This window comes from Herpailurus yagouaroundi, unplaced genomic scaffold, assembly GCF_014898765.1.
Source record: "Herpailurus yagouaroundi ecotype Mexico unplaced genomic scaffold, PumYag 199, whole genome shotgun sequence".
NCBI classification, from domain to species: domain Eukaryota; kingdom Metazoa; phylum Chordata; class Mammalia; order Carnivora; family Felidae; genus Herpailurus; species Herpailurus yagouaroundi.
Window position 1 is genome coordinate 22,962,422 of NW_024412430.1, and position 72,089 is coordinate 23,034,510.

The 72,089-nt window shown below is 39.1% G+C and overlaps 1 protein-coding gene and 1 long non-coding RNA gene across 2 annotated transcripts; both read left to right on the forward strand.

Annotated features, from left to right (window-relative positions):
• Window positions 1-11,084: 11,084 nt before the first annotated feature.
• Window positions 11,085-21,624, forward strand: LOC121013794 (uncharacterized). Its single transcript, XR_005782925.1, has 4 exons — window positions 11,085-11,621; window positions 17,089-17,216; window positions 17,491-17,589; window positions 21,568-21,624. It is a non-coding gene; the product is annotated as an uncharacterized LOC121013794 (long non-coding RNA).
• A 2,729-nt stretch (window positions 21,625-24,353) lies between these two features.
• Window positions 24,354-25,566, forward strand: LOC121013586 (zinc finger protein 420-like; the record flags this gene model as incomplete). Its single annotated transcript, XM_040449273.1, has 1 exon — window positions 24,354-25,566. A coding segment is annotated over one exon (861 nt), but the record flags the coding sequence as incomplete, so codon positions are not given.
• Window positions 25,567-72,089: the final 46,523 nt, after the last annotated feature.

The following is a 72,089-nucleotide window of genomic DNA, read 5'->3' on the forward strand; positions in this document are numbered from 1 at the left end:
TTTATTTTTTTTTAACGTTTATTTATTTTTGAGACAGAGAGAGACAGAGCATGAACGGGGGAGGGGCAGAGAGAGGAGACACAGAATCGGAAGCAGGCTCCAGGCTCTGAGCCATCAGCCTAGAGCCCGACGCGGGGCTTGAACTCATGGACCGCGAGATCGTGACCTGAGCTGAAGTCGGACGCTTAACCGACTGTGCCACCCAGGCGCCCCTCTAGTATTTTTTTTATCTCTTTTTCTCTGCTTCATCATTTTCCATAATTTTATCTTCTATTTCACTTAATCTCCCTTCTGCCTCTTCCATCATCACTGTCACCGCATCTAGTTTATTTTGCACCTCATTTACAACATTTCTTAATTCGTCATGACTATTTTTTTAGTTCCTTGATCTCTGTAGCAATAGATTCTCTGCTGTCTTCTATGCTTTTTTCAAGCCCAGTGATTAATCTCATGACTATTATTCTAAAATTTTGATCAGATATATTGTTTATATCTGTTTTGAACAATTCTTTACCTGTCATTTCTTCCTGGAATTTCTTTTGAGGAGAATTCTTCTGTTTCATCATTTTAGATAGTTTTCTGTCCCTTATGTGTTTTAAGACCTTGTTGTATGTCCTACACCTGCGAGCACTACTATATTAAAGAGGGGTCATCCACTGTCCAGGGCCTGGCCCTTCAGGAGGTGTTTTTCGAGTGTGTTAACTGGTCTCTGTTGTTGTGACTCTGGTTGCTTTATCTCCCTACTTGTAGTGGTGGTTTGGACCCTCCACCAGGTGTGTTTTGATTTGCTCATTGTAGTAACCCTGGGGGGGAAATTTCTTTTAAAGGGGGTGGTGGTGGTGGAAGTTTATTTTTACTTTTGTTCTCTGCGCCTCAGGAGACATTTCTAGAAACACACTGCTACTATCAATATCAAAGGGGATACTGCTTGTGTCTCTTCTAGGATTTTTATGGTTTCAGGTCTCACATTTAGGTCTTTCATCCATTTTGAATTTATTTTTGTAAATGGTGTAAGGAAGTGGTCCAGTTTCATTCTTCTGCCTGTTGCTGTCCAGTTTTCCCAGCATCATTCGTTGAAGAGATTTTTTTCTCATTGCATATTCTTTCCTCCATTGTCAAAGATGAATTGACCATATACTTGTGGGTTCATTTTTGAGTTTTCTATTCTGTTCCATTGATCTATGTGTCTATTTTTATTCCAGTTCCATACTGTTTTACTACAGACTTGTAATATATCTTGAGATCTGGGGTTGTGATACCTCCAGTTTTGTTCTTTTTCAAGATTGCTTTGGATATTTGGGGTCTTTTGTGGTTCCATACAAATGATAGGATTGTTTGCTCTAGCTCTGTGAAAAATGCTGTTGTATTTTGATAGGGATGGCATTAAACATGTAGATTGCTTTGGGTAGTATAGACATTTTAACAATATTTGTTTTTCTAGTCAATGAACATGCAATGTCTTTCCATTTCTTTGTGTCATCTTTCTTTCATAGTGTTTTGTAGTTTTCAGAGTATAGGTCTTTCACTTCTTTGGTTAAGTTTATTCCTAGATTATCTTACGGGTTTAGGTGCAGTTGTAAATGGGATTGATTCCTTGATTTCTCTTTCTGCTGCTTCATTATTGGTGTATTGATTTTGTATCCTGTAACTTAATTGAATTTGTTTATCAGTTCTAGAAGGTTTTTGTGGAGTCTTTTGGATTCTCTCTCTATAGTATTATGTCATTTTCAAATAGCGATGGTTTTACTTTTTCCTTGATAATTTATATCCCTTTTATCTCTTCTTGTTGTCTGATTGCTGTGGCTAGGACTTCCAGTTAATAAAAGTCATGAGAGTGGATGTCCTTGTTTTGTTACTGACCATAGAGGAAAAGCTCTGTTTTTCCCCATTTAGGATGATATTATCTGTGGGTTTTTCACATATGGGCTTTATTATGTTGAGGTATGTTTCCTCTAAACCTACTTTGTTGAGGGTTTTTATCATTAAAGGACATACTTTGTCAAATGCATCTATTGAAAGGATCATATGGTTCTTTTCCTTTCTTTCATTAATGTGGTGTATCATGTTGATTGATTTGTGCATATTGAATCACCCTTGCAACCCAGTAATAAATACCACTTGATTGTGGTGAATGATTTTTTTAACATAGTGTTGGATTTGGTTTCCTAGTATTTTATTGAACTTTTTTTGCATCAATGTTCATCAGACAGATTGACCTGTAGTTCTTTTTTTGTGATGTTTTTATTATCTGGTTTTGGTATCAGAGAAATACTGGCCTCATAGAATGAATCTGAAAGTTTTCCTTCCTTTTCTGTTTTGTGGAATAGTTTGAAAAGAATAGGGATTAACTATTAGTTAAATGTTTGGTAGAATGCCCTTGTGAAGCCATCTGGCCCTGAACGTTTGTTGTGAGGTTTTTTTGATTGCTGACTCAGTTTCTTTGGTGGCTATTGGTCTGGTCTATTTCTTCCTGTTTCAGTTTTGGTAGTTTATATGTTTCTAGGAATTTATCCAATTTTTTCTAGGTTGTCCAGATTGTTGACATGCAATTTTTTATAATATTCTCTGATAATAGTTTGTATTTCTGTGGTGTTGGTTGTTATTTCTCCTCTGTCACTTGTGGTTTTATTTAGGTTTCTATTTTCTTTTGGATAAATCTGGCTAGAGGTTTATTAATTTTATTAGTTTTTTTCAAAGAACTGGCATGTGATTTCATTAATCGGTTCTATTGTTTACTTATTTTGTTTTGTTTCTATATCCTGTATTTCTGCTCTAATCTTTATTATTGCCTTCCTTCTGCTGGCTTTAGGCTTCCCTTATTGTTCTTTTCCTAGATGCTTTAGGCATAAGGTTAGTTTGTTTACTTGATATTTTTCTTGCTTCTTGAGGTAGGCCTGTATTGCTATATAATTCTTTCAGAAAAAAAGCATCCCCAAAAGCATCCTGTTGTGTTTTTATTTTAATTTGCTTGCATTTTTTAATTTCTTCCTTGACTTCCTGGTTGACCCATTCATTTTTGGTAGTATGTTATTGAACCTCCATGTATTTGTGCTCTTTTCATGTTTTTCTTGTGGTTGATTTCTAGTTTCATAGTATTGTAGTCCAAAAAGATATATGGCATGACTTCAGTTTTTTTTAATTTGTTGAGACTTGTTTTGTGGCTTAATGTGTGATTTATTCTGGAGAATGTCCCATGTGTACTTGAAAGGAATGTATACTCTGCTGTTTTAGGATGGAATTTTCTCAATATACCTGTTGAGTCCATCTGGTCCAATGTGTCATTCAAAGCCATTGTTTCCTTGTTTATTTTCTGGTTTGATGTTTTGTCTATTGATGTATATGGGCTGTTATGGTTCTCTGCTATTATTGTATTATTATCAATTAGTTCCTTTATGTTTGTTATTGTTTTATGTTTTTGGATGTTCCCACTTACCATTGTTATACCTTTTTGTTAGAATGTCCCCTTTATTATTATATAGTGTTATTCTTTGTCTCTTGTTAGTCTTTGGCTTAAAATATAGTTTGTCTGATATAAGTATTGTTACTCTGGCTTTCTCTTGACAACCATTTGCATGGTAAATATTGCTCCATCCTCTCACTTTCAATTTGCAGGTGTCTTTAGGTCTAAAGTGAGTCTCTTGTAGGCAGCATATAGGTGGGTCTTTTTTTTTTTTTTAATCCATTCTGACATTCTTTGTCTTTTGATTGGAGCATTTAGTGCATTTACATTCAGAGTGATTATTGTTAGATATGGATTTAGTGCCATTGTATTACTTGTTGTTTATAGAGATTTTCTATGTTTCTTTCTAGTTTTTGTTTTATGTTTGGTGATTTTCTTTAGTGATATAATTGGATTTCTTTATTTATTGATTTGCATACACTGAACCACCCTTGCACCCCAGGATAAGTCCCATTTGATCATGGTATATAACCCTCTGAAGTGAGTCTCTTCTAGGCAACACATGCTTGCATCTTATTTTTTATCCATTCAGTCACCCTCTGCCTTTTGATTGGAGAATTTAATCCATTTACATTTAAAGTAATTATTAATAGGGAAGCACTTACTAATGCCATCTTATTGTTTCCAACTGTTTTTTAGTTTACTTATTCTTTTATTCTTTTCTTGTTTTCTTTATGGATTGGCGATTTTCCATACTGGTATATTTTGATTCCCTTCTCTTTACCTTTGGTGTATCTAGGTTTTTGTTTGGTAGTTATCATGAGGCTTACATAAAACATAGCTTAGATGTAACAGTCTATTTTATGCTGATAACAACTTCAATCACGTACAAAAGCTCTGAATTTTACTCCCCGTCACATTTTTTGTTTTGATGTTTTACAATTTACCTCTTTTATATTGTATATCCATTACCAAATTACTGTAGCTGTATGTTAGTTTTAATGCTTTGTGCCTTTAATCTTTATACTAAAGTGGTTTACACACCACCATATTAAAGTATTAGAATATTCTGATTTTGACTATATGCTTATCTTTGCTAGCGTGTGTTTTATTTTCATGTGGTTTCATTTTACTAACTAGAGTACTTTATTTCAGCTTGAAGAAATCTTTTCAGCATTTCTTATAAGGCAGGTCTAATGGTAATAAACTTTCTTAGGTTTTGCCTGTTTGATTAGATTTTTGTTTTATTTCTTAAGGGCAACTTTGTCAGGAAAAGTAGGATTGGTTGGTATATATATATATTTTTCAAATATTTTAATGTGTCATCCTACTCTCCTCTGGCCTGCAAGGTTTCTTCTAAGAAATCAATTGATAGCCTAATAAGAGTTTCATTTTATGTGAAGAGGGTTTTTTTCCCTCTTGCTACTTTTAAAATTCTTTCTTTGTCTTTGACTTTAGATAGTTTTATTATAATGTTTCTTGGAGAAGATCATCTTGGATTGAAAATTTGGTAAGATTTATGAATTTTATAAACTTGGATGTCTAAATCTCTCCCCAGATTTGAGTAGTTCTCAGCTATTATTTATTTAAATAAGTTTTCTGCCCCCTTCTCCCTCTCTCCTCTTTCTGGGACTCTGGGTGCATACACTGCTTCTCTTAATTGTATCTCATAGTTCACATAGGATTTGTTTGCTATTTTTCATTATTTTTTTCTTTGTTCTTCTCTGACTAGAAAAATTTGAATGGCCTGTCTTCCACTCTACAGATTCTTTCTTCTGGTTGATCTAATTTGCCATTTAAATTCTTATTGCATTTTTCATTTTATGCATTGTATTTTTCAGCTCCAGAAGTTCTTTTTGGTTCTTTATAATTTCCATTTCTCTTTTAAACTTGTCATTTTGTTCATACATTGTTTTCCTGATTTTGTTGAATTGTCTTTCTGTGTTTTGTTGTAGTTCATCAAGTTTTCTTATAACAACTATTTTGAATTCTTTGTCAAGAAAATTTCAGATTTCCATTTTTTTGTCTAGTTACTAGGAAATTATTGTGTTCCTTTGGTGGTCTCATGTTTCTTTCATTTTTCATGTTCTTTGAAATCTTTTCTTAAGTAAATTCTACTTGAACTCATGACACTGAGATCAGGGGTCACATGTTGTAGTGACTGAGCCATACAGGCACCCCTCATATTCCTTGAAATCTTGCATTGCTGTTTTCACGTTAAAGAAATACTCATATCTCAAGTATTTACTGGTTAGATTTACATAAGAAATACTTTCCTTTTGCCCTGTTAGGGACTCTGAGCTTTGCTCAGACCTTTTCTGTGGATATGTCTACTCCACACTTCTTGTTCCCTTTTGTGGAGGAAATCTTAAAATTATATGCCTTCTATTGATCCTGCACTGTCAGGTTTGGTACTGACAGACTCCCTTTTGCTGTCCCTGCGTTGGTGCTGAGTGCCTAAGTCTGTGGTTTCTCCTAATTCTGCAGAATCAAGCTGGTTTTCTTTTTTTTTTTTTAATTTTTTTTTCAACGTTTATTTATTTTTGGGACAGAGAGAGACAGAGCATGAACAGGGGAGGGGCAGAGAGAGAGGGAGACACAGAATCGGAAACAGGCTCCAGGCTCTGAGCCATCAGCCCAGAGCCCAACGCGGGGCTCGAACTCACGGACTGTGAGATCGTGACCTGGCTGAAGTCGGACGCTCAACCGACTGCGCCACCCAGGCGCCCCTCAAGCTGGTTTTCTACGCATGCTCAGTAGCACTCTTCAGAGTCTCACCACTTTTTGGGTCATGCTCAAGGAACGGACCACAATGTACTGGTGTGTGTAGGTGAGGCACTTGAATCACTGGAGGTGCCCATGAACCAGTTGAGATCCACAGGCGAGCATCTACCACAGTCACAGGTGGGATTCCTGATGGAGCCTGCAATGCAGTTAATAGGATCCACATCCCTTTGTGCCCCTGGTTGCTATTCTACCAGCCACTCCCTGTCTCCCAGCCACACTGCATACCTCAATATTCTGGATGGGATGAGAAAAAAATGTGGGTCTGATTTTCAGCATTCTACATAGGCGGTGAAACTGGGTACTCACATGCTAATGTTCCCTCATGGGAGAAATCAGGACAGAGAAAACCCATCTTGGCATTGAGCTGTGCTGCTTTGGTGGAAAGGTAATGCAGGTAAAGTGAAACTGTCCCTCTTATTCTCTTCTATGATTCCAGTCTTGGATTTTTTTGTTGTTGGTGTTCCAATGGTATGCTAGTTTTTCTGCTGGATTCCTGGACTTCCACAAATTGAATGCTGTCTTGTCCATTGGTAATTGGCTAAATTGCATTATTTGGGAGCAAGATAGAAAAGAAAACTCTTACCATGTTAATGACATCACTACCTCTCGATGACTTTCTTGATTTTTTAAATGTTTGTTTATTTATTTTGAGAGAGAGAGACAGAGAGAGGGAGAGAGAATATCCCAGTCAGACTGCATGCTGTCAGTGCAGAGCCTATTCAGAAGTTACTTGGGAACACAGCCAGGTGATCAAGGTTAACATCAACAGGGATAAGTCATGTTGATGGTATGTAAAGAGTGGCACTTTACCTTGCGGTCTTCCTCCCCAAAACATAGAACACCAGTATAGTCATAAGAAGAACATCAGAAAATCCTAGTTACAGGACATTCTACAAAATTCATCCCCAGTGTTCCTTCAAACTGTCACTGAGAACAAAGTCTAAGAAACTCATACCCAAGAGGAGACATAATAACTAAAAGTATTGTGGTATCCTGGAACACACAAAAAAAGAACGTTATATTAAAAAGTTAAAAAAAAGACTATATAAACTTCAGTTACTAATAACACATCAGTATTAATTCATCAGTTGTGACAAGCACACCATACTAATGTAGGATGTAAGTCATAGAGGAGACTAAGTGTGGTACACCTATAGAAAATGCCTCTACTATTTTTTTTAAAGTTTATTTATTTATTTTGAGAGAGAAAGAGAGAGAGCACTTGTGCGCAAGCAGGGGACCAGCAAAGAGAGGGAGAGAAAGAATCTCAAGCGGGCTCTGCACTGTCAGCAAGGAGCCTGATGTGTGGCTCAAACTCATGAACTGTGAGATTATGACCTGAGCTGATTCTGATGCTTAACTAACTGAGCCACCCAGGAACCCTTCTCTCCTATTTTAAAATAAACTTTTGCTAAATCTAAAACTATTCTAAAATAAAGTTTATTTTAAAAAATTTTCTGAGAAAATTAACTACAAGTCTGTGGAGGTCAAAATGGCTAGATTTCCAGGGCACAGAACCAGACAGGAGGGAGATGTGCATGTGTGCACCCCCCCCCACACACACACACACGCACTGCACGAGGCCATTAAGTAGTCCCTGTTCAGGCCAACCAGAGTGGAAAGCCTCATAATTTGTGGGGTATTGGGTAAAGTACTTAGGCAAGTTTTGCCTCACTAGAGAGGCAAATTTAGCTCTATACCAAATGATGTTTTGGCCCTAATAAACTTTATTAGAAATGTCATTTGAAAATATCCTCTTCCATTCAGTAGGTTGTCTTTTAGTTTTGTTGATTGTTTTCTTTGCTGTGCAGAAGCTCTTTATTAAAAAGATGTTTTAAAATATATTTTAGTTAGTTAACATGTAGTGCAATATTGGCTTCAGAAGTAGAATTCAGTGATTCATCACTCACATACAACACCCAGTGCTTTATGTTTTATTTTGTTTCTCTTGTCGGGAGAAGGTATGTATAAAGAAGTTGCAGTGGCTAATGTCAGAGAAGTTACTGCCAGTTCTTTCTTCTAGGGTTTTTACGGTTTCTGGCCTCACATTGTGGTCTTTAATCCATTTTGAGTTTATTTTTGTGTATGGTGTAAGAAAGTGGCCCAGTTTCATTGATTTGCATGTTGCTGTCCTGTTCTCCCAGCACCATTTGTTGAAGAGACTGTCTTTCCCATTGGAATATCTTTCCTGCTTTGTCGAAGATTAATTGACCATATAGCTGTGGCTTCATTTCTGGATTTTCTCTTCTTTTCTATTGATATATTTGTCTATTTTATACTGTTTTGATTACTAAAGCTTTGTCGTATAACTTGAAACCTGGTATTGTGATGCCTCCAGCTTTTTCTTTTTCAAGATTTCTTTGGCTATTCAGGGTCTTTTGTGGTTCCATACCAATTTTAGGATGGTTTGTTTTTGACTCCAAGATTTCTGCTGAAAAGCCTGCTCATAACCGTATTGGGAATCCCTTATATGTAAAGTTTCTTTTGAGATTTTCTTTGATTTGACTTTTGACTATTTATCATGTGTCTCTGTGTGGTTCTCTTCATTTTATCCTACTTGGAATTTATTGAGCTTCTTGGATTTGTGGATCCATGTTGTTCCTCAAATTTGGGAAGTGTTTTATATTATTTTTTAAAATAATCTCTCTGCCCCATTCTTTCTTTCTTCTTCTGAGACTCCAATAGTAGAACATAAATTGTTCTACTTGATAGAGTCCGAAAAGTCCCTTAGGGTCTATTCATTTTTCCTTAATATTTTTCTTTTCCTCCTGAGATTCAATAATTTCAAATGTCTTCAAGTTTCCTAGTTCTTCTGCCTGTTTCAGTCTGCTGTTGAATTTCTCAATTCAGCTATCTGTATTTTTCAGCAACAGATATTCTTTTTGGTTCTTCCTGTTATTTTATTTATTTTGTTTATTTATGTTATTTTATTTATTTAATTAATTTATTTTTTAACTAGGCTCTGTGCCCAACATGGGGCTTGAACTCATGACCCTGAGATCAAGAGTCACAGGCTTTACCACCTAAGCCAGCAGTACCCAACCCCATGTAATTTAAAATGTCAACTTCCCAATAAAGCTCACCCCAACTTCTCTTTGGAGTGTTAGATATTCTATCATATTCCTCCACCCATAATCTCTTGCCACAGGTATCTGTGTGTCTGCAACTTTCACAAGCAATACTTGCTTCTTTCCAAAGCTTTTTCCAGGCTGAGATTCATGCTATTCCACTTTTGCCCCATCTGAGCTCCTAATCCAAAGAAACAGACCAATCCCTCAGGCAGCCCCCAGACCGGTTAGAATGTCACAAGTAAAATCTGTTTTGCTTCCTTCATTTTGATGGAGGAAATTGGGAACTGGGATTTTGTTTCCTTTAGACCACCCTACACTGCATCACACCATAGAGGTGTTGAGACAAAAGTAAGCAAGGATGCCATGAGATTTCCTATTTTGAATGTGGCTTTTTGTTGATTGGGCATTTGCTTGATTGCTGTAGTCCATTGTTTTCCAGGGCTTCTATAAAATTATTTCAGGGGCACCTGGGAGGCTGCCTGTTGAGTATCTGACTCTTGGTTTAGGCTCAGATCATGATCTCCCAATTCGTGGGTTCAAGCTCCATGTCCGGCTCCGAGCTGACAGCATGGAGCCTGCTTGGTATTCTTTCCCTCTCTCTCTATGCCCCTTCCCCACTCGCTTACTCTCTCTCAAAAAAAAAAATTTTGTTTTTTCAAAAAATTTTTATTTATTTATTTTTAATTAAAAATGTTTTATTTATTTTTGAGAGAGAGAGAGAGAGAGAGAGAGCAAGTGGGGGAGAGGCACAGAGAGAGGAAGATACAGAATCTGAATAAGGTTCCAGGCTCTGAGCTGTCAGCAAAAAGCTCTATGTGGGGCTTGAACTTGTGAACTGTGAGATCGTGGCCTGAGTGAAAGTCAGACGCTTAACCAACTGAGCCATCCAGGATCCCCTCAAAATTTTTAAAAAATGTTTATTCCTTTTTGAGAGAGAGAGAGAGAGAGAGAGAGAGAGAGAGAGAGAATGAGTGGGGGAGGGGCAGAGAAAGAGGGAAACAGAGGATCTGAAACAGGCTCTGTGCAGATAGCAGACAGTCCATTGTGGGGCTGGAACTCATGGACTGTGAGATCATGACCTGAGTTGAAGTCAGATGCTCAACCAACTGAGCCACTCAGGCGCCCCTCTCTCAAAATTAATAAACTAAAAGAAATTATTTTAGCCCATGTAGAGTTTTAAAAAATGTTTTCATGGGCAAAGAGGGCCTGGGGCTTCCTAGTCTGCCATCTTGCAAATCTCACTTCACTGTGGCCAGTGTTATAGTCCCATTTATTTCAATGCTCACTAGTAGTTTGGATATGTGAACAAATTGGATATGTGAACACAGGCTTCAGGCCTTCCTCATGGTTTCTCAGCAGGAATCAAAATGAGGTGTGTTTTAATAGCACAAAATTACATTCAACCTATGTGTACTTGTACTACATCAAGATGGAAGCATTTACATGCTATATTAATGCAATTAAAAGAAATGTAAAGTGATAGATTTTGTTTTGCAAAGCCATGGGTTAGCAATTCTGAAACTACTTTCTGTACATTCTGTCTCCCCACAAGATGCTTATTAGTAATTGTATAGTGGAGAAATCTGAAAGGCACTACCTTAACCAAATGATCAAAGTTGACAGTGCCTTAAGGGGACAATGTGCCTCCTGATATAGGTGCATTAGAATTTTTTGTAGTATTCCTGCTAAAAATAATCTAAATTTAACACCAAGAAAACATTAGTGAAATCCAATTTGTCAATATTATGAAAATATAAAGAAATCATCAGGAAAACACTAACAATTTGTTGCCTCTCATTTAAAGTAAGCCCTGTCAGTGTGGTTTCTTTTCTTTCTCTTTTTTTTTCCAGCCACATTGAGCTGTACTGCAAGGGTACAGATGCACAGCGGGCAAAGGTCGTTATACAATCAGAACTGTATTTAACCAAAGCAAGAGAGCAGCCAGCAAGTTACAGGTGTACACAAGCGAGTATACAGGCTGACCATGTTAAGAAGGGAGAAGAGGGATGGCGAGGTATAGAGCTATGATCAGTGCATCCGGCGTGGGGATTGGGGAGACTTCCAAAATCTGGGTAGGCGCTTATGAAACTACAAAACTTCCCTGGTCCCGCAGACAGGTGCTTCCCTGGAGACTGGGGCCGCCCGGGGTCAGCCAGGCTCCAAGCCCCACGCACCTCCTGCCGCCCAGGACTACGCCTCCCGGCGGCCTCTGCGCCCGGCGCCCAGGACTACACTCCCCGGCGGCCCCCACTTCGGAAGCGGTTTCGTCCAGATCTGCCTTCCCGCCGCTGATTGGCTGCTGGCGTCCGCCGACCGCGCGGCGGCTCTCGGAGGTGGTGTCGGTCCGCTTGTCCTGACGCCAGGTGTGGGGTGCAGGTTCCGGTTACAGTGGGTGTTGGCGGGCGGCTGACGGTGACTGTGTGCGTGTCTGGGAGCGGGAGTGGACAACGAGGGGGCGATACGGAGAGGGGCGGGGCGCCCGGAGGTCAAGTGGACACCGGAGGGCGTGCCTTGCTGGTGTGCCCGCCCTCCCGCTCCGTGAGCTGTGCCCGCTCTTTCCTCGCGCGGTGCTGAGGGCGGGGGCGGGGGAGGTCGGAACGTGCGGGAACCTGCGCGTATCTGGGCGTCTGCTGTATTAGGGGCTCTTCGTGTTCCTCGGAGTGCTTCTTCCTACTCATGGTGTTGATTTGTTACTATTGGTGATTTCCTCTACTTGCATTTTTGTTGCATTCTTAGTCTTCCTCATTCGAATATACTGTACATACGATTGCACGAGTTGATGAATTTTTGCAACCCTAATACGCCTTGGCAATCAGCACTGAGACAGGGTGAAAAAAATAAAAGGATATTGCCAACTTTCCAGTTGTCATACCCCCTGCCCCGTTACTGTCAATATCTGATAATGTGAATCCTTTACAAAGAATTCCCTTGTAAAACCTTTGTAAAGGTTTCCTTTGAGATTGCCTTGGCTATTCACAGATCCTTGCACTTCTATAAGAATATTAGAATTGATTTGCTAATTTCATTAAAAAATTACTTTTTTAAAAATTGGGGTTGCTTTGAATCTACAAAGTTTTTTGAGAGAATTTACATCTACTCATGTCTTCTAATCAATGAACATGGGATATATATATATATATATATATATATATATATCGTTCAATAATATTCTGTCATTTTTACTCTAGAGGTCTTAAGACTGTTTTGATTTGTAACTAGCTATAAATTCTTATACTATTGAAAGTTACATCAGAGTTAAAATTTTGTGTTTCTGTTTAGTTGTTCTTGATTTATGGAAATCAAGCTGATTCTTTTTAAGTTGACCTTTTATCAATCTTGATAAAATCACTCAATTCTAGTAGCTTATCTATAGATTCTTTAAGATTTTTTAATGTACACAATCATGTCATTTGTGACTAATTAGTTTAATTTCTTCCTTTTTAGTACTTATGCGTTTTATTTCTTTTTTCTTGCTCTGTTGTACTGGATCAGACCTCTAGTTGAAAGGTCTTCTTTTTCATAATTTTAAGGGGAATGCATTCAGATTTTTAGCTTTAATTGTGATTTTTGAGGGAGCATTTTAAGATTTGCGTTATCAGGTTAATGATAGTGTTTCCTTTGATTTCTGGTTTACTCAGTTTTTTTGTTTTTTTGTTTTTTGTTTTTTTTGTTTTTCAACGTTTATTTATTTTTGGGACAGAGAGAGACAGAGCATGAACGGGGGAGGGGCAGAGAGAGAGGGAGACACAGAATCGGAAACAGGCTCCAGGCTCCGAGCCGTCAGCCCAGAGCCCGACGCGGGGCTCGAACTCACGGACCGCGAGATCGTGACCTGGCTGAAGTCGGACGCTTAACCGACTGCGCCACCCAGGCGCCCCTGGTTTACTCAGTTTTTATCATAATGTTGGATTTTGTCAGAATTTCTGCATGTATCCAGGGGATCGTGTAATTTTCTCTTTTTTCTGTTAATGAGGTGAGGTACACTGATTTTTAAATAATATTGTTACTATTTTAAGGTATTAGTATTATTATTATTATTATTATTATTATTATTATTTAAAGTAAGTTCATGCTCAACATGAGGCTTGAACTCAGGACCTGAGTTCAAGATCAGGAGTCACATGCTCCACTGACTGAACCAGCCTGGCACCCAAAGTACATTGATTTTCAAGTGTCACACATCTCTTACATTTTTCACATAAGCTCCACTTGGGTATGATATATAGGTATCATATATCATATAGCTCTCACTATCTTTGCATTTTTGTCTTATTGGTTTGCTTGTCTGTTTTTGCCTTCTATATTTTGAAGTTGTGTTATTGAGTAGATGGAGGCGTAGAATTTTGATTTTCCTGTTGTGTTGACATCTATAATAAAGATGAAATATTCCTGTTTAAGGCAAGAATAACTAATAGACATAAAGCCTATTTTGTTTGATATTACTGTAGTTCTACCTGCTGTCCTTTGGTTAGTATTCACATGCTATGTCTTTTTCTATTTTACTTTCAGTCTTTTTCTACCTCATATTTGAAGGGTGTCTTTTGTAAACAGCATGGAGTTGTATTTTGTTATTAAATATGCTCCAACAAGTTTAGTCTTTTCTTAGTTTGTGTTAGTTTATGTTAAATGTAATTACTTACATAGTGTCTGTTTTGTTGTTATTTGTTTTTTCCACTTAGTACATGTTTTTAAGTTTATTTATTTTGAGAGAAAGAAAGAGTGAGCAGTGGAGGCACAAAGAGAGAGGGAAAATCAGAAGCAGGTTCTGTGCTGCCAGGGCAAGAACCTGATATGGGGCTTGAGCTTATGTGAGATCATGACCTGAGCCAAAATCCAGAGTCAGACGCTTAACTGACTGAGCCATCCAGGTGCCCCTAGTTCATCTTTATGTTCTCTTTTGTCTTATTTTGGGTTAATTGAACTTTGTGTCTTTCCATTTTTTCCTTCCATCATACATTCATGTATGTTTGTTTTAGTGTTTTTGCACTAGAGATTGCAGAATGCATCATTGATGCTTTATAGTGTAATACAAATTATTTTTACAATTTCCCAGTGGTGCTAGAATTTTAGAACTTTTAAAACTGCATTTGCCAACTTCATCCTGTCTCTCCATCCCCTCCAGTATTTCTTGGTAATGGATTTTAATTCTACATGTACCTTCTTTTAATTAAAAATTTTTTTATTTTAGAGAGAGAGTACATGCGTGGAGGACAGGGGAAGAGGGAGAGAGAGAATCTTAAGCAGGCTCCACACTCAGCACAGAGCCCAACATGTGGTCTGACCCTGGGATCATCACCTGAACTGAAATCAAGAGTCAGATGCTCAACCAACTGAGCCACCCAGGCGTCCCGATTCTATGCGTATTTAAATATGAATTTTTTTTCCTGGTTAATATTCATTGAAATTTACCCCATACTTATGTTTTTTTTTGTTTTATGTTTTTATTTATTCTCATGCTTTCAATGAGGATTCTTTCCCTTCTGCCAGGTGAACCCATAAAACTTTTCTTCATATGGGTTTGGATTAGGAGTTGACAGAATATAGGAAGCTCTCAGCACTAATACATGATAATAGGACCTTTATAGTAGGCAGTTTAGCAATTTTTGTGTAAAAATTTGAACTACACACCCTACAACTTGACTCATGGGTATTATCATACAGATTTGTTTGTGCATGTGAAATAAAATATAAAATAGATAGTGATGGTTTATAAATAATCTAAATATTGATTATCAGGCAGCTAGTTAAAACATTGTGGGTCATGGGACGCCTGGGTGGCTCAGTTGGTTAAGCATCCAGCTTTGGCTCAGGTCATGATCTCACAGTTTGTGAGTTCAAGCCCCATGTCAGGCTCTGTGCTGACAGCTTGGAGCCTGGAACCTGCTTCGGATTCTGTATCTCCCTCTTTCTGCTCCTCCCCTGCTTGTGTTCTGTCTCTCTCTCAGAAATAAACAGTTTTAAAAATTGTGGGTCATTCTTAAGATGGATTATTTTTTTTAAGTTTAGTTTTTTTTTTTTAATTTTTTAATGTTTATTTATTTTTGAGAGAGACAGAGACAGAATGCAAGTGGGTTAGGGGCAGAGAGAGAGGGAGACACAGAATCGGAAGCAGGCTCCAGGCTCTGAGCCGTCAGCACAGAGCCCATTGTGGGGCTCGAACTCGAGCCGTGAGATCATGACGCCAGCTGAAGTCGGACGCTCAAGCGACTGAACCACCAGGCACCCCTTAAGTTTAGTTTTGAGAGAGAGAGAGAGAGAAAATGGACGAGTGGGGGAAGGGCAGAGAGAGAGGGAGAGAGAGAGAGAATCCTGAGCAGGCTCTTTGCTATTAGCATAGAGCCTGACGCAAGCCTCAAACTCATGAACTAGGGCATCATGACCTGAGCTGAAGTGAGAGACGCTTAACCGACTGAGCCACCCAGGTACCCCAAGATGGATTATTTCATATCTCAAGAATAAAGGAGCTCTTAATGCATTAATATAAAATGATCTCTAAAGTATATGGTTAATTAAAAATAAGGCAAAAGGAGGTACTTCCACATATTGTAATGAGACATAGGACAGTCTGACCAACCTGTTAGTGAAAACAATGGTAAGTTATAGGTACTATATAAAAATAATCACTGAGAGATTTTAAAGAGAGTTAAAAACAAAAGTCTAGAAACTTGAATGTTCAAGAAACCTCCTTTAGTAGGTTAGAATGGAGACATTTTATTACAGCACCTGGATAGTATTGTTATTCTTGCTGTAGCAGCGTCTGCAGTCTCTGGGCTCTTGTTACCATGCCTGTGGGAGGTGGGGATGGGGAAAACAGGGCATTGTGATATCCAGTTTGACTTCTCTGAGGAAAGCCTGTCTGTCCTGCCTTCTTTGTATTCAGCTCTGCCCTCTCAGGACAGTCACTGAGAGGACAGATCATTGTTGGAATTCTGAAAACTGTGGCTCATGTGAGTTGGAATTATCACTTTCTGTATTTATATCAGGTCCTATGTTTTTATTGTCTGTCATGAAAGTTGCTCCTGGGATGTCCTTCAGGAATCTGCTCCCAGACCCACTCTTGTGAGCGCCTTCCCTAAGTCCTCTCCTCCCCAGCCTGTTCTTGAGTGTACCATGAACAGTCTTAGACCTTTCTCACGTGGTTAGTTTTCAGTCAGGAGTGCGGATGGAGCACATTTTCCCAAGGGAAATATTAAAGATGCCTGTCACAAAACCATGGCTTAATAAGGCTGTGACAAACCACATCCTTGTCGATACAAAGTTTTGATCTGTTTCAGGGAGGTTTTAAATTAGACATAATGGTATAACTAGATAATAACTTTCCATCTATGAATTCCTTCAGAGTTTGGGCAAACCTAAGTGTCTAAAATATAAAATATACGAATGGTCAAGTCAGTTATAAGATACACGATTTGTCTTATATAGCAGGAGAAAAATGCTTGTGATCTCCCGACATAATGATGAAATAGTCCTTAGACTGTTTCTTTCTTAAATTATTATATCACATGCAAATTGTGCTTTCAAAGAGAGAAATATGATCTGAGGTACACATAGGATGGATGGAGGCCACAAGTTTTTCTTAGTCAAGCTGCGTATTTTCTGCTACTTCACTTACTGGGGAAACTCCATTTTACAGTATTTGTTCACTTCAAGCCCTTCCGTCTGAAGGTGGCTTGTTTCTCCAATGAGCGGGAGGGAGGGTAGCGACCTGCCAGACGTGTGCTCTAGCCCCAGCCTGAGTCTCCTCCTTTCTCTGATGACTCTCCATTTCCCTTTCCATGTTGAAAAATTGCCTTTAACTTCATCAGTGATGGGTATATTGACTCTTTTGAGGGGTTGGCAGTATTCAAGGACGTGGCGATAGACTTCACCCAGGGAGAGTGGAACTACTCTGGGTGCTGCACAAAAAGACTTATCCAGAGACGTGATGTTGGAAAACTACCACAACCTGGTCTCTGTCGGTAAGGACGTTTACTTGCAGATCATTCGGTATTTGCCTTGTGGAATTTCTACCTCTTTCCATGTGGATTTCTGGATTGTCTGAATTCCGTTTCCTGCTACTGAGGGAATAATCTGCACTCTATGGTTTTGGGGAAGACGTCTCTGTCACACACTGTTCTTCAGGAGACCTTCACCCTCCTTGTTATTCTTGTTATTATCTTCTTCAATGACCACAGCTGGACTTGAATTCTGCCATACCTGTAGGTTGATCCTATTTCTTTTCCTTTCTTGAAGTAGGACTTTCCAGATCTAAGCCAGATGTGATCTCCTTATTGGAGCAAGAGAAGCAGCCTTGGATGGTTACAAAGGCCTTGACAGGTGGACCTTGCCCAGGTGAGTGAGAGCTCATTGACAGAGGCCTTGGCAACCCAGGTGGCCTTGCCCTGCGGCAGTTACCACCTTTGGTATTTTTATTGGGAAGTGCCCTTCCAAGGACTGAGGCCTGACAAGGGAGAGAAGGCCTGAGGCATAGAAAAGTAGCTTTGTTTCTCTCCCTTCTCAGAAACGTAGGTGCCCCCCTTCCCCATGACCAGCAATCTTTTCCTTATATGTGCAATCTAATTCTTTCCCAGCTTCCCCTTGTCATTTAAACTTGTGTAAGTATTGTCACTTCTGAACAATATTTCTTAAAAACCCCTATTTTACCTTTTTTTCAATGACTTGATCCCTCTTTGAGAAGTTTCTCCTTTTTTCAGTAGTTCATGCTTTATTCATTCACTCTTATCCAAAATGTACTGATGTTTAATTTATGCAAGCCTCATTTCAGAACTTGAGGGAATTAAAGTGAGTAAATTATTATTATTTTTTTATTGATGTATAGTTGACACACACCCATTATGTTAGTTTCAGGTGTACAATGTAGTGATTTGACACATCTGTCCCTTATGCTGTGCTCACCATAAGTGCAGCTGCTGTCTGTCCCCACATTACTGTGTTCTCTATGCTGTGCCTCTCATCCTGTAACTTACTCATTCCATCACTGGAAGTCTATGCCGCCCATGTTCCCCCCTGCCCCCCAGCAACCACCAGTTCTCTACATTTATGGGTCTGGTCTGCTGTGTTTCTATGTTTTGTTTCTTTATTCATTTGTTTCTTAACTTTCCATGTATAAGCGATATTATATGGTATTTTTTTTTTCCTTCTGACTTATTCTGCTTAGTATACCGTCTAGGTTCATCTATGTTGTTGCAGATGGCAAAATTTCACTCTTGGTGTGGCTGAGTAATATTCCATTGTATGTTCACCACATCTTCTTTATCCGTTCCTCTATGGATGGACACTTGGGTTGCTTTCATATCTTGGCTATTGTAAATAATGATGCAGTAAACATGAAGGGTGCATGTATCTTTTCGAATTAGTGCGTTCATTTTCTTTGGGTAAATACCCAGCAGTGTAATAACTAGATTGTATGGTAGTTCTGTTTTTAATTTTTGGAGGAATCTTCATACTGTTTTCCACAGTGGCTACACCAATTTACTTTCCCGCCAACAGTGCATAAGGGCTCCTTTCTTCCACATCTTCACTAACACTGTTATTTCTTGTCTTTTTAACACAAGCCATTCTGACAGGGGTAAGGTGATATCTCATTGTGGTTTTGATTTGCATTTTCCTGATGATTGGTGATGTTGAGCATCTTTTCATGTATCTTTTGGCCATCTGTATGTCTTTGGAAAAATATCTATTCAGGTCCTTTGCCCATTTTTTAATTTAATTTTTAAATTTAGGTTTGTATTTGTTTTTTTGGTGTTGAGTTTATATGTTCTTTACATTTTTTGGATATTAACTCTTATCTGATATACAATTTGCAAATATCTTCTCCCTTTCAGTAGGCTGCCTTTTCATTTTGTTGATGGTTTTCTTTGCTGTGTAAAAGCTTTTTATTAAAAAATTTTTTTAAAGCATTTATTCATTTTTTTGAGAGACAGAGTGTGAGTGGGGGAGGGGCAGAGAGAGAAAGAGAGAGAGAGAGAGAGAGAGAGAGAGAGACAGACAGAGGGACAGAATCCAAAGCAGGCTCCAGGCTCTGAGCTGTCTGCACAGAGCCCGACGTGGGGCTCAAACTCATGGACTGCAAGATCATGACCTGAGCCAAAGTTGGATGCTTAACTGACTGAGCTACCCAGGCACCCCAAAAGCTTTTTATTTTGGTTTCATTTTGCCTTTGTTTCCCTTGTCTTAGGAGACATAGCTAAAAAAATGTTGCTAAGGCTGATGTCAAACAGATTACTGCCTATATTTTCTTCTAGGAATTTTATAGTTTCAGGGTCACATTTAGATCTTTAATCCATTTGAATTTATTTTTGTATATGGTGTATCAAAGTGGTCCAATTTCATTCTTTGGATTGTAGCTGTCCAGTTTTTCCAGCACCATTTATTGAAGAGACTGTCTTTTCCTCATTGTATATTCTTACCTACTTTGTTGTAGATTAATTGACCATAAAAGTGTGGGTTTATTTTTAAGCTTCTGTTCTGTTCTATGTATCTAGTTTTGTCCTAGTACCATACTGTTTTGATTAATATCTCTTTGTAGTGTATCTTGCAATATGTGGTTCTGATACTTCCAATTTTGTTCTTCTTTTTCAGTATTCCTGTGGCTATTTGGGTTTCTTTGGGGGTTCCGTAAAATTTTTGTATTATTTGTTCTATATCTGTGAGTAATACTTTTGGTATTTTGATGGGGTTTTGGTATTTGATTGCTTTGAATCTGTAGATTGCTTTGAGTAGCATGGACATTTTAACAATATTAATCCTTCCAATCCATGAGCATGGAATGTCTTTCCATTTATTGTGATCTTTAGTTTCTTTCATCAGTGTTATTTTAGTTTTCAGAGTACAGGTACCTCACCTCTTTGGTGAAGTTTTGTTCCTAGGTATTTTATTCTTTTTGGTGTAATTGTAAATAGAATTGTTTTCTTAATTTCTGTTTCTTCTACTTCATTATTAATAGAATGTATAGAAATGCAAGCAATTTCTGTATATTAATTTTGTACCCTGCAACTTTACTGGATTCATTTGTTATTTCTAATAATTTCTTGATAGAGTCTTCAGGGTTTTCTATATATAGTATTATGTCATCTGCAAATAAGGACAGTTTCACTTCTTCCTTACCAATTTGGATACTTTTAATTTTTCCTTTTCTGATTGCTATGGCTAGGATTTCCAATACTATGTTGAGTAAAAGTGGTGGGAGTGGACATCCTTATCTTATTCCTCATGTTAGAAGAAAAGCTCTCAGTTTTTTTACCACTGAGTATGATGTCAGCTCTGGGTTCATCATATATTGCCTTTATGTTGAGGTATGTTCCCTCTAACGCACTTTGCTGAGAGTTATCATGAACAGATGTTGAATTTTGTCAAATACTTTTTCTGCATTTGTCAACATGGTCATATTATTTTTATTCTTTATTTTGATAACGTGGTATATCATGTTGATTGATTTGTGTTTTATTGAAATGTCTTTGCACCCCTGGATAAAATTCCACTTGATCATGGTGAATGATCCTTTTAATCTATTGTAGAATACAATCTGCTAATATTTTTTTATTTTGTATTTAAGTTCATTAGGGATGTTGGCCTGTAGTTTTCTTTTTTCTGATATCTTTGTTCAGTTTTGATATCAGGATAATATGGCCTTGTAGAATGTATTTGGAAGCTTTCCTTCCTTTTCTATTTCTTGGAATAGTTTGAGGAGAATAGGTATTAACTCTTCTTTAAGTGTTTGGTAGAATTCACCTGTGGAGTCATCTGATCCTAGACTTTTGTTTGTTGAGAGGTTTTTTTTGTTTGTTTTTTACTAATTTAATTTTGTTACTAGTAATCTGTCCAGATTGTGTATTTTTTCTTGGTTCAGTTTTGGAAGATTGTATGTTTCCAGGACTTTATACATTTCTTCTAGGTTGTCCAATTTGTTGGCTTAGTAGTAGTCTCTTGTAAGTCCTTTGTATTCCTGTGGTGTTATTTTTCCTCTTTCATTTCTAATTTTATTTATTTGGGTCCTCTCTTTTCTTGGTAGTCTAGCTAAAGGTTTATCATATTTATTTTCTTTTCGAAGCACTAACTTTTGGTTTCATTGAGCTTTTGTATTGTTATTAGTCTATTTGTTTTTGCTCTGGTTTTTATTATTTCCTTCTACTAACTTGAGCTTTGTTTTTCTTTTTATGGTCACTGTAAGTGTAAATTTAGATTGTTTTTCAGAGATTTTCTTGTTTATTGGTGTAGGCCTGTATAACTATAAAAGTTCCCTGTTAAAACTGCTTTCACAAAAAGATTTTGGACTGTTGTGTTTTCAACGTTTATTTATTTTTGGGACAGAGAGAGACAGAGCATGAACGGGGGAGGGGCAGAGAGAGAGGGAGACACAGAATCGGAAACAGGCTCCAGGCTCTGAGCCATCAGCCCAGAGCCTGACGCGGGGCTCGAACTCACGGACCGCGAGATCGTGACCTGGCTGAAGTCGGACGCCCAACCGACTGCGCCACCCAGGCGCCCCTGGACTGTTGTGTTTTCATTTTCACTTGTCTTCATGTCTTTTTTTCATCTCCTCTGATTGCTTAGTTGACCCATTGGTTGTTTAGTAGCATGTTATTTAGATTCCATGTGTTTGTGTTTTTTTCCAGTGGGTTTTTTTTTTGTTGTTGTTAATTTATTTCTAGTTTCATACCTTATGGTTGGAAAACATGCTTGATATGATTTCAGTCTTCTTAAATTTATTTGGACTTGTTTTGTGGCCTAATGTGATCTGTTCTGGAGAATGTTCCATGTGCATTGGAATGTATACATATTTTACAGATCCTTCCCTGTTCCATTGGATCATATATAACTATCCACAGATAATATGCTTTATTGTTTTGGTATATATACACACACACATACATACTTAGAGAGTATCAAACTGTATACAGTATATTGTTCAGTAGGTGATGTTTTCACTTAACCTTTGTCTTACTTCTATTTCCATATTGTATTAATTATTGTGACTTTATATATTTTATGTATGCATATGTATTATGAATATGATACATATGTATATGTGGGATATCTTTATTCTTGGTAGAGTAAATCCACTCTGTTATTTTAGCAAAGTTTTGCATTTTCTTTCCCTTATAATTCTTTCTTCCTTTTTATTATATTAGTAGTTATCTCTTTAAATTTTGAAAAATTTATTACAGTGAAACGTCAGTGTAGTTTGAGTAATAGTAGTACTAGTGAATATTCTTTTACCATTTTTTAATATGGGATTTTGGTACAGATCTTTATCTCAAAAAGTTTTAAAGATTTTGTGCGTGCGTGTGTGTGTGTGTGTGTGTGTGTGTGTATAGTAAAGTTTTAGTCCATCTGCAGTTTAATCCTATATTTGGCATGAAGTAGTAATTTTTCATCATCATTTATTTGATTATTCTACTCTCTTCATCATCTGGAAGTTTATTCTCTAACACGGTAAGATCTCATAAAAAACTTTATGTCTCCTTCTGGGCTGTCTTCCTTTTGATACCTTAAATCCTGTGTCACTACTAATTTAAATTACTCAAGGAAATGTAATAAAATAGCCAGTCAGCTCTGAGGTTGCAGTTAAGATATGTGTTCTTATATTGAAAATGGACTACTTATCCTCATTTTGTGTGCTTCTCCGCCTATGTTCAGTGATTTTGCTGCAGGCATAGGATAAGCAGGAGGTTGGATTGAACCAGAGTTGGAGATCGATTCAAAAATTATAATGATAGGTTAGAGAATCAGAGCTGAGTAAGCAAAAATGAGAACCAAAGTGTTGGATTGTGAAAAAGTATTGCTGCTTACTGAGTGGTAGTTTATATGAGAGAGGAGTTTAAATAATATTCATTTCATATTTCTCTTAACTGCCAAACTCTTCTTCCATAGTTATAACAATTAATATAGATACTACATATATATTTTTTTAATGTTTATTTTTAAGAGAGAGAGAGACAGAGTGCAAGTTGGGGAGAGGCAGAGAGAGACGGAGACACAGAATCTGAAGCAGGCTCCAGGCTCTGAGCTGTCAGCACAGAGCCCGATGAAGGGCTCGAATTCACAAGTGGTGAGATCATGACCTGAGAAGAAGTCAGATTCTTAACTGACTGAGCAACCCAGGTGCCCCTAATAGATACTTCTTATTGAGGACTTATATTATGCCAAGGAGCTGTAGTCTTCTTAATCCTCACAGTTCCATGAGAATAGTTACTCTTTATCAAATGAGAGTTTGGGGACTCATGTTAGGTAACGAACTAAGACATAAAACTAATGGACTTGAAAGTATTTTAATAGTGTGCTGGTCATTTCCACATGGAACTCATCAGTGGTGTATCATTTTCTCTAAACCTACCCATTCTACTTTGTCACTGCTGGAACCTCACTGAATTCTTCCTTACTTCTGTCAGAGACATTATAAAACAAGCATATAGTAGTTGGGAAGTTCCTGTAAATAGACTATATAGTATTCATGGACTTCTATTTATCCTCCATTTTTGTATACTTACTTAGCATTTTACTTTTTTTTTTTTTTTAATTCCTCTCCCTGGACTCTTGTCCTCAATATTTGAGAATGTTTTCATCCATTTACTTCTTTAGAACATGATTTTCCCTTATCTAGTTTCTGCCATAGAAGTTTAATTTTTGATGGAAGAGGAATATATTATATGTATACTTTACTGTTATTTTTCAGATTTACAGTGCATGTGTGATACTAAGGAGTTATTTCCAAAAAAGAGCAGTTTTGATAAAGAATCATTTCAGTGGTATAAAATGGAAAGATTAAAAAACCACTTTGATGGATCCAATTTCAGAGGCCTATCTGAAATACAACAGAGAAGTGAGAAGGAATATTTCCGATAAGAGAAATATGAAAAAATGCCTACATTCAGCCAGCACCCAGCAGCACATATTGATAAGGCTTTTCATAAGAATTCTTAAGAGCTGTATAAGAGAATTTATACTAACAAGAGACCTTATGAATGTAAGGAATGTAGGAAAGCTTTTAGTTGTGGGTCACAACTTACTCGACATTAGAGAATTCATACTGGAGAGAAACCCTATGAATGTATGAATGTGGGAAGGCCTTTGGTCATGGTCCACAACTTAATTGACATCAGAAAATTCATACTGGTGAGAAACTCTATAAATGTAGGGAATGTGGGAAGGCCTTTATTCAGCTATCATCCCTTATTCGACATCTAAGAATTCATACCGGCGAGAAGCCATATGAATGTAAGGACTGTGAGAAGGTTTTTAGTTGTGGCTCAGAACTTACTCAACATCAGAGAACTCATGCTGGTGAGAAGCCCTATGAGTGTACGGACTGTGGGAAGTCCTTCAGTCACGGTTCACACCTTGTACAACATAGGAGAATTCATACTGGAGAAAAGCCTTATAAATGTAAGGAATGTGGGGAGACTTTTAGACATATCTCACAACTTGCTCGACATCAGAAAATTCATACTGGTGAGAAATCCTATAAATGCAGGGAATGTGGGAAGGCTTTTATTCAGCTATTACATCTTGTTCGATGTCTAAGAATTCATACTGGTGAGAAACCTTATGAATGTAAGGATTGTGAAAAGACTTTTAGTTGTGGCTCAGGATGTACTCAGCATCAGAGAACTCATACTGGTGAGAAACCTTATGAGTGTAAGGACTGTGGGAAGGCCTTCAGTCATGGTTCACACCTTGTTCAACATCAGAGAATTCATAGTGGTGAAAACCTTATAAATGTAAGGAATGTGGTGAGGCCTTTATTCAACAATCACATCTTACTCGACATCAGAGAATTCATGCTGGTGAGAAATGCTGTGTATGTGAAAAGTGTGGTAAGGCCTTCATCTGGAGCTCCAAACTTGCTCTCCATCAGAGACTTCATATTGGAGAAAAAAAAAAAAAAAGATTATGAATGTAAGCAGTGTCAAAGGTCTCCCTTGGTGGCTCACAGGTTTTCAACAGATTATATTTAGAGTAATCCTATGAATATAAGTAATTTAGAAAAGTTTTTATTCAGAGCTCCTACTTTACTCAACATCAGAAAATGCATACTGTGAGAAATACTACGAATGTGAGAAATGTGAAAAGGCCGTTAGTCTTAGCTCAAAACTTAAATATTACAGAATTTACATTGGAGAAAAAAAACATCTTACGAATGTAAGCAATGTGGGAACACCTTTAACCAGAGCTCAAACTTTTGCATCAGAGATTGTATACCAGCCAGAACAGACAAGTGAAGAATGTGGGAAGGCTGGTAGTTGTTCACCTACTGGCAAGAATTTTTTTTAAGCTTACTTATTTTTGAGAGAGAGAAAGAGAGCGAGTGGGGGAAGGGCAGAGAGAGAGAGGGAGAAAGAGAGAATCCCAAGCAGGCTCTGTACTGTCAGCACAGAGCCCAACGTGGGGCTCAATCCCATGGACCATGAGATCATGACCTGAGCCAAAACCAAGAGTTGGATGCTTAACCGAATGAGCCACCCAGGTGCCCCAAGAAAGTTTTGTGTAAGCTATGTAGGAAAGTCTTTCTTCATAGTTCAGACCTATTAAATATCACATAATTTATAATGGTGAGAAACCTAGGAATGTTAGGAATATAGAAAACCTTTCATTAGGATTCACAACTAATTGAGTATCAGCAAGTTTATACGTCGATATAGGGAAACTTACGTGCAATGCATCAGTTATGTTACAATAAATTTATTAGAAGAAAATCCTATAGATATTAATCTCATTTGCTGCTTATTTATATCTAGGCATCAGAAAATTTATTTTGGGTCAATAATTGAATGTAGAATATCCATCACAGTTTAGACTGAGAGAACAAGTCTAAATTCAAGATACAAACTTGAGAGAACTCTTCATAGAATATTTTTTTAAAGAGAGAAGCAAACCATAAAATAAAAACTATAGAGAATAAACTGAGGGTTGATGGAGAGAGGTGGGTGAGGGATGGACTAGATAGGTAATGGGTACTAAGGAGAGCACTTATGGGGAGCCCTGGGTGTTGTACATATGTAGTGATGAATCACTAAATTCTACTGAAATCAGTATTATACTATATGTTAATTAGAATTTATATTTGAACTTGAAACAAAATTTTTAACCCCACATTACATATTGTAGTTCTACTACTCTTTTACTACTGGAACTATGAGTAGGTAAATTAATATCCCTGTTCCTCTTTACTTGTTTTTAAATTGGAGGGAATTAAATATTTCATCTCATATGTTGTCTGACAATCCCCAATAAATGTTGACAGTATCACTATCACTGGTAGAATCATTACTAAAATGAATGGAGAATACTTTGTTTAATAACATACGAAAGGGGCGCCTGGGTGGCGCAGTCGGTTGGGCGTCTGACTTCAGCCAGGTCACGATCTCGCGGTCCGTGAGTTCGAGCCCCGCATCAGGCTCTGGGCTGATGGCTCAGAGCCTGGAGCCTGTTTCCGATTCTGTGTCTCCCTCTCTCTCTGCTCCTCCCCCGTTCATGCTCTGTCTCTCTCTGTCCCAAAAATAAATAAACGTTGAAAAAAAAAATTAAAAAAAAAAACACATACGAAAGCTTTGATCTCTTACTGCATGTAAAAAACTTATCTTCAGAATGTAATAAATATGAACAGCCCATTATTCAGATCCTTTTTGCTGTGTCTGCAAGTTCATACTGGGAAAATAATAATCTCATGATGTAGTGAATGTGTAATTAAGAGTACAGCTTTTAAACCAAATGTTTTATGAAGTAACCTCTATAACAAATCCTTAAAAGCAAAAGTTGTATAATTTTTATTTTCTGCAGTAGTTATGGATGTTGAAAATTTTGAAGCGCTTAGAAACTTAGTAACATCTGTATGCTTACCAAAATAGACTCTTAAGGGGAATAACAATGAACCACTGATATATCAAGATATAGAATGTGGTCAAAGCTGTTTTCAGTAGTTCATGCATCATATTAAAAAGTCAAGGACAGTTATTTAGCATTTTCATACTGTATCTTAAACACTTTGAATAGGGAATTAATATTTGTTGAGTAAGTAATTATATGTTTAACTCAAGAAAAGGGAAAAAATTAAAGACAACCCTGAAATGAATAGATAGAAGGGTCTAATAAAATTAAAATAGATTAACGAAATAGAAAGCAATAGGGGTACCTGGATGGCTAAGTCAGTTGCGTGACCAACTCTTGATTTTGGCTCAGGTCATGATCTCAGGGTTGTGGGATTGAGCCCTGTGGCTCTGTGCTCAGCACTTAAGATATTCTCTCTCTCTCTCTCTCTCTCTCTCTCTCTCTCTCTTTCTCTCTCTCTCTCTCTTTCTCCCCCCTCCTCTGCTTATGCATGTTCTCTCTAAAATTAAAAAAAAAAAGTAGTTTAAAATAAAGAAAGGAAAAAAAAAGTAATAGGCAAAACCTATTTGAATTTGCTAGACTAGACTTTATCATGTCACATCAGAAAACACTGGTCATAACTCAGTCCAACACTATGAGTGAGAAAGGAGTGATCATGATAGATGTCATAAAGATATTTTTTACTGTAACAATAATTTATTACAATAAATTCAAAAATCTAGAGAGAAGGCATAATTTTCTAGATAAATATGTCACTGAAATTGATTCGAGAAGATAAAATATCTGAAGACACTAATTAATGGAAGAATAAATAGTAATGGAACTTTGTTTTTAGATGTTACTAGATAATTTTACAGGTGACACCTTGAGGAAACCTAGCCACTCATTCTACAAGATTCACATCCTGCTAAAAATGCTAGAGCAATGCTTCTCAAACAGATGACCTCTATCCTCAGGGAGGGTTGACAATGTCTAACAATTTTTGGTGCTGCTGGCGTCTAGTGTGTACAGGGCAGGTTGCTGCTAACCCTACAATGCACAGGACAGCACCCCACCCCAGCGCAAAGGATTGCCAGGTTGAGCATGTCAACATTACTGTTATCAAGAAAAGCTGTGTTCTAGGATGGCACCCTAAGAACAAATGCCAGATCAGTATCATTTGCATAGCTTTCATTTCAGCTTCTCACTCTTAGTTTGTAGAAGGTTTTGGAATATTTTGAACATCATTTGTTGAAAGTACTTTTTCAGTCTTTGGTATCATTTTTGTGTATATTTTCCTGTGTTCACGTGCATGTGTACATGTACATGCATCTATATTCCATTTAACCACATACCTTTTTCTTTGTGGTTTCTTATATTCCTGTCTGTCTTAGAAGTATTCCCCACACCAAGGTTGAACAAATGAATATCTTAATAGTTTGTTGTTTTCTGTGCAGATTTTAAAAGACTTTAAGGCTAATATGTCAAACAACCATATAGCTACTACAGAGCATTAACATTTTAACAGTTTTATTTCTTAATTTTTAATATTTTTTTGTTTTTATATTTATTTTTGAGAGAGGAGAGAGGAACAGAGAGAGAGGGAGACAGAGGATCTGAAGCGGGCTCTGTGCTGACAGCAGAGAGCCCAATGAGGGGTTTGAACTCACAAACCATGAGGTCATGACCTGAGCCGAAGTTGTACGCTTAACCGAATGAGCCACCCAGGCGCCCCTCTTATTTTTCTTTTTCTGTTCTTTACTGTCACTTTTCTAATTTCAGTCCTACAACTCCTGTTAGAAATAGCCATCACCATTAACTTTACATATTTTCTTCCTGCATATGTACATACATGCCTGTAACCACTGTGCTGCATGTTCTGTGGGGTTGTTGTTTATTGTCTTTTTAAAAATGTTTATTTATTTTGAGAGAGAGAGAGTGAGTGTGAGTGGGGAAGGGGCAGAAAGAGGGAGAGAGAATCCCAAGCAGGCTCTGCACTGTCAGCACAGAGCCTGCTTTGGGGCTCGATTCCGTGAACTGTGAGATCATGACCTGAGCCAAAATCAAGAGTGGACACCCAACCACCTGAGCCACCCAGGTGCCCCTATTCACCCTTATAGCATCATAGTTCCACCATGGCATATTTAGATTTTGTATTATTTTTATTTTCTTATTGAGATTCAGCATAGTTGTGGAATCTATAGGATTCATATCTTTCAATTCTGTAGAAAACTAAGTCACATATTCCTTTTCCTCTCTCATTTATTTTCTTTGGGAATTCCAGTTAAATATATATTGGGCCTTCTCAGTCTCTCCTCTGTGGTTTTTTTCTTCATTTTTAAATCTATCCCTACCCCTTTTATGTATTCTCTATAATTTTTAAGTCTGTTTTGCAGTTTATTAATTCCTTATATAGCTAAGTCTATTTGTAGAATGTAATATTATGAGTTATTTTTATAGAAATTTTTATTTGGTTGTTTTCTAAATGTAAATGTACTTGGTCATTTTGATTCTGTCTTTCTGTTTCTCATGTTTTTAATGAACTCTTCCTTTTTAACATCATTTCACATTAAAAGAATTTTTTTTAATGTTTATTTATTTTTGAGAGAGAGAGAGAGAGAGAGAGAGAGAGGGAGAGAGAGAGACAGAGTGTGTTTGGGAAAGGGGCAGAGAGAGAGGGAGACACAGAATCCAAAGCAAGCTCCAAGCTCAGAACTGTCAGCACAGAGCCCAATGTGGGGCTCAACCCCATGAACCGTGAGATCATGACCTGAACTGAAGTCGGACATCCAACCAACTGAGCCACCCAGGCAGCCCTCATTTTATGTTCTATCTGTTGATACTTCTAACATTGGAAGTCTTCATGGTTCTGCTTTTCACGTATTTTTAGTTTTGGTTTTGTTTTTTTTTTAATTTTTTTTTCAACGTTTATTTATTTTTAGGACAGAGAGAGACAGAGCATGAATGGGGGAGGGGCAGAGAGAGAGGGAAACACAGAATCGGAAACAGGCTCCAGGCTCTGAGCCATCAGCCCAGAGCCTGACGCGGGGCTCGAACTCACGGACCGCGAGATCGTGACCTGGCTGAAGTCGGACGCTTAACCGACTGCGCCACCCAGTCGCCCCTAGTTTTGGTTTTGTTTACTCTCACTTATGTAATATTCTTTCCTAGTGTGGTTTTGTTTTGTTTTACCCTGTATACCTTAGAATTTGCCTACAGGTTTTTTTTTAAAAAAAATCTAAGTCAATTGTATACTCCAGAAAGGATTTACTTTTTTGTTTCCTGCCGTGCCTTGAAGACATTAGCAGTAGACTCTTTTTTTTTTTAATATAAAATTCTTTTTTTTTTAACGTTTATTTATTTTGAGAGAGACAAAGACTGCACAAGTAAGGGAGGGGCAGAGAGACAGGGGGAGAGAGAGAATCCCAAGCAGGCTCCACATTGCTAGCTCAGAGCCCGATGTGGGGTTTGAACTCACAAAGCCATGAGATCATGGCTTGAGCCAAAACCAAGAGTCAGATGCTTAACTGCCTGAGCCACCCAGGTGCTCCAGCAGTGGACTAATTTTTAAGTTAGAAAACATGCCTTACAGTTTTCCAGACCTTGCAAATACTGTTAGGTTCTTAAATCTATGTGAGGGCCTGCATGTGACCACAGATACCCAGGGGAGATTTTCTTCCCTATACTTAGAACCAATGTGAAAGCAAACATTGTTTATTTCTGTCTTAATCCTGCTTCTCTCTTTCCCTAAGGATAAAACCATTTGAGTTTTTTAGTTTTATGTTTTTATTATCTACCAACTCACCATAAGTGTGCCCCAGGCCTTTTCTGTTGTCCCATACAGACAGATATGTGTCTTTTATGATAGAAACTCTAGACCCCCAGGATTGGTAGATGCCCTTTGGGGATTCCAACAGCTATTGTACACATTCATGTTATTCCCATCTTCAAAGGATTTCCCTCAATTCTTACCAGTTCATCATATCTTTTAATGGACTCTTTTATCTGTAGAATTTTCTATGAGGACCTTTTCAGCTTACATGGTCCTTCATAATGTCAAATGAAAGCTACCCCATTCTTTATCCTATTTTGTGGGTTTTCTTCCTGTAGCACTTGTCACGTGTGTGTGTATGTATCCCCACATAGGGGTGGAGGTTGCCCTTAATAAGAATGTAAGTTCTAAGAGAGCAGTAACATGCCATTCTTCAAATTGCTATTCCACAACTCTAGTAAAGCTCCTGTCCTGTAGCACAGTAAGCTTTGTCTAGATAGAGATAGGAGATGATGCAGAAAAGCACGATAATTGGTGAGAGAAAGGGGGCTTCATTACCAAATACACAAATCTATTCATGTTTGCAGTGATGATCCAAAAGAGGCGAAAAGTCACAATCTAAATGTTTCCTTGTCACAATTTAAGGGCTTAAAAAAATTTTTTTAAGTTTATTTTTGAGAGAGAGACAGAGTGTGAGTGGGGAAGGAGCAGAGAGAGAGGGAGACACAGAATCTGAAGCAGGCTCCACGCTCTGAGCTGTCAGCACAGAGCTCTATGTGGGGCTCAAACCCATGAACCGCAAGATCATGACCCTAGCTGAAGTTGGACTCCCAGTGACCGAGCCACCCAGGTGCCCCTAAGGACTTTTTTTAAAAATTTATTTTTGAGAGAGAAAGAGTGTGAGCTGGGGGGGGGGGGGGTTGGTCCAGAGAGAGAGGGAGACACAGAATCTGAAGCAGCCTCCAGAGCCCGATACGGGGCTTGAACTCCCTAACCATGAGGTCATGACCTGGGCCAAAATTGGATGCTCAACCAACTGAGCCACCCAGGTGCCCCTCCTTGTCGCACTTTAATAAGATCCTGGTTTCTCATTTTAAAAAAGCTGCTAAATTTTTTCTTAAGAAGTAAGTCAGAAGGAGCAAATTAGATAAAATGGCTTGAGTTACATACCTTCCGAAGAGCCTATTTACTATCAAAATCTCCATCCCTTGTTCTAGCCCCACTAGTACATCTTTGCCATTTCTAAACTCAACATTTTTAATGTTTTAATGGAGTTTAATCAAATTCTATAATAATTCAGTTGCCCCATTTATGATGCATGTTACTTCTTGAGTTGGTTGTCTTGGTTCACAAAAAAAATGCCTTCCATTTCTCCTTCTAATTCTTTGCCTCATGATCTTCAAGCCTCTGTCCCAGGCCACAGATATTGAAAAGTGGTCTTTTTGTTTTAGTCATCCACTGCACACCCCAACTTTGATTTCCTTTAGTTCCACAGCACAAATGAAATAGTTTTCTACCAGACTCTGTGCCTATTACAGAGTCAGACTCTGATGATCTTTTTCATTTCTCTGTATCTTCTCATGTGTGAAGTAGAAGGAGGTATAGATATCCTGCCATCTCACAATCTTTTACATCTAGCAGGTGTCTCTGTAGCACCTACCATATGCACGTTTTCCTTTTGGAGATGAGAAGAGATTGGATATAGACATGAAAACAACATCAATGATTATAAGACAGTGCTGTTTATTATGTGTGCCCCTTTCCAAAATATTTAAAAATTGAGTTTCTTTTCCCTCTTATTTTGAGTTGGAATAGTGACGATTGTAGAATGGATTGTTTCCTCTAAAACTCATATGTCGAAGTCCTAACCCCCAGTGTGACGACGTTTGGAAATAGGACCTTTAAAGAGGTGATTAATGTTAAATGAAGTAATAAGGGTTGGGACCTAATCCAGTAGGACTAGTGTCCTTATAAGATGAAGAGAGAACATGAATATGCACACACAGAAAAAAGGACATGCAAAGACACAGCGAGAGAGTGGCCATTTGGAAGCAAGGAGGGAGGTGTCTAAGCCTATAGACACCTTGATCCTGAATTTTCAGCCTCCATAACTATGAGAAAATAAATTTCTGTTGTTGAAGCCACCTGGTCAGTGGTATTAGTTATGGTAGCTCTGGCAGACTGATACGGTGACTTTTCAGGATATCTGTGAAAGGTAAAGGAAACAATTGATCCAGATAGTTGTCAGTTCTTTTAAAAATCTGGTAAAGCTAGGCTGTTTGTCCTCAAGTACACCTAAAGTAGGTTAACACAAAAGAAAACAATTGGAGAAAGATTTCCGAGTTTATTATACCACATCCTATTTCCTGGGGAAATTGGAAAATAAGGATGGGTGATACGAAGTGTAAAACTTGAAGCATAGGCACTTCTGGCTGAGAATATTTCTGTTTTCATTGGAGGGCATCTTTTTTTAGGCCATGGCTTATACATGTCTGTTCTCTGGTAATGAACACACCATTGCAGGGCATGCTCTTCTGAAAGATCTGTGGTTTGGAACAAGAGTGCACAGTGCTGCACGTCTACGAAAGCTTTTTCCAGGACTGGGATCATTTGTTGAACTGCACACAGTGACTTTCCTAGTACAGGAAGCAGAACTATTGAGTTTTGGCAGGACAAGTATTTTCAAGTTTCTCTCAATTATCTAGGTTACAACATATTCTCTTTGAAGCTTTGTGTTGACATAGTGCCCCTAGTACTCCATAAACCAGGGTTGTTGATAGTTTTTGAATTTGAATTATTTTTTTATCTTCCCTGTGTGCCAGGTCAGAAGTTGATTCCTGGGAGCCCCTTTACTACTTTATTGTAGCATTTTACTGTTCCAAAACAAAGTTAAAATGAGCAGTCCTCACAATGTAGTTATGCAGGGCCTAATTTAAGAATAATTACTCAAAATCAACTCAAAATGGATTAAGGAATTGAATGTAAAACCTGAAACTATAAAATTCATAGAAGAAAGCATGGGGTGTAACCTCTTGACATCAGTATTAGCAATGAGTTTTTAGATTTGTCAGCAAATCAAATTTTGGTAACAAACCAAAATAAACAAGTGGAACATTGAACTAAAAAGGTGCTCAGCAAAGGGAACCATCAACAAAATGAGGTCAACTTGTGGAGTAAGAAAATATTTGCAAACCACATATCTGCATATCCAATAAGGGGTTAATATCAAAATATACAAGGAACTCATACAATTCAATAGCGAACCCCCCCCCCCCACTGATAACCCAATTAAAAAATGGGCTAATGACCTGAATAGACATATTCCCAAAGAAGACATACAAATGGCCAACAATACATAAAAAGATGCTCAACATCACTAATAATAAAGGAAATGCAAATCAAAACACAATGAGATATCATACCTGTAAGGTGATTACTATTAGAAAACTCAAGGGATATGGGCGCCTGGGTGGCACAATCGGTTAAGCGTCCGACTTCAGCCAGGTCACGATCTCGCGGTCCGTGAGTTCGAGCCCCGCGTCGGGCTCTGGGCTGATGGCTCAGAGCCTGGAGCCTGTTTCCGATTCTGTGTCTCCCTCTCTCTCTGCCCCTCCCCTGTTCATGCTCTGTCTCTCTCTGTCCCAAAAATAAAATTAAAAAAAAAAAAAAAAAAAGAAAACTCAAGGGATAAATGCTGCCACGGATGTGGAGAAATAGCAACCCTGTGCACTCTTGGTGGGAATGTAAACTGGTGCAGCCACTATGAAAAAAAGTACAGAGGTTTCTAAAAAAATTAAAAGTAGAACTACCATATGATCCAGCAATTTCACTATTGGGTATATATTCCAATGGTTACAGAATCATTATCTTGAACTGATACTTGTATCACCATGTTCATTGCAGCATTATTCACAATACCCAACATATGGAAACCACCTGTGTTGATCAATGGATGAACAGAACAAGAAAATGGGAAAGCCATATATGCAATGGAATATTATTCAGTCTTATAAAAGAAGGAAATCCTGTCATTTGCAACAACATGAATAAACCTCAAGGGCATTATACTAAGTGAAATAAGCCAGACAGAGAGAGAGAAATGTTGCATGGTATCACTTACATGTAGAATCTTTAGGAAAAAGAAAAAAAGCCAAACTCATAGAAGGTAGAAAAGAGATTGTCAGGGGCTGCAAGTAGAGGAAAAAGGCAGGGGAGGGTCAGAGAGGGAGACACAGAATCCAAAGTGGGCCCCAGGCTCTGAGCTGACAGCTCAGACAGCTGACAGCTGACGTGGGGCTTGAATCCATGAACTGCAAGACCGTGACCTGAGCCAAAGTCGGACTCAACTGAGCCACCCATTCACTCCCCAAAATTTTTTAAATTTATTTTTGAGAGGGGGATAGGGGCATAGACACACACACACACACACACACACACACACACACACACACACACAGAATCAGAAGCAGGATCCAGGCTCTGAGCTGTCAGTATAGAGCCCAAGTAGGGCTCCAACTCCTGAATTACAAGATTGTGATCTGAGCTGAAGTTGGACATTTAACTGACTGAGCCGCCCAGGCGCCCCTAAGACTTTCATTACTTTTGATGCTGTTAATAGTGTTTTTTTTTTTTTTAATTTCCTTTTCAGATTATCTGTGTTTGTGTATAGAAATGGCAACCAATTTTTGTGTGCTGTCTTTGTATCCTGGTACAATGCTGAATTCATTAGATCTAACAACGTGTGTGTGTGTGTGTGTGTGTGTGTGTGTGTGTGTGTGTGTGTGTAGTCTTGAGGACTTTTTTATGTATAAGAATATCTGCTCTTCCTTTCTGATTTGGATGCCTTTTATATCTTTTTCTTGTCTAATTTCTCTACCTGGAACTACATACTATGTACTCCATTACTATGTTGAGTAGATCTAAGGAGAGTTGGCACCCTTGCCTCATTCTGATCCTCGAAGAAAAGCGTTCAGGGGGCACCTGGGTGGCACAGTTGGTTAAGCATCTGACTCTTGGTTTTGGCTCAGGTCATGATATCATGGTTTTGTGAGATTGAGTCCCATGTCGGGCTCTGTGCTGGCAGTGCAGAGCCTGCTTGGGATTCTCTCTCCCTCTCTTTCTGCCCCTCCTCCACTTGCGCTGTCTCTGTCTCTCTCAAATAACAAACTTAAAACAATCTTTAAAAAAAAGAAAAGAAGAAAAGCTTTCATACCTTTACCCTTATTATGTTTGCTGTGGTTTTTTTTTTTTTAATTTTTTTTTAACGTTTATTTATTTTTGAGACAGAGAGAGACAGAGCATAAACGGGGGAGGGTCAGAGAGAGAGGGAGACACAGAATCTGGAACAGGCCCTGGGCTCTGAGCTGTCAGCACAGAGCCTGACGCAGGGCTTGAACTCACAGACTGTGAGATCATGACCTGAGCTGAAGTCGGACGCTCAACCTACTGAGCCACCCAGGCGCCCCTGCTGTGGTTTTTCATGTATGACTTCTATTATGTGGAGGTAGTTTCCTTCTATTCCTATTTTTCTGAGTGCTTTTATCATGAAGGGGTATTGAATTTGTCAAATGCTTTTTCTGCAACGAGATCATGTGGCTTTTTTATTTTAGTATTTTATTGTTGTGAAGACTTAAAACATTTTCCAGTATAATTAACATACACTGTTACATTAGTTTCAGATGTACAAAATACTGATCCAGCAATTCTATACATTACTCAGTGCTCATCATGATAAGTATACTCTTAATCACCTTCGGCTATATCACTCTTCCCCCCATCACCTCCCCTCTAGTAACCATCACTTATCTATATTTAAGAGTCTGTTTTGGGGGTGCCTAGGTGGCTCAGTTGGTTGGGCGTCCGACTTTGGCTCAGGTCATGATCTCACCGTTTGTGAGTTCGGCCCCACATTGGGCTCTGTGCTGACAGCTCAGAGCCTGGAGCCTGCTTTGGATTCTGTCTCCCTCTCTCTCTGTACCTCCTCTGCTCACATTCTGTCTCTCTCTCTCTCTCAAAAATAAATAAACATTAAAAAAAAAAGAGTCTGTTTTTCTGTTTGTCTATTTACTTTGTTTATTTTGTTTGTTTCTTAGGTTACACATATGAGTGAAATGTGGTATTTGTCTTTCTCTGACGGACTTATTTCGCTTAGCATTTTACCCTCTAGATCCACCCATGTTGCAAATGGCAAGATTTCCTTCTTTTTTTTATGCTTAATATTCCATTGTATATATATCACATCTTCTTTATCCATTCATCTATGGATAGACACCCGGGTTGCTTCCATAATTTGGCCATTGTAAATAATGCTGCAACAAACATAGGCGTGAATATATCTTTTTGAATTAGCATTTTCATTTTCTCTGGGTAATTCTAATTTTCAAGGAACCTCCATACTGTTTTCCACAGTAGCTGTGCCAGTTTGCGTTCCCACCAACAATGCACCAAGCGTTCCTTTTTCCCCACATCCTTGCCAACACTTGTTGTTTCTTGTGTTTTTAATTTTAGCCATTCTGACAGAGGTGAAATGATATCTCATTGTCGTTTTGATTTGCATTTCTCTGATTACTGATGCTGATCATCTTTTCAATGTCTGTTGGCCATTTGTATGTCTTTGGAGAAATGTCTGTCCATGTCTTTTGCACATTTTTCCCCCATTTTGTAATAGGCTTGTGTGTGTGTGTGGTTTTTTTTGTTTTTTGTTTTTTGTTTTTTGTTTTTTTGGTGTTGAGTTATATAATTTCTTTATATATTTTGGATACTAACCATTTAATAGGTCATTTCAGATATCTTCTCCCATTCTGTAGGTTGCCTTTTAGTTTCATTGATTTTTTACTTTGCTGTGTGGAAGCTTTCCTTTCTTTCTTTTTTTATTTTGAGAGAGACAGAGTGCGAGCAGGGGAGGGGCAGAGAGAAGGAGAGAGAGAGAATCCCAGGCAGGCTTCATACTGTCTGTGGGGAGCCTGATGTGGGGCTTGAACTCATGAACTGAACCATGAGATCATGACCTGAGTCGAAATCAAGAGTCAAACGTTCAACTGACTGAGCCACCCAGGAGCCCCGGAAGCTTTTAATTTTGATGTAATACCAATGGTTTCTTTTTGCTTTTGTTTCCCATGCTTCAGTAGACCTATCTAGAAAAATGTTGCTTCAGTCGATGTCAGAGAAATAACTGCCTGTGCTCTCCTCTAGGATTTTTATGGTTTTTGGTTTCACATTTAGGTCCTTACTCCATCTTGATTTTAATAATGTGCATGGTGTAAGAAAATGGTCCAGGTTTATTCTTTTGCATGTAGCTGTACAGTTTTCCCAGCACCATTTATTGAAGAGACTATCTTTCTCATTGCATATTCTTGCCTCCTTTATTGAAGATTAATTGACCACATGATTGTGGGTTTATTTGTGGGCTTTCTATTGTGTTTCATTGATCTATGTACCTGTGTTTGTGCAAGTATCATACCGTTCTGATTGCCACAGCTTTGTAGCATATCTTGAAATCTGGGATTGTAGTACACCCAGTTTTGTTCTTTTTTAAAGATTGCTTTAGGGGCGCCTCGGTGGCGCAGTCGGTTAAGCGTCCGACTTCAGCCAGGTCACGATCTCGCGGTCCGTGAGTTCGAGCCCCGCATCAGGCTCTGGGCTGATGGCTCAGAGCCTGGAGTCTGTTTCCGATTCTGTGTCTCCCTTTCTCTCTGCCCCTCCCCGTTCATGCTCTGTCTCTCTCTGTCCCAAAAATAAATAAACGTTGAAAAAAAAAAAAAAAGATTGCTTTGGCTATTCGGGGTCTTTTGTGGTTCTATTCAAATTTTAGGATGTTTGTTGTAGTTTTGTGAAAAATGCTGTTGGTATTTTTTTTTTAACATTTATTTATTATTGAGAGACAGAGAGACACAGAGCATACGCAGGGGAGGGGCAGAGAGAGGGGGAGACACAGAATCCGAAGCAGGCTCCAGGCTCTGAGCTGTCAGCACAGAGCCTGACGCGGGGCTCGAACTCACAAACTGTGAGATCATGACCTGAGCTGAAGTTGGTTGCTCAACCAACTGAGCCACCCAGGCGCCCCAGCTGTTGGTATTTTGATAGGAATTGCATCAAATGTGTAGAATGCTTTGGGTGTTATAGACATTTTAACAATATTTGCATTTCCAGTCGACGAGCATGGAATTTCTTCCCATTTTTTGGTGTCATCTTCACTTTCTTTCATCAATGTTTTACGTTTTCAGAGTACAGGTCTTTAATCTCCTTTGTTAAGTTTATTCCTAGGTATTTTATTATTTTGGGTGCTATTGTAAGTGAGATTATTTTCTTAGTTTTTCTTTCTCCTTCATTTTTAATGTATAGAAATACAACAGATTTTCGTATATTGATTTTGTATCCTACGATTTTACTGAATTAATTTGTCTGTTCTAGTAGATTTTTGGTGAAGTCTTTCAGGTTTTTTATATATACTGTTATGTCACCAGCAAATAGTGACACTTTTACTTCTTCCTTGTCTACTTGGATGACTTTTATTTATTTTTTATTTTTATTTTTTATCTGATTGCTCTGGCTAGGACTTCCAGTACTATATTGAATAAAGGTGGTGATAGGCACCTGGATGGCACAGTCAGTTAAGCATCTGACTTCAGCTCAGGCCATGATCTCTTGGTTTGTGGGCTTGAGCCCCATGTTGGGCTCTGTGCTGACAGCTCAGAGCCTGGAGCCTGTTTCAGATTCAGTGTCTCCCTCTCTCTCTGCCCGCCCCGCCCCACTCTCTCTCTCTCTTTCTTTCTCTCTCTCTCAAAAATAAGTAAACATTAAAAAAAATTTTTTAAAGTGGTGAGAGTGGACATCTTTGTCTCATTCCTGACCTTAGGGGAAAAGCTCTTAGTGTTTTGCCATTGCGTATGCTGTTAGATTTGGGTTTTCCATTTATGGCCTATATCATATTGAGGTATGTTCCCTCTAAACCTACCTTAATGAGAGTTTTTATCCTTTCTCTTATTTACGTGATGTATCATGGTGATTGATTCACAATTATTGAACCACATTTGTATGCCGGGAATAAATCCCACTTGATTATGGTGAATGATTTTTTAAAATGTAGCATTGGATTTGGTTTGCTAATGTTTTGTTGAGGTCTTTTGCATCTATGTTCATCAGTGATATTATCCTGTAGTTCTCTTTTTTTGTAGTGTCTTTATCTGGTTTTGGTAACAGGATAATGTTTTATTCATAGAATGAATTTAGAAGCTTTCCTTCCTCTATTGTGTCTTAGAATATTTTGATATATTTGGATTCTTTCTATTTAGTTTTTGGCATGTCTGTTGCTGGTTTTTGATTTGTGGTTACCATCAGGTATGTATATTACATCGTATGCATGTCCAGTCTATATAAAGTTGATGGTTGTGTAAGTTTGAACCCATTCTAAAAGCACTATATTTTTCCCCTACCCTCCCCACCTGCCCCATGTTTCAGGTATATGGTACATTCTTTACATCCTTTTATTTTGTGAATCCCTTGACTGATTTTTATAGATATACTTAATTTTACTGCTTTTGTGCTTCTTACTTTTCTTACTTCTGTTTATGGTGTTTCCTTTCCCCTCAAAGAGTCTCCTTTAATATTTCTTATAGGGCTGGTTTTGTGGTGATGAATTCCTTTAACTTTTGTTTGGGGAACTCTTTATCTCTTCTTCTATTCTGATTGATAGCCTTGCTGGATAGAGTATTCTTGGTTATAGGATTTTCTTTCAGCGCTTTGTATCATGCCCCTCCATTCTGGTCTGCAAAGTTTCTGCTGAAAATTCAGCTGATAGCCTTATGGGGTTTCTCTTTTTTAACGTTTATTTATTTTTGAGACAGAGAGAGACAGAGCATGAACGGGGGAGGGTCAGAGAGAAGGAGACACAGAATCTGAAACAGGCTCCAGGCTCTGAGCTGTCAGCACAGAGCCCAACACGGGGCTCGAACTCACGGACCGTGAGATCATGACCTGAGCCGAAGTCGGCCGCCTAACCAACTGAGCCACCCAGGCGCCCCGGGGTTTCTCTTTTTTGTAACTGTTTTTTCTTTTCTCTTGCTACTTTTAAAATTCTCTCTTTATCACTACTTTTTGCCATTAAAAAAAATTTTTTTAATGTTTATTTATTTTTGAGACAGAGAGAGACAGAGCATGAGTGGGGGAGGGGCAAAGATAGAGGGAGACACAGAATCCGAAGTAGGCTCCAGGCTCTGAGCTGTCAGCACAGACACATGGGGCTCCAACTCACCAACCGCAAGATCATGACCTGAGCCAAAGTCAGACGCTCAACCAACTGCACCACCCAGGCGCCTGTACTTTTTGCCATTTTAATTACTATGTGTCTTGTTATTGACCTCCCTGTGTTGATTTTGTTGGGGGCTCTGCGACTCCAGGATCTGGATTTCTGTTTTCAGTTCTCCAGATTCGGGACGTTTTCAGCTTTTATTTCTTTAGATAGATTTTTGTACCGGTTTTTCTCTCTCTCTCCTGGGATTCCTACAATGTGAGTATTATTACCTTTGAAGGTGTCAGTAAGTTCCCTAAGTCTGTTTTCACTTTTTAGTACATTTTTCTTTCTTTCCTGTTCAGCTTGATTGCTTTCCATTACTCTGTCCTCCAGGTCACTAATCTGTTCTTCTGCTTCCTCTAGTCTACTATTCATTCCCTCTAGTGTATTTTCAATTTCAGTTATTGAGTTCTTTATCTCTGATTTTTAAAAAATGTTTTCTGGGGCGCCTGGGTGGCTCAGTCTGTTGAGCGTCTGACTTCAGCTCAGGTCATGATCTCATGGTTGGTGGGTTCAAGTCCCATGTCGGGCTCTGTACTGACAGCTCAGAGCCTGGAGCTGTTTCAGATGCTGTGTCTTCCTCTCTCTCTCTGCCTTCCCCCCCACCATCACCCCCTCAAAAATAAATAAACATTAAGAAATTTTAAATTGTTTTCTGTCTCTTTGTTGAGGATCTCATTGAGATCTTCCATTCTTTTCTCAGGTCCAGTAAGTAACTTCATGGCCCTTACTTTAAATTCTCTATCAGGCATATTACTTATCACCAATTTGTTTAGCTCCCCTGCTGTCAATTTGGGACATATTCCTCAATCTCCTCATTTTATGTAACTCTCTCTGTCAGGAAAGTTAGCTATGACTCCTGATCTTGAAAGTCATGGCTTTATGAAGAAGAGGTCTTGTAGTGTCCTGCAGTACAAAGTCCATTTTTCATCAGAACCTGACGTTTCAGGGGTGTCTCCTGTGTGTATTGTGTTAATCTTACTGTTGTGGCTGAGCTATGTTTGCCTTCTGTCCAGTCATCTGAAAGGCTCTCTTTGCCTGTTGAGGGCAGGGCTTGGTCCTTGTGTTGTTAGTGGGCCAGTCTGTGGCTGACTTGGGCTTGAGTTGAGTCAGACCAGGTGTTTTCCAGAATTGCAGTAGCACAGAACTGCAGGGTGATCTCTCAGTGTTGTCCTCTGAGAAGTTTTCATTGGTGGGCAGGGCCTGCAGCCAGACCTGATGTCTGTCCCCAGCTCACTGCTGGGTTTTCAGTCGGACTGGTGTGTGGTTGTTATCCCTTCTCTTCACAGCAAGCAGCACTGTGGAGTGGTTCTGGCTTTTGTCAGTTCTGCTTGCACGATGCCAGACTCGTGACATCGCTTTGGATGGACTCCTGTCAACGTACATTAGAGGCGGCAGGTCTGCAGGAGAATGTGGGGGCAGGGTGTACAGTGCCAACAAGGTCCATGCAGGCTTGCTTCGGTAGAGGATCTGCAGTTACCTGCAAAGACTCCTGTTGAGGCCAGGATGGAGGTGGAGCACAGGGGCCAGAAGAGCACAGGGCAGGGCTTGTCGTTAGCAAGCTATGTGGCTAGTCTTCACACTGTGCTGGTTCCTGTAGCTGTGCCCACAGGTGTCTGTCTCTGCTGGAGGGCAAGGGAGGGAAATGGTGCCCACCAGGTCTTTTATCTTAGAGAAGTCTCCTAAAGATCACTGCCCCTTCAGCACATGCTCTTATGTTAATAAACATCTCCCTCCCACTAGCCTAGGCATTTTTCATACTGATGCCTGTATATTCTATCTCAGAGGGGCTGTTTGTTGTGCTGTCTCTTTAAGGGTGGCAACTCAGTTTCCTTTCATTCTGTGGCTCTCCTACACCTAAGCCCACTGATTTTTAAAGTTCCAGATGTTAAGCCCCATAGATAGTAAGAAGTCACAGTTAGGCATCTCTGGTTTTCAAAGCCAAAGGTTATGGGGATGCATCTTCCCAGTGCAGGTCTCCCATGTCTGTGGTTTCTGGTATGGGGTCTGCTCCTCTCCATTCTCTGTGCCTGCAGTGTCCCTCGTGTGGATAGTCCCACAGGCCACTTTGTCTCTTGACCACATCTCTGCCTTTCCTACTTTCTTCAGTGTGGCTTCTTCTCTACATTTAGCTGTGGAGTCTGTTTTGCCAGTCTTTGGGTCATTTTTTGGATTATTTACACTGATGTATGTGTTATCCAGGTGTATCCATGGGACAGAGTGAGCCTAGAATCCTCCTACTTCACCGTCTTGCCTGGAAGTCGAAGACTTGTGTTATTACTAAAATTTTGATCCAAAAGCATGATCTCTATATTGATTTTTACTGTCTGGAACTGATTATAGAGACAAATTTGTACACCTTTCCTCTTTTGATAGATGTGCTGATGTATGGTTTCAGACTGGCATAATTTTTTTCTTTTTCTTTAAATTCCAGTTAGCTAACATAAAGTGTCGTGTTAGATTCTGGTATACAGTATAGTGATTCAACACTTCAATACAACCCCCAGTGCTCATCACAAGTACACTCCTTAATCCCCATCACCTGTTTAACCCATCCCCTGCCCTCCTCCCCACTGGTAACCATGCTTGTTCTCTAGAGTTAAGAGTCTGTTTCTTATTTTGCCTGTCTTTTTTTCCCTCTGCTGATTTGTTTTGTTTCTTAAATTCTACATATGAATGAAATCATATGGTATTTTTCTTTCTCTGACTGGCTTATTTCACTTAGCTTAATACTCTGTAGCTCCATCCATGTCATTGTAAATGGCAAGATTTCATTCTTTGGTATGGCTAATATTCCGTTCTGTATATATACAATGGATCTTCTTTATCTGTTCATCAACTGATGGACACTTGGGCTGTTTCCATAATTTGGCTATTGTGGATAATGCTGCTATAAACATTGGGATGCATGTATCCCTTAGAATCAGTATTTTTGTACCCTTTGGGTAAATACCTAGTAGTGCAATTTCTGGATTATAGGGTAGTTCTGTTTTACTTTTTGAGAAAACTGCATACTGTTTTCCACAGTAGCTGCTCCAGTTTGTATTCCCACCAACAGTGTAAGAGGGTTCCCCTTTCTCCACATTCTTGCCAACACCTGTTGTTTCTTGTGTTGTTAATTTTAGCCATTCTGGCTGGGGTGAGGTGCTTTCTAATTGTTGGTTTGATTTGTATGTCCCTGATGATGAGTGATGGGTTCTGTTAGCCATGTGCAATTCTTTGGAAAAATGTCTATTCATGTCTTCTGCCTATTTTTAAATTGGATTATTCTTTTTTGGGGTGTTGAATTTTATAAGATCTTTATATATTTTGGATACTAACCTTTGATCTGACATGTCATGTGCAAGTATCTTCCCCCATTCAATAGGTTGCCTTTTAGTTTTGTTGATTGTTTCCTTTGCTGTGCCAAAGTGTTTCATTTTGATGAAGTTCCAATAGTTTAATTTTGCTTTTGTTTCCCTTGCCTCAGGAGACATATCTAGAAAGAAATTGCTATAGCTGATGTTTAAGAGGTTACTGCCTGTGTTTTCCTCTAGATTTTTGTGGTTTCACATCTCACATTTATGTCTTTAGCCCATTTGGAATTTATTTTTGTGTATGGTGTAAGAAAGTGGTCCAGTTTAATTTTTTTTTTTTTTGCATGTTGCTGTCCAGTTTTCCCAACACTGTTTGTTGAAGGGACTTTTTACCATTTTATATTCTTTCTTGCTTTGTCAAAGTTGAATTGACCATACAGTTGTGGATTTATTTCTGGGTTTTCTATTCTGTTCCATTGATGTATATGTGTTTTTGTGCCAGTACTATAATCTTTTGATCACTACAGCTTTGTAATATGACTTGAAGTCTGGAATTATGATACCTCCAGCTTTGCTTTTCTTTTTCAAGACTGCTTGCCTATTTCAGGGTCTTTTCTGGTTCCACACACATTTTAGGATTTTTTGTTCTAGAGCTGTGAAAAATACTGTTGGTATTTTGATATGGATTGCATTAAGTGTGTACATTGCTTTGGGTAGTATAGACATTTTAACAATATTCTTCCAATCCTTTAGCATGGAATGGAATATATTACATACATTTTATGTAATGTATGAGGTCTGAATAAAGTGTTTCTACAGGTTTGGTTACAATTTTGCTTTTAGGTTTTAATTTTTCAGAATTAGTACATTTCCCGTGGTGAAAATTGCTGATAAAAAGACTTCCTAATATCTCATTGATCATATAATAACTACCATAAGAAATATGTAACATTGAACATGGTACACAACATGTTTCAGTTCCTTTCCACAAATAATAATCATGATGGCTAACACCAAATATTTATTATGCAACAGGTACTATTCTAAGCATTTTAGGTTTATTAACCCATTTGGTATTCATAATCATGGTACAAGGTAGGAGCTCTGTCACTATTTTATGATGCATTCATGTAATATCACAAAACATACTAATATATTTCTACAGAGATCAAAGATTTGGAATAATGAAGACTAAACTAATTATGTGGTTACCTTTGGAGAATGTGCAGGGATTTGGGTAGGCATGAAACAGGAATTTAGGAATCTGTCATGTTTAAACCTTTTTCACAGTACAATATATTTGTACATTTAGAAAAATCAATTTTCTAAAATAAAAAGGTAAGCATACAAAGACATATCTAGAAAAATGTTGATATAATACATTGTTCATGAGCTTGCTAAATTGAGAGCGAATTAGCAAATTTATTTGGTAAATACAATTCTATGGGGAATCCTATGTTGCCATTTAAACACAATGAAAGATTTAAACTACTGACATGAAAATTTCTTTGGCATGCGAATGGCAAGTGATAGTATAGTTATAGCATATTAATATTTCCTAAGAACAAAAGTTGGAACGATTTGATCCAATTATTTGACAGTAGTTTGTTCTGGTTGATAGAATTGTAAGTTACATTTTTTCTTATGTTTCTCTATGTTTCCAGAAGTTTTGTGGTATTACTTTTATATAAGAAAATAAAGCTCTCTTTTAAAACAAAGAGATATAAATCTTTCAGTTATTTAAAAATTTTAAATTCAGGTAATGAAATAATGAGAGCAAGTACAGATATTTAGGACCAAAGTAATAAAAAAGAGGGTCCCTAGGCATATGACTAATATAAATAAGAATATACATATTAACAAGAGGCCATATAAACATTTGAGATAAATAATAATTACATGGTGCTGAGATAAGAATTTGAGGGAAAATAATTTAGGAACTTATATTTTGGGGTACAATTTGAAATGGTTTCAAATGTTAGATATAAATTAAAATTATAGACATTACTGTGTAGAGATAAATTCCCAGGGTTACCCTGACATATGAACTTTCTAATATTTATAGTAATATTATAAATTTAAAAATGTGGATTTTCTAATACCAGATAAGTTGGGGCTATTGATGTTTTTCAACATTTATTGGTTCTTAGGATGTTTCCACTGCTTGAATTTTCTTCAGTTGTGTAAATTCTGATCCAAGAAAACATTTTCTACACAGTTCTTCCATTTATTGGGTTAATTAGCATTATGAATTCTCAGATGTTGAATAAAGCTTTAACTCCTAGTGAAGGCCTTGCCACAATTCTTGCAGCCATAGGGTTTCTCACCTGTGTACATTTTCTTATGTATAGTGAAGTTTGAGTGATAACTAAAGGCTTTCCCACATTCTTTACAATCATAGGGCTTCTTACCAGTGTAAAATCTCTGATGTTGAGAAAGGTTTGAGCTACAACTAAAGGTGTTTCCACAATCCTTACATTCATAAGGTTTCTCATCAGTATGAATTCTCTCATGTTGAATAAGGCTTGACCTCCTAGTAAAGGCCTTTCCACACTGTTTATATTCATAAGTTTTTTCACCAGTAAGAATTATCTGATGCTGAACAAGTTTTGAGTTCTTATTAAAAGCCTTCCCACATTTATTACATTCATAGGCTTTCTCACTAACATGAGTTCTCTGATGTTTGGTAAGATAGAAACTCCAAGAAAATGTCTTTCTACATTCCTCACATTCATATGTTTTCTTACCAGTATGAATTTTCTGATGTTGGGAAAGATATGAGCTAGTTCTAAAAGCCTTTCCACATTCCTTAAATTCATAAGGTTTCTCACTAGTATGAATTCTTTGATGTGGAGAAAAGTAGGAGATCCAACTAAAAGCCTTGCCACACTGTCTACATTCATAAGGTTTCTCACCAGTATGAATTATCTGATGTCATAAAAGATCAGAGCCAAAGCGAAAAGATTTTCCACATTTCTTACATTCATGAGATTTTTCACCAATGTATATTTTCTGATGTTTATTAAATGCTGAGCTGTAACTTAAAGGTCTTCCCACATTCCTTACATACATAGGGTTTCTCACCAGTATGAACCTCTGGTGTAGAGTAAGTTGTGAGCTACCACTAAAAGGCTTCCCACATTCATTACATTCATATGATTTCTCTTCGTTTTCAATTTTTTTTGTGTGTAGAGTAAGAGGTACATGCTGATTAAAAGTAGGTACAACTTCATGTGCAATTATTAGTTGGTGGAAATATACCTCCTGTTGTGACTCTTGCCTTTTAAATTGATCTCCCAAACATCTCTGACACTGGAGCTTGGCATTCTAATTCTTTCCTTTAGTCCAACTGAAATGTTTTTACATTACTAATTTCTTAAAAAAATTTTTTTTTCAATGTTTTTATTTATTTTGGGGACAGAGAGAGACAGAGCATGAATGGGGGAGGGGCAGAGAGAGAGAGGGAGACACAGAATCGGAAACAGGCTCCAGGCTCCAGGCTCCGAGCCATCAGCCCAGAGCCTGACGCGGGGCTCGAACTCACGGACCGCGAGATCGTGACCTGGCTGAAGTCGGACGCTTAACCGACTGCGCCACCCAGGCGCCCCACTAATTTCTTTCCTTAAGGATGGTTTCTTGGTCAGAGACTTTGATGCTTTATTTGAAATAAAATAAATATCAAACATTTGCTTTTTTTCTACTCAGGGAGAAGTAAAAGTTCTATAGTAGCAGAAGTACAGGTAAACCAAAAATGTTTTCAAATAAAGTTCTAATAGTCAATAGGTAAGACACTACTAAAATATAGCTATGAATTTCAGAAAATGAAAAAGAGATGGAAGAAAGTCCAAATAAAAAGATGAGGAAAATGGCTAAGGAAAAAGATATTATTAATGATTCTCGAGAGAATATATGTCTCAGAATTATTTGGGAAGCTTGGTAAATATATATTGTCCTGGGTGATCATCCAAATTGAAGGAAGGAAGGTTAATTATATTTCTATACGTATTCTGTCTATATAATCTACACTATATAATTCTACACTATATAATCTAAAAGGGGAGAGATATTGTATCTCATAAGATAATGTGAGAATTAAGTATAATAAGATGATCTTTTTGAGGTAAAAGGAGTACAGAGAGCTTGCTAAGTAATATATTGGAAATTATCTGAAAGTAGGGTAAAAGAAGATAGAAATCTTGATTGGTTATAACCTAAAGAAAAACGTCAAACAAGTCAGGTATGAATTGAGTTAGAGAAGACTTATGTGGCTGTGCTGAAATATGTTGTGGGAATCTCAATGAAAATACTATTTGGGAAGTCCATGAAACATAAACTTACTGGAGGGAATATTGCTCAGCAAAGGTTACAGTGGTGACAGACTGAGGGGTAAAGTCAGCTCTAAGTTCAGATAAATGGAAAAAGAATAGAATGGGTAACAACGTGGTCTTGTGGTAAAAAATAGAAGACTAGGTTACATTTGTACCCCAACAATGAAATACCAGCTTAAATTTTGGGACAAATCACCATATCACTCTAAGCCCTTGTGCAATGAAGGATTAACCTCTTTTAAAGAAAGGTTTGGTCACTGACCAGGTTCTGGTAGGTAACCTCTAAAGCCTTGGCATACACTCTGATAAGATTGTCTTTGTTTACTTAGAGGCCTTCTGTGGGCCACACAAGATAATCTATGCTAATAATATGATTTATGATGCAAGCCTTGGGCCATACACTGTCAACTTGGGTCTGAAGGGGCTGGAGACTGAGGGCAGCCACATGGCAATTAGCAACACCTACATGACCAAAACCGAGTAAAAACTTGGACACAAAATCTCAGGTGAGCCTGACTGGCAATACTCCATGTGTGCTGTTATTCACTGTTGTTGGGAAATGTAAGTGCTGTCCACATGACTCCACCAAAAGAGGACAATTAGGAGCTCATTCCTGACCTCTGCTGGATCCCCTGCTATGTACCACTTCCCTGATTTAATCTTAAATTGTGATAAATGGTGAATGTGAGTACAATAACTTTTCTGAAATCTGAGTTATTCCAGTGACTCATTGAATCTGAGGTGGTCTTGGGGATCTATGACTGGTGTCAGAAGTGGTGTCAGAATGGTGTCAGAATGCTTTTTCAAGCATTGAGTCTAGTTCACTGAAACATGGCAAAAGCACTGTTTGGAAAAAGGAAGGACAAGAGTGTCTATAGGGGCAGGGGGTTAAACTTAGATTCCTGGGTGACCATCTAGTTACTATGGTATAAAACTGCAATTGTGCTGCAATCAGTTACTTAAGGTAAAAGTTACCAGTGGAATTTAGAAATGATAGATTCAACTCCTGAAGCGTTGGCTCACTGGATACATAAGAAAAAACAAAATAAAAATAAACAAGCTCTAGGGATGCCTGGGAGACTCAGTTGGTTAAGCATCTGACTCTTGATTTCAGCTCAGGTCATGATCTCACAGTTCATGAGTTTGAGCCTCCACATTGGGCTCTGTGCTGACAGCATGGAGCCTGGTTGGGATTCTCCCTCCCTCCCTCCCTCCCTCCCTCCCTCCCTCCCTCCCCACTTGGGCTCTCTCTCTCCCTCAAAAATAAATAAACAATAAAAAAGAAACAAGCTGAATACACAATTCATTGGTTATTGTTATTTGCAATCTGGGCTAAGCTTGTATTTCATCCATTCTGATGTACAGTCACAGGGCTGCTACCAGAGGAAAAAATTATGCTGAAATAATATATAGCTAAGATCATTACAGTGAGTTATAGGAGAGTGAGGAAAGGTAAAAATTAAGAGTCAAGGGACTCATATCAGGGTATAACTCTTTAAACAATTTTTAAGAAATAAGGATGAAGCAGAAAAATGACAGAAGCAAAACAAAGGTCTTAATGCAGCAGTATTGTAGGTGGGGTGGATTAGCAGAAGACTGTGCTGTCTCTCAACACTGAAAGACACTTAACAAATCTGCTGCATTTTATCCTGTTTCAAAAGAACCTAAAAAACCGCAAGGCAAAGATAACAGTGGGAAACCTGTCTTTGAATTGCCTGGGAACATCAAACTAATCAGTATGGGAGTCTGGGTGGCTCAGTCTGTTGAGCATCGGCTTTGGCTTAGGTCATGATCTCTCGGTTGTGAGTTCGAGCCTCGCATCGTGCTCTGTGCTGACTGCTCAGAGCCTGGAGCCTGCTTCGGATTCTGTGTCTCCCTCTCTCGCTGCCCCTTCCCCGCTCATGCTCTGTCTCTCTCTCTCTGTCAAAAATAAATAAACATTAAAAAAAAAAAAAAGAATTGACAAAAGGGCCAAGGAAATGCAAAGACACATGAAAATGTCTGGGTTCAATGGCCAATGGGTGAAGAAGAAACTTTTCTGAGACTCTGATATGGGAACCCAATGTGACATTATTGAAAATCTTTACATTAGGTGAAGTGCCTTTGGGGATATTTAGACTGAGAAAATATTAGGATGAAATAGTTAATAGAATTAATTTGAAAATTTGGATGAAAATTTGAATGAACAAAATTTATGTTAAGTGGTTATAACTCCTCTACCTGAATGTATGACAAGAATGGACATTATATTTGTCTAGGAATACTTCCCTTACCTAGTGTAAAAGAGAAGGCATATAAGGGCTGTTTAGCCAGTATTGAGTAGACATTCTAAATGGAAACGAACAGAAGTGCCAAAGCTGAAACAGGTTGTTAATTTGAAATAGATAACCTGGTGGACAAAAAGAGATTACCACTTTAATGCCCTGTTAGAAGCTGGAGTGGTGGTACTAACAGATTCTTTCTAAAGCTCTGTGTGGATTATAGATTATGCCTTATTTTAAAGCCATTGAGAACCACCCAGTAGCAAGCAGTCAGGTTTTGTATGAGAACATTTCCAGATATTGTAATACAAGACACATCACTTGAGAGACTCTTACTAGCTTGCTGTACTAAAACTTACCCTATGACTAAAGAAAATAAAACTCTTCAATCCTGAAATATTCATAATGCCTTTGAGCAATTTGATTATGACCTATACTGATTTTTTAAAAAATGTTTCTTGTGCTATCAGCTCATGAAGATTGTTGGATCTATTTTTGTAAATTGTCATTATTCAAAAAAATTTCTGCTTCTACCCTTTTTTTGGGGGGGGCTCCAAATACTCGTATTTTAGGCTGCTTGAAGTTATCTCATGGCTCACTAATGCTCTTTTTTTTAAATAGAATTTTTCTCTTTCATATTAGATAAGTTTCCATTTCTTTGCTTTCAGGTTCACTAATGTTTTCATCTACAGTGTCTAATCTGCCATTAACTTCATCAATTGTATTTTTCAACTCAAACATTTTAGTTTACAACTCTGTAAATTGAATTTGAGTACCAAAAAATGTATTGTATGTCTGTTTCCACTTAAGTTTTGAACATTTGGAATATAGTTATCATTTGCTTAATATTTTCTGCTAATACTAATATTGTCATTTCTGGGTTAATTTTGATTAAAAAAATTCTCATCATTGTGCTCCCCCCCGCCCCCGCTTCTTTCCATGTGTAGTAATCTTTGATTGAACACTACACATTGTGTTTTACCTTGATCGCTGGATTTTGTATTCCTCTAAATATTCTTGAGCTTTGTTCTGGGATTAATTAAGTTACTTGAAAACAGTTTGATCCTTTCAGGTCTTCTTTTTATGATTTGTTAGGAGAATCCAGAACATTACTACTGTTTTTACTGACCAGTCCCATCCCCACTATTAAAGCAAGACATTGCTGAATAGCCTAACCAATACAGCATGAATTGTGAGCTCTTTCAATCTGACTGGTGGGAGCAGGTATTGTTCCTTGCCTTGTGTGAGTGCTACACAGGGTTCCCTTCAAAAGTTTGAATGGTTTTTGTTTTGTTTTGCTAGCGTCCAGTAATTTCCCATGTGTGATTAGTACTCTGCTGAATACTCATAGGTGACCTCTGAAGATCTTAGAATTCCCTCATGCTAGGTCTCTTTCTTCTTTAGTACTCCCCTGGACAGTTGTTGCCTTGATTACCCCTGAGTGTCAGCGATATCGCCTCAACTCAAGGAGTCTGTCAAGCTCTATCTCACTTATTTTCTGTGCGGTGTACTATAATCTGTCATAAGGCAGTAAAATGGAGGGGGGGAATAATAGGGTTTTGCTTCCTGTCCCTCATCTCATGAATCACTGTTCTTCATTGCCTGATATACAGGAATATTCCTGAAAAATCATCTTCCTCCCTTTTTCTTCCTTTCCTTCTTTTCTTTTCCTTTCTTCCTTCCCTCCTTTCTTTCATTTATTTTAATGTTTGTTTATTTTTTTACTTCCTATAATTTATTTATTTTTTTATAATTTACATCCAAGTTAGTCAGCACATGGTGGAGCAATGATTTCAGGAGTAGATTCCTTAAGCCCCATACTCATTTAGCCCATCCCACCTCCTACAGACCCTCCAGCAACCCTCTGTTCTCTATATTTAAAAGTCTCTTATGTTTTGTCCCCGCCCCTGTTTTTATATTATTTTTGCTTCGCTTCCCTTATGTTCATCTGTTTTGTCTCTTAAAGTTCTCATATGAGTGTAGTCATATGATATTTGTCTTTCTCTGACTAATTTCACTTAGCATAATACCCTCTAGTTCCATCCATGTGTTACAAATGGCAAGATTTCATTCTTTTTGATTGCCAAGTAATACTCAATTGTATATATATATACCACATCTTCTTTATCCATTCATCCATCAATGGACATTTGGGCTCTTTCCATACTTTGGCTATTATTGATAGTGCTGCTATAAACATTGGGGTGCATGTGCCCCTTTGAAACAGCATACCTGTATCCCTTGGGTAAACACCTAGTAGTACAATTGCTGGGTCATAGGATAGTTTTATTTTTAATTTTTTGAGGAACCTTCGTACTGTTTCCAGGGTGGCTTTTATTTCTAATTTTTTGAGGAACCTCCATACTGTTTCCAGAGTGGCTGCATCAGTTTGTATTCCCACCAGCAGTGCAAAAGATATCCTCCTCCTCCACATCCTCACCAACATCTATTGTTGCCTGTTGTCGCCAACATCTGTTAATGTTAGCTAGTCTGACAGGTGTGAGGTGGTATCTCATTGTGGTTTTGATTTGTATTTCCCTGATGATGAGTGATGTTGAGCATTTTTTCATGTGTCGGTTGGCCATCTGCATGTCTTCTTTGGAGAAGTGTCTATTCATGTCTTTTGCCCATTTATTCATTGGATTATTTACTTTTTGGGTGTTGAGTTTGATAAGTTCTCTATAAATTTTGGATATTAACCCTTTATCTGATGTGTCGTTTGCAATTATCTTCTCCAATTCCGTTGATTGCCTTTTAGTTTTGCTGATTGTTTCCTTTGCTGTGCAGAAGCCTTTTATTTTGTTGAGGTCCCAATAGTTCATTTTTGCTTTTGTTTCCCTTGCCTCCAGAGATGTGTTGAGTAAGGGTTGCTGCGGCCAAGATCAAAGAGGTTTTGCCTGTTTTCTCCTCGAGGATTTTGATGGCTTCCTGTCTTACATTTAGGTCTTCCATCTGTTTTGAGTTTATTTTTGTGCATGGTATAAGAAAGTGGTCCAGGTTCATTCTTCTGCATGTCACTGTCCAGTTTTCCCAGCACCACTTGCTGAAGAGACTGACCTTATTCCATTGGATATTCTTTCCTACTTTGTCAAAGATTAGTTGGCCGTACGTCTGTGGGTCCATTTCTGGGTTCTTTATTCTGTTCCATTGATCTGAGTGTCTGTTCTTGTTCCAGTACCGTACTGTCTTGATGATGACAACTTTGTAGTATAGCTTGAAGTCTGGGATTGTGATGCCTCCAGCTTTGGTTTTCTTTTTCAAGATTGCTTTGGCTATTCGGGGTCTTTTCTGGTTCCATACAAGTTTTATGATTATTTGTTCTAGCTCTGTGAGGAATGCTGGTGTTATTTTGATAGGTATTGCATTGAATATGTAGATTGCTTTGGGTAGGATTGACATTTTAATAATATTTGTTCTTCCAATCCATGAGCATGGGATATTTTCCCACTTTTTTTGTGTCTTCTTCAATTTCTTTCATAAGCTTTCTATAGTTTTCAGTGTATAGATTTTTCACCTGTTTGGTTAGGTTTATTCCTAGGTATTTTATGGTTTTTGGTCATCTCATTTCTTAACAACTGTTTAAAGGTTTCTGCCCCACCAGGACTACTAGTTCTCCCCTTTCTCATAAAAAATCACTCTTTCACAATTTTCTGTTGTCACCATAACTTTCTCTTTGGTAGCAGCCCTGAGGTAAACAGCTATAGCTTGGACCAGCAGATTTTGAGTTTGGCCCACACTTTTCTTATTTTCATTTTAACTTTTCCCATCAGTAGCAGCTCTGAGACTAGAGGATGTAGCTTGGTCCTGCACAATTTAAGGCTGACCCAGCATCAGGACCTATCTCAACATTCTTCTTTACTTTTGTTTTAACTATTACAGGCCACGATAACCAAGGGACTGTATATTTGGCTTATTTCTTGTTACTTTGCATTTCTTTATGCATCCAGGGAGCCAACTCCTTCAGAGTTAGATCCATCATTTCTAAATTCCACTGATAATTCGTCTCCTGTAACTGACTGCAGTACAGCTGTAGTTCCATACTATAGGCGAACCTATGGTCACCCAGGAATCAAAAATTTATCATTTTTCATCCTTCATCCTTTCTCTTCTCAAACAACACATTTCACCTTGTCAGGGTCATCCTAGTAATTCCAACTTCTGACACCAACTGCAGAGTTACAACACAGTCCAAAAGACTCTCTTCACTTCTGACACCATTTGTAAATTTTGTGGGGGTGGTCTTCAAAACCACCCTTAGTTTCAATAATTCACTAGAAGGACTTACAGAACCCACTTAGGGAGAGTTCTAATCTCAGGGCTTCTCTTTGTGGAATCACAAACAGCATTAACTCCTCTTGGCAATGTTTGTGACAATATGCACATAGTGTTGCCAACCAGGGAGGCCACCAGAGCCTTGCTGTCCAGAGCGTTTATTTGGATTCTATGTTCAGCTCTCCATGTGGCTAACCTGTGTACAGCTCTTCTGGAGGTCAGACTGATAATGCATGACTTAAAGTCCCCACAATAAATCACATTGTTAAACTTTTGGGCAGCTCCCAACCCAGAGACAGTCAGGTATGACAGTCCAAAGTCTTAGAAATTACCTCCCCCTCTCCCCACCAGAAGCCAGTGGCAAAGACACACCTGTCTCTGGGCAAGGTTAAATTCTTTATTACACCACACTATTACCCTTGCTTAAAAAAATCTTCACAGCACTTAACACCATCTGATATGTTATGTCTTCAATTGTTTATTATTTATTTCCTCTAATTAAAATGTATACTTTCAGGGAATAGGAACTATGAATATTTTGTTCACTGCTGTGACCTGGAATACAATAGTTACCCAGTAAATACCTGTTGAATAAAAAATGTGCTCTCCTAGGCCTCCCTTTTTTCAATCTTCTCTCCCTTCTCTCCTCCCAATGCAAGACTGTATTCCCAATGCCCTCACTGCAGACAGTTGCACTCACTTCAACTCTTACTTATTTCCACTTATTTCCTCCAGTCCTGGCCTCCTCTCGACTCCTAATGTGAAAATTCTCCTGTGGTAAATTCTACCTTGTAGAAGTTATTTATGTACATAATCTCAGCCATTATTAAACTATGAAATCCTTAACATTTTACACATTTTTGGAAAGTCTTGCACCCAAGAGTTTGCCTTGTGCAATTTACAAGTTTATTATATATAGGTTAAAACAATAAATTAATGAATGTGCAAACAAGTAAAACTGGTTAAACAGAAGCAAACATAGGCAGATCATTAAGTGAAAGCCAAAATAGAAATATAATACACACACACACACACACACACACACCCCACACATACACACACACACCACATGCACATCACACGCACAATTTTGTGATAAAGAGCATCACTTATACAAGTCTAAATTACAAAGAAATAAGCCAAGAAGAATTTGAATACAAAATGCACAATTACTTTCATGGGTGAGGAAGAAGTGTTAGATGATAAAAAAGGAGGTAAATTGGATTGGGTGTGTCGAGGGAGAGGAAGAACAAAAAGACACTCAATGCATCACTGTCTCCACAAGGCCTAAAAAAGCCATCTTCCAGACTCAAGGGTGTCACTTCCTCACTACAGGTGGATCGCTACCTGATGCTCCCCTTCAACATTTCCACTATTCCCTCACTTACCTGATGACTGGCTTGTGGTTGGTGCTCTGTCATCTGTCCAGGCCTCCTGGCCTTGCTCCAGTAAGATTACAGCTGCATTAGAAATGGAAAGTCCTGTTCATGAGAAAAAAAGTTCTGGGATGTCCCAGAATTCATCCAGTACTTTGGTCAAGAAAGAAATGGGATTATAAGAAGGACCAACCAGAGAAAAGCATATATCATGAAAAATGAATAAAATGATGTTTCCACCATAATCTATGGAGTCACCTATTTCTATCTCACAAAATTCAAACTCTATGAACAGAAAGCAGAAATTCAGCTGGTTATTTGAAAGGTAATTAAATAACTCCCAATGTAGGAAGCAGATACTTAAGAGCAGATTTTGAAATTTAGAGGACAGATGTCCTTACCCACAGAGACCAGGTTACTGTAGTTTTCCAACATCGTGTCTCTGTATAAGCTCTCTGCACAGAGTTCAGACACTTCCATTCCTCTTGGGAGAAATCTACAGTCACATCACTGAACACCACCACCCTCTGAAACAGACACATGGAGAGGCAGAAGGAAACAGAGGTGAACACAGACAAGGAAGTAGTTTTGTATAAAAGGGGAGCTATTGTGTGCCATCAACCTTGGGATGGAGAATTCTAAGGAAATGTGTGACTGAAGCAAATGGTCTTCACATTCTGAGACATTCCATTTTCTCCATGCAGAGTTTCACATATATAATGGGCATTTCTGTGATTCTGTGATGGGTATGTACAAAAGCAAACTGTGTGGAATCTCATAATTAAAAGAAATAGCATATATGCTCACATTCAACACATTTCCTGGAAGAGCAACTATTTATGTATGTATTTATGTATTTATGTATGTATGTATGTATGTATGTATGTATGTATGTATGTATGTATTTATTTATTTATTTTACGTAACCTACACCTAACGTAGGGCTCGAACTCAGGACCTCAAGATCAAGAGTTGCATGCTCTACTGACTGTGCCAGCCAGGTGTCCCTGGAAGAGCGAATCTTAATAAATGTTTCTTTTCCCTTCTCTCTTTAAACCATAGAAAGGAGGAATCCTGAGATTCCTTACAAAATGAGTTATGAACTACATTAAGAGTAACATTTTATAATACCTGATATAAAGACAAAATACTAAAACTTTCAGTTAGAAAAAGCAGCTCCAATGACAGGTGCAGGGGTAATATGAAAACGAGCTTCCCAACAAGGAGCTTCCTAGAAGGAGGGAGATGCGGGCGGAAGCAGTTCTTCCAGCACCCTAAGAAAAAGCAACACTGACCTAAATTCTATGCCCAAACATCAACCTAGTGTGTGTATGAATAAAGACACTTCTAGCTATGACTGAAAAAAACAACAACAACAACAAAACATCATTTTCAAATGCATCTGCACTTTTTTTTTTCCTAAATAAAGCTTGTAGAGTACAAGCTGGAGGTAATGAGAATGTATGTGAAAACATAGGGCTCCCTTACTCTCCTAAAGGGGTTATTGAAGCAAAGTCCTAGTATAATATGCAAAAGTGACCTCTAGATTAAAAAAAAACTCACAGCAGTCAAACGTCAGTAAATCACTCCATTTTGGATCAGGGCACAAGGCTCTATAGGAAAGGTCTCAGGAGAGAAAAGAAAACTAATTATGTGGCCATATGGGAAACATTATTGATAGGCATATGACGGTATTGTTGGACTCATAGTAAAATGAAATGATAAATGCACGGAAGGATTTTTCACAAAACATGGCAATTAAATCCAGGAAAAAGTTCTACTTCAAACACTGAATTTCATGTGTCACTTGTCATAGCAGTTTAGCATCATTATTATGTGTATACGGCTGGGTTTAAGCAATAACTTACGGGGAGAAAGAGAAGTGGGGGTGTGGCTTGGGAATTCTAAAACCCACATGGAATTCAGTAGGCAATATCTAATATTAAGAAGTACCAGGCTAAGAATGTTAACTAGGAATATAAAGGTAAATATCAGAAGCACCAGGTAAAAGCTGAGGTGCCACCCTTGGCAGGGAGACTGTGTCATGCAGCAGGGCTCTGTTTTTTTTTTTTCTTTTTTAATGTTTATTTCTTTATTTTAAGAGAGAGTGTGTGCATTCAAGTGGGAGCGAGGCAGAGAGAGAAAAGAGAAAGAGTCCCAAGTAGGCTCCACGCTGTCAGCACAGAGCCCGACTTAGGGCTTGTTTCCAGGAACTGTGAGATCATGAGCTGAAATCAGAGTCAGACACTTAGCTGACTGAGTCAGCCAGGCGCCCTGTGTTTTTGTTTTAATAGGCTCTAGTTTAGAAAATAGAATGTGCACATAAAAGAGAAAAAATTAACAAATCACGTATTTTTACACCACACTGTCATATAAATAAAAAGTATTCCTTGTTTTGGTACTTGTTTAGTAAACACCATTTCTACTGGCTGTATAATATTACATCACATGAGCAAATCTTAAAACTTTGACACCCATTGCTTTCCATCTCTAGAGTCTCAGGCAAGAAATGAAACAGAGTATTCCATTTTAACTATCTGTTATAAAAACTATAACTCATAAATAATTGGAGACTTCAGGAAGATGGCTGATAAAGTTGTCTTATAGCTTTATATTTTAATATATGGTTACATATAAGGAAAAGGGGAGCTAGAGTGAACCTCATGGTGTTAGACTAGAGTCAGAGACACCAGTATTAACTCATGGTTTGTTTTTTTAAAAATTTTTTTTTCAACGTTTTTATGTTTATTTTTGGGACAGAGAGAGACAGAGCATGAACGGGGGAGGGGCAGAGAGAGAGGGAGACACAGAATCGGAAACAGGCTCCAGGCTCTGAGCCATCAGCCCAGAGCCCGACGCGGGGCTCGAACTCACGGACCGCGAGATCGTGACCTGGCTGAAGTCGGACGCTTAACCGACTGCGCCACCCAGGCGCCCCATAACTCATGGTTTTTAATACTTAGCGAAATGAATATACAAAAGTGGATATGGGTGAATGTGTGTCAATATGCATATGCATGTTTCCTACCTCTATCTGTTAAAAGGAATGATACCCAGATGCAACAAGCACACCTGATATCTATATCTTGTTTTCTAAATACTATCTTTAATGAAAAGAAACGGAGTTCTTTAGAAAAATGTTGAATGCAGGGCTAGGAAAATACATGATGGGCCTGGAGCATCTTGTGGGTGCCAGAAAATAAAGAAGTGGTCAAAAAATAATAGAGGCATCGAAGGTACACATGACCTAATTTGGGTAGAGCTCCCAATCAACAGAGCTGGGACAATTTGAGCAACAAAATAAATAAATATGAATCTGTACTAATGTAAATAAATAAGTTAATAAACAGGGAAAATCATAAGTTGAATTTCAATGAATAAACAGAAAAAAATAGGGGAAAATGCCATTAGGCAAATACCACTGCAAACATTGTTGCAGACAAGCATTGTTCGAAGCTAAAATTAGTGGGCTAAAGTATGATGAGAAACAAGGTATTTGGATAGTCTCAAATTCTCTCTTCACAGTATACTTAACAATTACAAAGGGAATGGATAGTAAATTTACCATGAGGAAACCAGGCAGCCAGCCAAACCTTAACCAAATATTGCAGGTTAACATTGCTGTTGCCAGTGCTTAGACAGATCATCATATCCACATCATGCACCCTCCTCCCATGAGATGCTTCTCAAATGGCACATCACTTCTGTGGTACACTTGCCAAAATGCAGAGCCTCAACCTAAGACCTGGGCCATTCTGTAAGTTCTTTGAAGTTCTCCTCAAAAGTGTCAAGGTCATTAAAACAAAGACTGAGAAACTGTCACAGATTTGAGGAGACTGAGACAGGACAACTGAATGCAATGTGTGATTGTGGATTAGATTACCAGCAAATTACATTGGCAGAAAAATTGGCGAAATTGGAGTAAGGTTTATAAATTGGGTTTTCATATTCTATCGATGTTATTTTCCGGGTTGTGATAGCATGCATCATATAACATGTGAACATTAGTGCAGCTGGGTAAAGGGTACATGGGAATTCTCATACTGTTTTTTAAAACAATCTTTTATTTATTTTTGTGTGTGAGAGAGACTGAGCATGAGCAGGGGAGGGGCAGAGAGAGAGAGAGAGAGAGAGAGAGAGAGAGAGAGAGAGACAGAGAATCTAAAGCAGGCTCCAGGCTCTGAGCTGAGCACAGAGCCTGACGTGGGGCTCAAACTCACGGACAGTGAGATCATGACCTGAGCCGAAGTCGGAGGCTTAACTGACTGAGCCACCCAGGTGCCCCATACTATTTTTTTTAGTGGTAAGAGCCTGAGACCTGTAAGGGAGGTGAAAATCCCAATAAATGCCTTATAGGAAGCTCAGTATGGTGTATTTTGAAAAGTGAATAAATTCCTTAGTCACTATAAATATGCAGAACTCTGAAGGGTGTAAAGAGTGTCTTGGTGAGGCCTTATCTTGTGGCTTTAGCATGTACAGAGACATGTGTGACCTTCATTTATATTTTGGGTATCTGTGAGGCAAGAGATTCCCAGAATTTATTACCCCAAAGAGGACAACTATGTGTTAAGTATTGTTACTGCATTGACTGGACCAGATGGCCAGACCTTTGTCAATGGCCCAAGAGTCCATAAAAAAATGTGCCTTTGGGTCCAATCGTTAGCCAAGCCATTCAATCCTAAAATGACTGCCTGAGGTTTAGCTAATTGTGCTGACACTTGGGTCCATCTTTGATCATGAACGTTTGGGTTAAGTAATGAAAAGCATCATCTCTCCAGCAAACTGCACACCTGTGATCATAGTGACATCCATGAAGTGCACAAACTTACTTTGCTGTTTAGTCAGGTAGTCCTAAGCAGGTCCCCAGGTAGTCAAGGGATCTAGACAAGGGGTGACGTCCTCCAGCACCATATCTGGAAAGAAACTGAGGATGAGGAGGCCACCCCTGCTGCAGGGGGTATGCCAGAGGTCCCAAGCCTGGCTCCATATTACAGTAAGGAGGCCTTGATGGTGCCACATTCTGTAAGTGCTGTTTTCACAATGCAACCCATTTGGGCAGAAAGGGTCAAAGACTCTTTGTGAGAGCCTCTATTTCCAAAAGAGCCCAGATGTGACCGGCAATTGCCACTCCAATGGTATGTGGTGTGGGGCTAAGGAGGGCAGTGTCTTGCATCACAAGCTAATGGGCAACTTATGGTCATTATGGTAGTCCAGAAACTAAAAGGCATGAGAAGACGTTGCTCAAACTCAACAGTGAAAGACTCTCTTCAGGTACTTAATGGAAGTGCCCTTGTACTGGAATTTTAGCAGATTTTAGAGTCTTTTATTGGTTGGTACCCCATTCAGTTGCACTGATCAGCAAGTAACAGCGTAAATGGACTTAAGTAAAATGAGGAATATGTTGCCTCCAGAACACGAGGAGACATAAAAGATATTTGGCTTGTTTTAACATCGTGGGTGCTGAAAATAAATAGCTGTGTCTTCACAGTGTCAGGGATGGAGAAGCATGTGGGTTGCCAAATAATTTTAGGAACTTAATGGAGGTAGCTGGGTCTACTATTACGTGTAGACAATGGCCCATTCCCTTTCCCTGAGCTCCTTTGTGACTATTTATGTGTCATGAATGTGTGTCAAATGAGTCTTCTTGGAGGATGGCTTCAATGTGATGCCGTACCTGTGTTCCTGGAGAAAGCCGGATGCAGTTGATCCTGCCTAGAAAGATTGTGCATGAAGTCAAGACTACTGAGGTACACCAAGAGTAGCCTGGTTAAGGTGTATCATGTCCCTGGAGGGAAAGGCAAAGTGTACCTCAGAGGCTATTGAAACAGGCACTAAACAGAACGTATTAGTCAAATGTATAACAGTGAAATATTGACCAGTTGCTGCCTGGATGGCTGCCATTTCAATTATATTGGGTTTAGGAGCCTTAGTGGATGGGTCCAGAGCTGAAGCTGAGGTATTTCACCATTTTCCTGGTTTGAGAGCAGGCCAAATTAGAAAACAGAGAAGTATGGGGGAGGGGCATTGCCCCTTCTCTAAATAGTTTTTATATAATGAGTTTTAATCCTTGACGGCCCTTTTTAACTTACAGTGGATCATTGTGATGGGTAGAATAATGCCGCCTACAGATGTCCACATCCTAATCCCTGGAGGCTGTGAATATACTGTATCACAAAAGGGAGCTTTGCAGCTGTTATTAAATTTGGACTTGAGATGGAAAGGTTATCCTGGATTATCTGGATGGACCCAATGTAATCAATCTCTAGGCCTTTATAAGAGAGGGAGGTAAGACAGTCAGGGAGAAGGGAGGGACCATGAGCAGAACACTACGGACAGCCACCAGAAGACAGAAAAAGAAAGGAAAACGATTTTCTCCTGGAGCCTCCAGAGGTGATGCAGTCCTGTCATTTAGGGCTTCTCATGTCCAGAAGAGATAGTAAACTTGTATTGTTTTTAGCCACTACGTTTGCAGTCATTTGTCACAACAGTAATAGGAAACTAATACAGCTGTATTAACTGTCTTAACTGGAGAGAAAAATTATGTGGATTTCCATTATTATAAGTGGCAATTTAAATTTACTACTTACTGGGTTAGAACACCTATGCCCATTATGGGATATTTTAGGGTAGTGAAGCAATGACCGTGAGGAATTAAAAAGGCAAACTTTTGATGGTTAAGCTGCTGTATGTACCTCTTTGTCTTCTCTGTTATGTTCAATAACTCCCCTAAACTTATATAAAGTACCCTGTTTTATTTATTTATTTATTTATTTATTTATTTATTTATTATTTTTTTTTTAATTTTTTTTCAACATTTATTTATTTTTGGGACAGAGAGAGACAGAGCATGAACGGGGGAGGGGCAGAGAGAGAGGGAGACACAGAATCGGAAACAGGCTCCAGGCTCTGAGCCATCAGCCCAGAGCCTGACGCGGGGCTCGAACTCACGGACCGCGAGATCGTGACCTGGCTGAAGTCGGACGCCCAACCGACTGCGCCACCAAGGCGCCCCAAAGTACCCTGTTTTAATTCAGAGGGAGCCCCGAGTGTAATGAACCCTAGCAGTAAGGCCATAAAAAGTTGCCAGCTGGTGCATTTTGGCACATGTTAAAGTTGTGAAGGTGTAAGAGGCAATTAACACTCGTCTTTTTCTTGTATCAACTCTTTTAGTAAATTTGGATTTCTAACTGGAAGGAAGTGTTTTGCTTCCTCTCCACATAATCCAGGCTTACTGCGTCCTTTTTTCTTTTTTTTTTTTTTTTTTTTTTTTTTTTTTTTGCTACTGAATATATACTTTGGTAGGGTGGTGGTGGGCTTCTCCACTCTGCTTCTATTTCTGTTTCTTCCTTTTTAAGAGTCCCAAATAAGAATTGTCAGTGTTAGGGCACTCTCCCATGGCAATGGTTGAATTAAGCCCTGGGCTTACTGAGGGTTTTTCCCTATGACCCAGGATCAGGATCGTTTTTGATGACACAGGCATATGCAGCAATAGCAAACCTGCTACACAGCCACCTTCTTCTTCCACAGGAGCAATCAGCTATTTCGTTCATATGTTGCACCAGCCATCAGTCTCCCCCCTGAGTAGTCTATCCAACATAAGCCAGAGTCTGCTGGAGACTACAGCCAATGGTAGGTGACAGGGTGAGAGTCTTTCCACTGACCATCAGTCACAGTTAATGCCACAGAAGCCACATAGTTCAATCTGAGACACACCGGGAGGTCTAGGCTGAGAGACATGTGACCCAGAGTCATTTTAAGGAGGGCCCAGTCCCTTACACAGGTTCCTAAATGCCAGCTATAACTTGTGACTTTGGTAGGTTACATGTAGGACAGACGCTCATAGGACTTGGCAAATGTGGCAAAGGGTCGCACAAGTCAAAGTGCAAGCGAGGTAGCAGGCAGCAGTACAGCGCAAAGAGCATGTGAGCTGGCACACAACAGTTCAGTGTGCAAGCTTGAGAGTGGGCGGCAAGCCAGAGCAGCAGAAGAAAGATCTCAGTGGTGGTGGCCACCATCTATACATCCTGGTCAAAGCACCAGTTAATTGTTGTGCTCATTCTAGAGCAGGACAGACCCCCACCCCAACTTTTATTTGGATGTCAAGACGGATGTTGCCACACACACACAAAGGGAGCGTGACGAGATTGATTAGTCACATCATCAGGCTTTCTGGGAGGAACAAGGTAGGCTCCAACTAGCTCCAAAGATTGTTTGGGAGTTCAGTGATGGGTGACTGCTTCTGGATTTTATTGTGGTTGGGGGTGGGGCCAGGATGCAGGCTTTTGTGCACGGGCCAGGGTAATGTCTTTGTTATAAATACACACTGTTATTATTCTGTTTATCCAAAATTCTAATATACAGTTCAGTGATTGCTTGACGGGAAGGGGAAGGTGGAAGAGTAATGGGAAACAGGTATTACAAAGGGGGCCTTCAAAGCTTTTGGGAGTGATATGTTCATTACCTTGCTTGTGGTGATGAGTTCACGGATATATAGACGTGTGTACCACAATTTATTAGCAAAGACCAGAGGCTTGATAGCATGCTCTGTTGGTCGGCATAATAGACACTCTGGTACGTTGCGGGTGGAAATGGATGAAGGCACAGTACCCCTACAGAGGGCAATTTGGCAGTATCTAGTAAAATGACATATGCATTTACCCTTTGATCCAGTAAGTCCTCTTTTCAGAGTCTATCTCAAAGATGCGCTGGCAAAAGTAAGAAAAGATATACACAGAGCTATTCACTTTAGCACTACCTGCACGTTAACAAAATGTTGAAAACAACTCAAATTTTCATGACAGAGGATTTGTTGAATGAATTATGCCAAATCCTCACAATGGAGTACTATGATACTCAAATAGAAGTGAGCTACACCTTTATATAGTGCTAAAGGTTTATTTCCTGTGTGTGTGTGTGTGTGTGTGTGTGTGTGTGTGTGAAGACAAGCAAGGTGGAGATAAATATGTATATTACAGTACCATTTTCTAAGAAAAAGAATAAGAGTATACAGACATGCATGTGCACATACACACATTTGCTTATGTTAAATTAAAGGAAAAAATATTAGAAACACAAAATAAGTTTGTCTATGGGAGAGGGAGGAAAGTAAGAATGGGGACAGTAACAGAAACTAGATTTCTCTGTATATACCGTATTGTGTAGACTGGACTTTGGAACCTTGTAGATGTTTCACATAATTGTAAAATTAAATTAAAATACTAAAAACAAGCCCTAAAACTGAAAAGCAAAATGAAACAAATGAATATACCCACATACGGAGTGGGAACATGCCCTAAAGATGAACAGAACTGGAAAAAATGTATACATATTTAAAATAGCAAAGCAAACAATTATGACAGTGAAATAGGAACCAAATTTCAGTGTAAGAAAAAAAAGAGGGATATGTAATCACAAAATTAAGTAAAGCTCCATATTCCAAACTTGAATCAGAAATGTCAGTTTGAACTCAAAGTATTTCTCCTTTAAAGAAATCTATATTGCCTAGTTTTATTCACACACACACAAAAAAAGCCAAGAAATTATGACCACCCCCAAAATACCAAGCACCTACACCATACAGACTGTAATCTGTAAATGCTATTTCCTGCCTGAAGAAAGTAGGGCTCCTTGAATAAATGGAAATGGTGAATTGAGGACAAGAACAGAAACTGTATAAAATAAGCTGCAAGAACATGATGAATCAGAAAGTTGGGGCATACTTAAAAGCAATTGTCTTTAATTGACAAAAAGTCTTAGAACCAATTTAATTTTTTTAATGTTTATTTATTTTTGAGAGAGAGACAGAGAATGAGTGGGGGGGTGGTGGTGGTGGGGGAGGTGCAGAAGGTGCAGAGAGAGAGGGAGACAGAATCTGAAGCAGGCTCCAGGCTCTGAGCTTTCAGCATAGAGCCTGATGCAGGGCTCGAACCCACGAGCAGCGAGATCATGACCTGAGCTGAAGTTAGACACTGAACCAACTGAGCCATCCAAGCACCCCAGAGCATCTGACTCTTGATTTTGGCTCAGGTTCTGGGATTGAGTCCCTTTTTGGGCTCTGTGCTGAGCATGGAGCCTGCTTAAGATCCTCTCTCTCTCTCTCTCTCTCTGCCCCTCTCCTCTGCTCGTGTGCTTTCTCTACAATAACAACAAAAAAATTTAAATACTCCAGACTTTAATTAATCTTTAATTAAAGATTTAAAAATAACAAAAATATATGCACCTATCACTATGATTAAGAAATAAAACATTATAAAGAATAGTGGAAGATGAGAATACAAGGAACAGGGAATAAAACAAAGTTGACAAATTTATATTAAAATTCAGAACTTGTATTTATCTGAAGACACCATCTACAGTATTAAAAAAAAAAAGTCATACAACCCAATATTATCTGACTGACTCAAGCAGACACTTTACAAAGGATACATTTTTTCCAACAAACACACGAAAAGGTTCTCATTAGTCATCAGGGAATGCCAATTGAAACCAAAATTAGATACCACTATACATTGGCCAGAATGACAAATTAAAAAGCCCAATTAAACCAAATGTTGGTAAGGATGTGAAACAACTAGAATTTTTTTTTATTTTTTATTTTTATTTTTTTAAAATTTTTTGACGTTTTTTATTTATTTTTGAGACAGAGAGAGACAGAGCATGAACGGGGGAGGGGCAGAGAGAGAGGGAGACACAGAATCGGAAGCAGGCTCCAGGCTCTGAGCCATCAGCCCAGAGCCCGACGCGGGGCTCGAACTCACGGACCCCGAGATCGTGACCTGAGCCGAAGTCGGACGCTTAACCGACTGAGCCACCCAGGCGCCCCTAGAATTTTTTTTTAATGTTTATTTATTTTTGAGAGAGAGAGAGACGGAGCGTGAGTAGGGGAGGGGCAGAGAGGGAGACAGAATCTGAAGCAGGTTCCAGGCTCTGCACTGTCAGCACAGAGCCTGATGCGGGGCTTGAACTCACCAACTGTGAGATCATGACCTGAGCCGAAGTTGGACGCTTAACCGACTGTGCCACCCAGGTGTCCCTGAAACAACTAGAATTCTTAAACAATATGATAAAAATATAAATTGGTGCAACCACTTTGGAAAAAAGTTGGTCACTACCTACTAAAGCTGACCATATCCATACTCTATGACCAGCAATTCCGCCACAGGCATATATTACACAAGAGAAATGCATACATAAGTCCACAAGGACATCAGTGCTCACAGGAACACTCTTCATAATAAACAAAGGATCGAAACCAAATGCCTGCCAGTATCAGAATATGGTATTTACAAATAACAGAGAACAACACACAGCAATGAAAATGTATTGAGTTTCAAGTAAATGCAGCAACCCTGAGGACACTGAAACAATGTTAAGAGAAAGGCATTAGACACAAAAAAAGGATACAGTGTATGATTCCATTTATCCATGAAGTTTGAAAACTATGATGTCAGAACAGCTTAACTCTGAGGGACAGAGGGGTGGGAGGTGACTGGAAGTCAGCATGAGAAAGTACACTGGTAATATTCCATTTGGTTTGGGTGATGGTACCAGAGATCCAGTTTGTGAAAACTCACAAGCTACACACTCATGACGTTTGTATTTACTTCTCCTTATGTTAGTGTTCAATAAAAAAAAAAAAAAAAAAAAACTTAAAGCAAGGCACGGTGAGATGCCAGTACAACCGACAGAATAGCAATAATTATGTGGAACAAAGGAATGAAGAGCCAAGGAAAACTCTCATATATTGCTTATGGGAAGATACAAATTGACACATTTGGTTTGTAACAAAGTATTTGGCATTTTAGTAAAGCTGAAACAGGCATGATCCAATGACCTAGCAATGTCCTTCCTAAGTCTACACAAGCATACCTCATTTTATTGCGTTCCATTTTATTATGCCTCACTGACATTGACCCTTTCTTTCTCCTCTACAAATGGAAGAATTGTGTCAACACTGCATCGAGCATCTATCAGTGCCAACAGCATCTGCTCACTGTGTGTCCCTGTGTCACATTTCGGTAATCCTTGCTCTGTTTCAAACTTTTTCATAATTATATTTGTTATGGTGATATGTGATCTTTGATGCTACCATGTAAGTTGAGGCACCACGAGCCACGCCCATATAAGACAGTGAATTTAACTGGTAAGTGTGCCAAAGCCTCACCCAGAGCAAGGCCCTGACTCTTCGATTCTGGGAAGGCTGAGGAGGTGAGGAAGCAGCAGAAGAGGTAGGAGCTAGCAGAGGTTGGCTCAGGAGGTTTGGGGAAGGAAGCTGTCTCTGTAACATCCAAGTGCAAGGTGAGGCAGCACGTGCTGACACAGAAGCTGCCAGAATTATCCAGAAGATCTGACCGAGAGGACTCATGAAGGTGCTCACACTGAACAGATTTCAATTTGGATGAAACAGTCTTATATTGAAAAATGCTGTCTAGGACTTTCGTACCTAGAAAGAAGTCAATGCCTAACTTCAAAGCTTCAAAGGACAGGCTGACTTTCTCGTTAGAGTCTAAGGTAGCTGGTGACCTTCAGTTGAAGCCAATGCTCATTGACCATCCCCCAAAACCCTAGGGCCCTTAGGAATTATGCTAAATCTACCCTGCCTGTGCTCTATGAATGGAACAAAGCCTGGATGACAGCATATCTGTTACAGTGGGAGTTAGTGAATATTTTAAGCTCAAGATTCAGACATACTTAGGAAAAAAAGATTTCTTTCAAAATATAACAGCTTCTTGACAGTGCACCTGGTCACACAAGCGCCCTCATGGAGACATACAAGATTAATATTTTCATGCCTGCTAACACAACATCCATTATGCAACCCATAGATTACCCATAGGAGTAATTTCAACTTTCAAGACATTATTTAAGAAATTCATTTCGGGGCGCCTGGGTGGCTCAGTCGGTTGAGCGTCCAACTTCAGCTCAGGTCATGATCTCACAGTTTGTGGGTTAGAGCCCTGCGTTGGGCTCTGTGCAGACAGCTCAGAGCCTGGAGCCTGCTTCGGATTCTGTGTCTCCCTCTCTCTTTGCCCTTCCCCCACTCACGCTCTGTCTCTGTCTCTCAAAAATGAATAAACATTAAAAAATTTTCTATAAAAGAAATACATTTAATAGGGGCACCTGGGTGGCTCAGTGGTTTGAGTGTCTGGCTCTTGGTCTCAGCTCAGGTCATGATCTCACGATTCATGGGTTTAAGCCCCGCATCAGGCTCTCTACACTGAAAGCACGGGGCCTGCCTGGGATTCTCTCTCTCTCCCTCTCTCTCTGCCCCTCCCCTGCTTGTGATCCCTCTCTCTCAAAATAAATAAACTTAAAAAAAAAAAAAAAAAGAAATACATTTCATGAAGCTATAGCTGCCATACACACCGATTGCTCTGATGGATCTGGGCAGAGTAAACTGAAAACATCCTGGGAAGGAGTCACCATCCTAGATGTCATGAAGAACACTGGGGATTCATGGGAAGAGGTCACGATTCAACACGAACAGGAGTTGGGAAGAAGCTGGTTCCAGCCCCAGGGAGGACTTTGAGGGGTTCAGGACTCCAGGGGAGGAAGTCGCCGCGGACGTGTGGCAACAGGAGAACCGGAAGCAGAAGGGGGGCTGAAGACGGCAGGGAGCTGCGCCACCTGGGATAAAACGGATGCGGATCTGCTTTCCATGGATGAACAAAGAAGTGGTTTCCTGAGATGGACCGTGCTCCTGGCAATGATGCTGTGAAGACTGTTGAAATGATAACACAGCACTGAAAATATATTACATGAACTTAGCTGACAGAGCAGCGGCAGGGTGTGAGAGGATGGACCCAGTTTTGAAAGAAGTTCTGTGCGTAAAATGCTACCAAACTGCATCACGTGCTACAGAGAAATTGTTCATGAAAGAAAGAGTCAACTGATTTGGAAAACTTCATTGTCTTATTTTAAATCACAGCTGTCCCAACTTTCACAATCACCACCCTGATCAGTTGATTAGCCATCAACATTGAGGCAAGACCCTCCAACAACGGAAAGATTACAACTTGCTGAAAGTTCAGATAATGGTTGATGGTTTTTAATCAATCATTTTAAAATTAAGGCATATACATTTTTTAAAAAAGTTTATTTGAGAGAGAGAGAGAGAGAGAGAGAATCCTGAGCAGGCTCTGCACTGTCAGCTCAGAGCCCAATGCGGGGCTCTAGCCCCATGAACCATGAGATTGTGAGCCGAAATCAAAAGTTGGATTAACCAACGGAGACACTCAGGCTCCCCTACATTGCTTTTTATATTTAAGAAGAAGCCGGGTCCTTCCCGGCCGCCAGGCGTGGACCAGCTGGCCACACCGCCAGCACCTGGGGAAAGTCGCGCCGGGCTGTAAAAGCGGAGGTTCCCACGGAGACGCCTGGGTAACGACGCGCCGAGCCGTAAAAGCAGCGGTTCCCACGGAGACGCCTGGGTAACGACGCGCCGAGCCGTAAAAGCAGCGGTTCCCACGGAGACGCCTGGGTAACGACGCACAGCGCCGAAAAGCGGCCCGACTGAAGAGAGAAGCTTAGCTCATGGGGCTGGAACTTGGGAAATGTGGCGCGAAGTAAGAGCCGCTGGCCCCGCGAGGTGGGTGGTCGTCCTACGGCTCAGTCTCTGGCCTGCGGTGGTCTCTTAGGAGTCCTGAGCGTTCTGGCCCCCAGTGGTCCGAGCTCGAACGGAAGCGCACCGGACTTGGGCTTTCTCGGTGTGGCCAATACTGGGTGGAAGGAGGACGTGGGATTTAGGTGGGGAAGGGGCGGTGTCTGCGGGCCCGGGAGAGGGGAACTAGCTGTGTTGTGAGCTTGGGCCCATAGGAATAAGTGTTTGGAGTGGGTTGGGGCTGAGGGAAGCTTCGGGTGTTTTAAAGTGAGTCCGTGTTGGGGTGCTGGGTGAGTAGGAATCTCCGAGGATACTGGACGGCGTGTTTGTGAGTAGGAGGGCCGTTGACCGCTGACGTTCCTCTTTGACCAGGCAAAACATCAGTGCATTTCAGATTTGGAGAGGCAAAAATCATTTAAAATAGATCAAAATAGACGTTTATTTTGATATGCACGCAAGGTCCGAATTTGTTTTTGAACAAGAAAGATTGAAAAAAAATTTTTTTTAAATATCTTTCATTGATTTTTGAGAGAGAGCGAGCGAGCATTAGCAGGGGAGGGGCAGAGAGAGAAGGAGACACAGAATCTGAAGCAGCTGCAGGCTCTGAACTGTCAGCACAGAGTCCCACTCCGGGCTGGAACCCAGGGAACAGCGAGATCATGACCTGAGCGGCAGTTGATTGCTCAACGACTGAGTCCCCCAGGAATGTTCAACAGGCAATGTATACAAAGAGCTCAGAATTGAGGAAGGCGGCAAGTTATCTAGGTCAGGTAGTGTGCTCATTTTCTGAAGAGACAACTTTGACTCAATAGAATTTAAGCTGAACATATGGGA